Source organism: Mercenaria mercenaria, unplaced genomic scaffold, assembly GCF_021730395.1.
Source record: "Mercenaria mercenaria strain notata unplaced genomic scaffold, MADL_Memer_1 contig_4709, whole genome shotgun sequence".
Lineage (NCBI taxonomy): Eukaryota > Metazoa > Mollusca > Bivalvia > Venerida > Veneridae > Mercenaria > Mercenaria mercenaria.
Window position 1 is genome coordinate 3253 of NW_026462958.1, and position 72089 is coordinate 75341.

The window sequence follows — 72089 nt, forward strand, 5'->3', positions numbered from 1 at the left end:
CAGTCAGATTGTGTCGCTCTTTTGACAGGCTGCTTAATACAGGTTTGACTGTATGTTATTTTAGTACATATGTGATAAGTCTATACCGGCATATACAGATTTTGCACTAATTGGGTAGAAATATGTTCTGAAAACAGGATAGAAATAAGAAATTGAAAACGGGTTCTTTAGCACGTTCGAATATTGCATATCAAATTGTATGGGCATACAGGAATAGAAATATTTATGTACATATGTCATGCATAAATGTCAGCAAACTACGTTAATTGATTACACGTGTCAGTTCGAAACCTCGTATTGGTTGTAGAGTTCTTCATGACTGAGGAAGCCGACCAGCTGGCTTACGGAAAATCGAATGGTCTACCCAGGTTCACGCCCATAAATGAAAAATTGCCATAAGGGCATCTGGATCAAAAGCGGGAAAAGTCGCTATAGAAAATAACTTTTGTCGATGTAATTTTAAAACATTAACGTATACAGATACTCAAATAGCGTGTATTCTGTTGCAATATAATTTGTTTTACAAATTTGCCCTATTCTGATATATTTATTCGATCCTGTAAATACTGTTCAGAAATGACAATATATCTGTTCAAAAATTTGAATGCTGGGAAAGTTGGCTAATTGTAACCATTTGATCCCAGAAAAAAAACACCCCTCTTAAAAGAAAGGACCCATGGACAAGTTGCTTACAGACCCCGAACCCACGACTTGGAAGAACTCACGGACAAGATTATAGAAGGCATTTTTGCCAAAAAGACACTATAGCTTGGACAAACTGCTTAAAGACAACTTATAGATAGACCATCTCCTAGTCAATTATAAATACTTTAAAATGCATTTTCGCCGGAAGACGCCCCACCCCCTTGGACTAAAAGTGCCTTCCATAGGGGGTGCAGATAATCTGGAATAGCCAATTGGCCGCGCTTGACCATGCCTTCCCAATACGCAATATTGGCAAGCAACGAAATCCATCGTAACAAAACGTCAAATTGCCAAAGCTTCAAACTACAGAATAATTATTTTAGACGATAGAATAAATGTTTCGAAAAATGCAATAAATAAAATTCCGACACACGATAGTTTTATTCAAAATTATTGTCATATTGAACAAAAACAGGACTGAATAAGAATATAAAACTGTTGAATAAATATTTTGTCAAATGAATAAATATTTTTGTTTCTATAAAAGAACTATTTTTGTTTTACGATATATATTTTTACGATATATATATTTTTGAGTATTGAGAAGAAAGATATCTAAATTATTGAATGATGATTGAATGTTATGGTACATAAAACAATTATTTCTGTTTTACAAAAAATGTATTATTTGACTGAATAATTATACAAATAGTATAACAATTTTGTAGTGACTGATGATTTTGTTTTTTCCTATAACTATCAAAATGTAAGATAGTTATTCATGTGTGCATAACATATTATCTTTATCATCGCAACAAAACATTGTAACGAGATACCTGAAGTACGCGTGGTTTTAAGTCTTTTCTTCCTCTTTGTATGTATTAGGACAAAATATTAAAGCTACTCGCCCACAGATTTATTGAAAATTTCCACCAAGTTTGGCATAGGATGTATATGTGAAAAATGATAAAGTGGGATAATATAAAAGTTAGATATTGGTAAAAATGCAAGAAGAATTTAAATTGTCTTAAAAAGTGCCTTTGTTTCACTTAATATTACCTTGAAATTATTCCATTTCATTGGCATAAAATTTCGTAGTTTCGGAAAAATCGTGTATTTCTTTCTTTTTTTTTTTTTATTCTTTTTTTTTTTTGGGGGGGGGGGGGGGGGGGGGTTCTGGTACTATACCCGCAGCCTTCCGCCACGGTTCAAACGGTCTTTATTGTGTGCTCTGCGCTCTGTGCTTCTGGGAAATAGACCCTTACCTTTTATTTTTTAATGTCTGGTAGTATATCGTGATCTTCAACAATCATGCAATCTGTCTTAATGTCTGGCACTTTACCCGCAGCCTTTAACCACAATTCAAGCTGCCTCAATTTATGCCGGATATTTCAACTTGAGAGTCGACATTTAAGATAGACTTATGCGGTGTTACCTCAAAGTAAACAATGTCAACTTCGTATCTAGTTCAATAGAGCTTGATTTAATGTATAAAGCGGTCATGGGAGTCTTAATTCAATGTTTATCATTTTAGTAAATGGAGCGGGTGATGGAACTCACGATCCCTGGTTTCATATCCATTATAGTGTTACTACTGGATACCGTGTTCGCTCTTTACACCCAGTCAATTCAGTCATATATATATAAATTAAACCCAGAAAAGCGTACATTTAAGTATAACAATGATAAATTATAAAAGATGTAAGTAATGAACAGAACAGAACATAACAGAAAGTTTATTAACGAGTACACTACAGGTACATTGTTAAACATGATTTACATAATACAATTTTAGAGGTCACGCATACAATGAAATTGGCTAATATTATGACAACACATATGGAAAACTTTTGCAATATAAAATAGAGACATAATTCCATCAAAGCAATACAAATGTGCTGAGCTGAAAAAGAAGAAGTATTTTGAAGTTATTAACTTAATCCTTAATTCATCATACAAAGTGGAGAATGAACAGAATTAAAGCGAAAATGAGATATGTTTTCCAATTTAAACTCTGTGAGATGCTTAATCATATAGGAAATATAAAAGTTCTCTTAAGATACATTTACTCTATTTGCTAACTGGTAATCTACAGGTGAGTAGATAGTTCATTTCGACTATTATTTGCTTTTACAATAAATTTACATAAATTAAGTAAGATGGACTTGTTTTCGGACTGTAACAATAGCGTAAACTTGAGCATGCTAGGGCGGGTATAATAATAATGTTTAATAAGCTGACTTCTTAACTGCTCATATGCTTTACACTTCAAAATGAAGTGGTACTCGTCTTCGACATCGTTTAAATCGCAAAACTGACATATTCTTTCATGACGTTCTAGACGGTTTCTACCATACCTCCCAGACTCAATACGGAGCCTGTGAGCAGATACACGAAGTCGCGTCAAAGCAGACCTGAAAGTTTTACTTTGAAATAGTTTGAGGTATTTTTCAAAGCAGAAATCTTCTTTAATATAAAAATATAAATGTGTTAACACGCTATTATTTCTTATGTCAGTACGCCACTGCTGCAAGTAACAATCTATTAATCTTTGCTTGAATATCGGTAAAAATAAATTTATTTCAACACTTTGGGGGAAATCCCATACTTCAGCAAATCCTAGATTATGCAAAAACGTTTTTACCTTACTGGCCCAGTTATTAACACCGTTATCACATTTACTACAGGCATTCAGATATATATTTTTCAATATGATGTTATCGGTGGTGATCAGTTTGAACCAGTACTTAATTATTTGTATATATCTAGTTATGAATAACGGGTATCTCCCTAATTCCCCGTATACAGCAGCATTACTTGTACTTAGCTTAACACCTAATATGGCTTTGCAGAATTTTAGGTGTACTCGTTCTATCTCCTTTGATTTAGTAAAACCCCAGACCGGACATGCGTAATTTAGAATGGATCCTACAAAGGAGTCAAATAATTGCAGTGATATTGACGGGTTAAGGTCATATTTGTTGATATTTCTTAAAAGAATATTTAAGGCTTTTAGCGCTTTACCGACAACATACTGGTTGTTAAGATTAAAAGATCCCGTATAATTGAACACCACGCCTAAGTAATTGAAATCGTTTACTATTTCGAGTGGCTCATTATTGTAATGCCATATTTCATTTTGTTTGACCGGGCCCCTTCTACGAAAGACTACAACTTTAGTTTTACTTGTATTAACCTGAAGTCCCCAGTACTGACAATACTCATATAACTTATTCAAACTTGTCTGTAAATCTTCTACCGAATTACCAAAAATAGCCATGTTATCGGCGAATAAAAGTATAATAACACACATGTCATATAGAGATAACCCTGATGTATTGGTGCCCTGTAAAAACAGTTCAAGATCTTCCAGGAATAGGGCAAACAACACCGGCGAATTATTTAGACCTTGCCTTAAGCCAATCGATATACTGAAAAAATCAGAATATAAATCGCAGTGCTTTACACACGATTTGACTATAGAATACATTGCTTTAAACATTTTCAACACTTTTCCATCTAGTCCTAAATGATATAATTTAAACCAAAGCGCTTGTCGATAGACAGAGTCGAATGCCTTTTGTAGATCTATGAACACGCATGGTAAACGGAAACCTTGTGAAAGGGTATGCTCGATTAGATTATGTAACGCAAAAATAGCGTCGACTGTGCTGCAACCTTTACGAAAGCCAAACTGGGAATCCGACAATATATTGTATTTTTCAAACCATTTTTCAACTCGTGTTGTTAAAATTCCGGTGAACAGCTTTCCCAGGTTACTCAACAGTGTAATACCCCTGTAGTTATTCGTGTTGTTTTTATCCCCTTTTTTGCGGATAGGTATAATAAACCCCTCAGCCCATATATCCGGGAAATACCCAGCATCTAAAATTTTATTAAAAAGATCCGTAATATGCCCTCCCAGTATATCAACAGATTCGATCAAGTATTCATTCAGGAGGTTATCATTGGGGCACGGAGACTTGTTACGCTTAAGCCGCTTAATAGCTGCAACTACCTCGGTTTGTGTAATAGGCAAATTAAATTCCACGAAGGCGGGGTCGGTTATGTTAATATCATTGTCATTGAATTCCTCAACTTCATTTATGACAGTAGTCGGAAAATTACTAAATAAATCAGAAAAATATGTTTTAAACTCTTCAACTGATATATTTGTATCGTCTTTTTGGCTTTTAGCTTTAAAATATTTCCAAAAATCACGCGGTTTACTTTTTCTTAGTTCAGTTAGTTCCCTACTTTTCCTTAACTTGTAGGCACGCTTTTTCTTGCGCACAGTATACTTATAATGCTTACGCTGGTTACATACTTGTATTCTATTTTGTTCGGACAAGCAACTATTGTACTGCTTTAACGCATTTTTATACATGTTTTTTAGCATGACGCACTCTTCATCATACCACGCGTTAGATTTACACGTTTTCATATTAGAAGTTTCATTACTTTTGTATTCACGCTTGAAAAGTGGAGTGGCGACTTCGCATATAATATTTGAAAAATCATTTACTAAACGGTCGATGCACACCTGTTCACCGTTGTTGTTACTGTCCACGATAAGGGTATTAAAGACAGGTAATTTACCTATAAGGCCGCGCCTAAAAAGGTCTTTACGTTCATCGTCCCATTTATAAAACGAATGAGATATATTCGTGCCAGTAATTTTACATCTTGTCTCGAGTTGTGGTTTCTTTGCCCGTAAAACAAAATTTATTGGGGCGTGGTCACTATACATGTTAAAAGGACAAATTTTAAACTTACTAATACTGTGAAAGTCTGATTCTTTTAGCAATAAATAACCAATAACGCTATTAGCACCGCGGCTGTAAAACGTATATGAACCTACATCATAGTCTTGGCCTAATCTGCCGTTGGCTAATTCTCAAACCGGTCGATTTACATAAATCAAGCAGCTTTTGTCCTCGTGTGTTACATAAAGTATCAAGTGAGGCCCTACCTAGGTGTTGATCAGGGATATAGTCCCCTGGATCAAAATTATCGATTCTTCTATCACAAAGAATGTAATCTGGCCTATTTCCAACGCGACAGTTCCAGTCTCCTGCTAAATAAACCCGACCTAATTGTTCGAAATCTAAAAAATCTTGAGCAATAACCTCAAATAAATCTGTTTCAATTACATTGGCGGCCGGAGACTCATTTGGCCATAAATACAAACCACAAAAATATACATCCTTATCAAGATTAAAAAAGTCCCTATCTATCTTTAACTAAATAATGGTATCAAAATGGTTTTTGATAATAGTAATACCCTCCTTATATGAGTTACGTACATATATAGAAATTCCACCACTGTTTCTCCTAGCTTTTTTATGCTTAAACTTACGATAAAAATTGTAACTAAAGTATCCATCAATTTCAATATTAGAATGCTTATCAGTCCATGTCTCACTCAAAATTATTAAATCATTATCAGAAAAAGTAGAAATGAAATCTGAATCAGAAAGTTTAGTGTCAGTTAATCCATTGGTATTCCATACTAGAACACTCAGTCCATCCTCCGGCCGATCCTAGTTACTAGTATCACATTTGACCGGCCTACCTTCTATATATAAAGTATCATAAACAATCCAGGCCTTCTTCCCGTCTTTGAATGCTTCCTTGAGTTTCGGAATCAATTTGCGACGTTTTGCCACGATTTCAGGAGGAAACTGTTCGTGAAGAAAGTAGTTCGAGCCTTCTAGGAGTTTCCTTTGACGTCTGACGAGTTCGCGGTCTGAGAAGTACGCGAACTTACAAACCACTTTGCGACACGTGCCTTGACCAGGGTTATCACTTAGTTGACCCATCCATAAGAACAATGCTTTGAGCAATTTTGAGTTTGTTGGCGAGGATTTCACGTAATTTCTTATCTAAGTCTTCATTTTGTTCCTCGACTATGCCTCCAAAAACAAGATTGTTCCGCACTGACTGGGATTTTAAGTATGTTACCTGGTCTCTAAGATCGCCATTTTCCCGTTCAAGTTCCTGAATGCGAGACTGATATTCTCCTGTTATGAACTCAATCCTTTCAATACGTTCATCCATTTTTATGAAACTTTCAGAGCTGGCGTTCTTATGTACATGGATCTGTGTAAACAACGTTTTAATATCCTTTTCAAAAGAAGACACTTTTTATCTAATGAGTCGAGCTTATTCAACCTAGATTCAACGTTTACAATTTTAGTCTCAAGTGACTTTAGAAACTCCATAATATCACTGTTTGAAGGCAGCTTAGGTTGTCCCTTTGATGTAGAATTGGCCGCGACGGCAGCACTACCTTTATTAACTGGCATGTTGGAAGACACAACTTCAGGAATAGTTTCTATAGTATTAATATTCTTACAATCGTCAAATACAGACAATGACTCATCAAACAAAATCGTATTTGTTTCACTTAAAATTTGACTTACAGATGTATGTCCATCAATGTCCGACTCAGAACCACTGGAAGAACCTCTTGTTTTGAACACTTTGCTGAGCGTAATATATTCGTCTCCACTGCTACTTCCCTTTTTACGCTTTTTCACTTTTTTCTTTTTTGACGAACTCATTATTAATTACGCAATATATTCCAATGAAAATTTTGTCCGTAAACAACTTGTATTCCATAATATTCACAAAAAACTTCGGAGCACAGAAAATGTGCGTCCACACCCAAATCACGTGACTTATTATCATGAATGAATATCAATGTCAATTTCATTATTTAGAGAAACCGCACCAATTGGCAAATATATAGCAATTTAAACACGTTAATTAGACATAAATGCCGAGTTGATTATTTGATAAGCGTAAAAAAAAATATTTATTTAAAGGTCTGTTACATTTGAAGAACGGCATGCTGTTCTCCATTTTGTTACAATTCATGAACAGATGCAACCAAAACGTGTCTGCTATTTTGCGTAATTTCGTTTGAAGCTTTCAATGAATTTTCTAATAACTGTAACAAGTGTGACTCTCAGTTCATGGGCTAAGTCTATCATAGTTATCATTTTGGACCATAGAGCCTGTTAAAAACGTTTTCAGAGAAGAAGAAAAAACTTTGTTGATATTGACACAGTAGTTGAGTAGTATGTTTTTAAGTGTCAGCACAATTGTATCCATACTAATTTTGTTTTCTTCACAAAAAATAACCTTCGATATTTTAACAATTCCAATGAACGTGTAATTCTGTTATTTTTGTTTGTTTATAATGTATTTTATAGTAACTGAAATGTTTTAAATAAAATTTAAATTAAAATGGCTTTGCTAAATATCCGGTATGTACAAGAAAAACACAGAGAGAGAGAGAGAGAGAGGACAATTTGCAGTTTGGCATTTGTTTTAATTTAATGACAACCCGAGTTCAGTTGTTGTAGCTGTAGCGTTTTGTCCCTCTTTCCGAGCGGTTAAAAGCTAAGGTTTTGATAGACTAATAGAAGCGCTAATAGAAGTTACCGATTTTATAGGAAATTACAAAAAAGTATGTACGTTATCTTGTTTTCAAAATTAAAATATATTTCATTTAAAAATTCCCATACTACAGTACTGGTCTATTTTACGTACAATCGGCTGAAAAGGCAATGCTCATATTACTAACACATAAAATGTAAACATGAAATAAAGGCTGCAGCGTGACGATATTATATTTAACCTTTACCAAAGTAATCATCATGGGGTTTTTTGTTTTATAAATATTCGAAAACTTTTTTTTTTAGCATAGAGTAAATGGGCTTTGTATTGATAATATTTTTGCTATTGACCTTTTTTATTATTATATTGTCTAAGTTACTGTTATGTATCCTTGACGAAATAAAGAATTGTGTATGTGTCATTTAATCATCATTAAATTTCTAATTACAGAGGCCTCCGTGGCCGAGTGGTTAAGGTCGCTGACTTTAAATCAATTGCACCTCACAGATCAGATGTGTGTTTGAAACCTCACTTGGTATGTGCAGTTCTTCAAGTGAGGATGCCATCTTGTTGGCTTGGTTCTCCGCTATCAAAAGCCGGAAAATTCGCCCAAGGACCTAAGTTCTGTTGTTGTGGTCAAAAGCCAGCACGATAAGTATAACTGGCGGGTTGAAATGTGTATATATACAAGTATCGTAACATGAAAGATGTTTGCAAAGATAGAACTGTTGTTTTGCTTTTATCATATCATGACAATCATATACCACTTTTGTTTGCTGTTTTAGTAGGGTAATCAATAATCTTCACAAAACGGCATTTGAAATGTTTGTCAATGTAAACGGTATCTTACATGGTAAAAACAATGATGAAATGCAGTTCTATAACGAAATGTCATTATGTACAGATTTTACGTGGGCATGTATTTTGAATCACTTGTCGCTAAATAGTACGGTATACATGACTAAACTACCGAAACTTGAATACATCCTTGACATTAAAGTAAGCCATCAAATATTTCGGGTATTCCCCGATTTTTCCCATTCTATTTCTATCGCGTCATCTTTTGACAATAAGATTAAAGCAGACGGTTTTAGATGAAACGTAATACCTGGTATATATCTCTAATTATCTATGCGCAAACTTTATAAATAAACGTCTTTTTATCAGATTTAACGGTAATGCAAATACATTATTTGAGTTTAAAGTAATGTTTCACCTTTAGGGGACGTTATACGCTTAAAGCAAGGGTTGATATAGATCTACACCTTTTTGGTAAAAGCTGCATGATGCAAATACTTTTAGTACATACAGCAAGTGAAACGTAAATAGTAAAGACCCGATTGATGATAAAAGAAAAATGATTGCCTGCATCCATACTCCCTAGTTTTAGAATCAGCAGGTCAATGGACAATTACCAGTGCTCGTTTGGTCTTAGATTCCTAATAGGAAAAGTCAAGTTCGAAGAAAACAGCACAAAACGAACAAGAGCTGTCCGTAAGACAGCCAAGCTCGACTAATCAAAATATTGTCCCAGAAGCAGGAAATATTACCCAAAAAGGTTAAATATCAAAAGAGTTTTAAGTTCAAAAGGGGACATAATTTGACCAAGATGCATATCAGAGTTATGGGACTTGCTGCTATCAACTAGTTTTATAACCCCGAAGTCACATGTGAAGTTTCAATTCAATATCTGCATCGGTTTTGGAGATAGTAACTTGCATGTAAAACTTTAACCAGAATTTTCTAAGTCCAAAAGGGGGAATAATTTGCTCAAAATACATGTCAGAGTTATAGGACTTGACCCAGTGAGGTTGGTAATTGATCTAGAAAAAGAAAAAGTAAGTTTCAAATCTATATGCCTTTTAGTAATAGCTGTATGTACTTGCACGCAAAACTTTAACTAGAATTTTCTAAGTCCAAAGGGGGCATAATTTGGCCAAAATGAAGGTCAGAGTTATGGGACTTGGTGCTATCAACTAGTTTTATAACCCCAAAGACACATGTAAAGTTTCAATTCAATATATGCATTAGTTTTGGAGATAGTAACTTGCATGTAAAACTTTAACCAGAATGTTCTAAGTCCAAAATGGGGGCATGTCAGAGTTATGGGACTTGACCCAGTGAGGTTGGTTATTGATCTAGAAAAAAAATAAGTTTCAAAACTATATGTATTTTAGAAATAGCTGAATGTACTTGCACGCAAAACTTTAACCAGAATTTTCTAAGTCCAAAAGGGGGAATCATTTGGCCAAAATGAAGGTCAGAGTTATGGGACTTGCTGCTATCAACTAGTTTTATAACCCCGAAGACACATGTGAAGTTTCAATTCAATATCTGCATTAGTTTTAAAGATAGTAACTTGCATGTAAAACTTTAACCAGAATTTTCTTAGTCCAAAAGGGGGAATAATTTGCTCAAAATACATGTCAGAGTTATGGGACTTGACCCAGTGAGGTCGGTAATTGACCTAGAAAAGAAAAAATAAGTTTCAAAGCTATATGCCTTTAATTGATGGCTGTATGTACTTGCATGCAAAAACGTAACCAAGGTGTGACGCCGACGCCGACGCCAGGGTGAGTAGAATAGCCAGACTATTCTTCGTATAGTCGAGCTAAAAATGTATGGATGTGTAAATGACATGCATTTAAACAAAAATACGTATGGAAAAAAAACACAATAAGAAAACAACGACAAAACAAACAAATACATAGTGTGACACCGTCTTGAAACTGTCAATGACAATACAGACAAATACATAGTGTGAAACCGTCTTAAAATGTCAATGGCAAAACAAACAAATGCATAATGTGACATCGTCTTGAAACTGTCTATGGCAAAACAAACAAATACATAGTGTGACATCGTCTTGAAACTGTCTATAATGACAATACAAACAAATACATAGTGTGACACCGTCTTGGAACTGCCAATCGCAAAACAAACAAATACAATGTGTGACTCCCGTTTGGAACTGTCACTGGCAAAACAAACAAATATGATGTGTGACTCTGCCTTGGAACTGTCAATAATAAAAGCATACAGATACATAGTGTGACACCGTCTTTGAACTGTTAATGGCAAAACAAACAATCAAAGTGTGACCACGACTTGGAATTATCAATGGCAAAACAAACAAATACATAGTGTGACACTGCCTTGGAACTGCCCACGGCAAAACAAACAAATACATAGTGTGACATCGTCTTGAAACTGTCTATGACAATACAAACAAATACATAGTGTGACACAGTCTTGGAACTGTCAATGGCAAAACAAACAAATACATAGTGTGACTCCCGTTTGGAACTGTCACTGGCAAAACAAACAAATAAGATGTGCGACTCTGCCTTGGAACTGTCCCTGGCAAAACAAACAAATACATAGTGTGATATCGTCTTGAAAATGTCAATGGCAATGCAATCAAATACATAGTGTAACAACGCCTTGAAACTGTCTCTGGCAATGCAAACAAATACATAGTGTGATACCGCCTTGGAACTGTCACCGGCAAAAAAAAAACAAATACATAGTGTGACATCGTCTTGAAACCGTCAATGGCAAAGCAAACAAATACATAGTGTGACAACGCCTTGGAACTGTCAATGGCAATGCAAACAAATACATTGTGTGACACCGTCTTGGAACTGACAATGGCAAAACAAAATATTACATAGTGTGACACCGTCTTGGAACTGTCCCTGGCAAAACAAAAATTTACATAGTGTGACACCGTCTCGGAACTGTCAATGGCAAAACAAAATATTACATAGTGTGACACCGTCTCGGAACTGTCCATTGAAATATAAACAAAAACATTGTGTGACACCGCCTTGAAACTGTCAGTAGCAATGCAAGTCACAACATTTTTTTTCTGATTTGTTATCCTTTTCTCTTTCTTATTTATTTTTCTCCATTTATGTGTTATCAAAAAATGTAAATAGCCTTGCGATGTTCACATTTTTTATACCATGTGTTATCATTTTTCTTTAGTCTTTTTTTTTTGTTATTACATATGTGACATAATAACAATATTATTTCTTTAAATGTAATCCAACACTTTCCCGTAAGATTCTCACACAAGAATATTCAGGGTTTTGGTGCGCGGATTACAAATATTCTTTATTCTTCCACAACTTGTACATAATTTTATCTTATTTTAATCTCTGTTTATTGTACTACATACTGTTTATGCCACTTAGAATTCGTTTGTTCATAGTACGTTATTTTGATTTATGTCTTTCACTTCAAAATACAATGAGAAAAAAACAAATCAATGGTATGTTCATTTCATTGTCCTTGCGTCAAAATACAATGAGAAACAAACCAATCCACGGTATATTCCCTTCAATGTCCTTGCGTCAAAATACAATGAAAAACAAACAAATAAACGGTATGTTCACTTCTTTGTCCTTGCGTCAAAACACAGTGAAAAACAAACCAATCCACGGTATGTTCCCTTCAATGTTCTTGCCAAGTCAAAATACAATGAAAATCAAAAACATCAATAATGTGTTACCTTCTTTATTCTTTTTCGCAATAAAATACAAAGGATGGCAAGACATGAATGGTTAGTTACCAACATTTTCTTCGTCCAGTCAAAGTACAAAGGGAAACAAAGCAATTCATAATGAGTTATCTTCTGACTCATTGTCATACTAATTTTTAACCTCATGGTCCATTTCAGATTTGACCTAGATTTCATAAAGCGACAAACTTTCTGACAATATTTAAAATAGATCAGGTAGAAACATGGCTTATAGAGTGTTAAAAGGATTTTTATTTATCCTAGTGACCTAGAGTTTTATTTCGATAACCGAAGTTTCAAACGTAACCTAGACTTTATATAGGTAGATATTGTGACCAAAGTTTCATATAGGTCAGATAGAAAATATGGAATTTAGAGTGCTAACATGACTTGATCTAGTGACCTAGCTTTTGAGTTTGGATGACCCAGTTTCAACCTCGTTTAAGTTGTTGTTGAGGCATATATTCTGATCAAGTTTCAAGAAGACTGTGCCAAAAGTGTGCCCTTTAGAGTGTTAAACTGTGTTAACATCGCATGACAACCGGCACATGGTGATTACAATAGAGCTTTGTTCTCAGATGAGCGTAACTATAGTAATAGTATTCATCATCCACGTTTGCAAAACCAAAAAAACTTTCATCATATCAAGGACAATGCGTTCCTTACTAATTTCTTCAAATACAATCTACATTTTATTAACATTGTTCTTATAATATATTTGTTGCTACAATGAACTTGCAAGTAATTTACAACATTTTTTATTTTAAAAAAGATATCAAAACTTTAAGAATACATATATAATAAGATAATGTGGAAGCCTATAACTATACTATGTAAAATAATAAAAATACAGATACATAGGTTCGGTTTGTTTGAATATATTTATCAGAGGTATTGAAATGGAACAAATGGAAACATCTTTTTCTAAGATTTGTTTATAACAATATTAGAAGTTCAGCAAGGGGAAAGTTGTGTAACGATTATAGTGGTGAATAGTAAAAGATGTGAATGGAATTTTACCAAAGATAAATTTCAAGGGAAGGGCAATATATCTAAGGATGGTAAATTTGATTTTTTTAAATATTTTCATTAAAACAGACATTTAGTGAACTGACTTATTTTTATGTATTCGCAGCAAGGTCTATTTCAAAATCTATAAATAATAACCGAAAACAAACAAAAAAAAACATCAGAAGCAAACAAACCGCTACGTTTTCTTTATAATTTGACTTTATATTAATTTTTTGTTTGGAATATGTTTTACGTTGTTAAAAGGTAACGGTCCGGTTTTCATTTCAAGTCTTCTCATGAGATGCAATAGAAAGAGATCGATCTGCGTATATTTTGAATTCGTTCATAATTCCAATATATAGAATTCTGGATTTTCTCACAACATAGAATAGCATCTAGACTGATTATAAAGAATTGTCACAAAATTTCATAAAATTTCATACTTTTGAAATATGTCTTTTATTTTATGTCAAAGTGTCAAATGCCAGTCTACTTTAAAGATTTACTCAGAGTACTGATTGGACAGAGGATGTAGAGTAACTATAAAAAGTGACAAACAAGGTTTTGAAAGAACAAAAAAAAGTGACAATATATCAATCCGTAAATTTGTCTTGGTTGGAAAAATGTGTTGAGTCACTTTAACAACGATTTGTCTTTTCCCGAAATATTTAGGTTGGAATCATAACAAATACTTGATTAATTAGAATTTTACTATGCAATTATGACCTGCTATAAATACTACAGCATAAGTATCGTTTGTTTTAATACATTATTAGTATTTTATTGAAAAGTATAGAATTAGTTTTTTTTTTATTTACAGAAATACAGCATTAGTATTTATCACATATTTGACGTCGCGGGAGTGTAATAAAGCCATTAAATAAAATGATAATACACTAGTTTATTCTATGCTAACTGGTGAAATATTGAAAAATATCAGTGAGATATTTCTCTATATCACTCACAGTGCCGAACTTCTTTTTTTTTCAGATAAAATTATCATCCTTGAAATACATTCTTTAATTAACTCCCTTTGTGGCCTTTATAATATTGCTGGTATCCTATTATTATCCTAACATTCAAGCCATACAGGAGACATGTACAGCTAGACAGTCCTATATGGGACAAGCTAGCTATAATGAAATTTGCAGAAGAAATAACAGTAGATCTAATGCTCTAGAAATGCTACCTTCAATTTTCAAAAGTGGTTGCTTCAATGCTTGCGACAGCACATTTAGTTGGTTGTTGTCTTAGTTTATTATCACAAGACATCAACTCAACCTTACGTAATACGCCATTTTCGTCGAAATTCTTCCCCATGGCCACCCAGCCAGTTGTGTTCCAAGTTCCATCCCTATTCGTTATGCTATACAGCTCCTAGACCAATATTTCCATTAAATCCTTGATGATATTTAATTCTGCAGCTTGATTTTCCAAGGACTTTCGAATATTCTCCAGTTGTTTACGTTTTTCGGGTTGTTTTTTAGTCTGACCCTTCAGCGTTTGTAAACAAAGCAAGCTTCCGGTTATTTAACGAACTGACGGCATTGACCGAAAAGTTTTAAATATGCTTACTTAACTACTGTCTGTTGGCCGCGGATTGTGCATTTATTAACAAAATATTTTAAATGTAGTTTTTGTTTTCAAAAACAAAATGGCGTCGTGTTGATTTCACGGACCTAATCACCAATATTCGATATCAATGTGCCTGAGTGTCCATGGTAATTAAGCGGATGCATCATATGTAACACAGTAGCCTAAATAAATCCTAATATCATCATGAAGTATTGGTTTTATTTGAACTTGTTAGCATGTAATAAACAGAAAATTCGTTGATCTTCACCAATTAGCATGAAATAAAAAGAAAATTGGTTTGTTTGCAGTGTGATATCGAAATATATCTTCACCGATAAGGGAGACAATTCTGATATTTTCACTCAGGCTCCGCCTTCGTGAAAATATTCAATTGTAATTGCAAATACGGTATGCATACACTATACATTTGTGACATGGTCTCACGTACCTAATAAAAGCGCGTTTATGAAAATAATTGCATAAATATGTCTTTTAGCAGTTATTCTCAAAAACAAGATGGCGTCGTTTTAAAAAAAATCCAAAAAGTAGTCCGCCAAGCTTTATCTAGTCACTGACCAGATAAAGCAAAATTTATCTGACCCCTTGATTTTTGCCTTTATTTTGCATGAAGGTAGGATAAAATGTTTTGTGTACCCCTTTTTGTATGGCGCATTAGAGTATATCTACATTCAATATATTTCATAGACAGATTACAGATGGCACCCGATCAAGATGTCTTGAGAGGCGTCACATATTACAATTCCACTCCAGCAAAATTAAACTTAGACTGCTATTCCAATACTTGGTCAGCTTCAAAAGATGTAGTAAATCACTGTAAATCAACGCATATCGTAGGAAAACGTGATGTTTGTTTGAGTTTAATGGAAGTATTTTCACTGCCAGTTTCTACAGCCTTTCTTATAATTGCAGTAAACATGAACAAAACAATTTATTTATGTAAATGACGTCATAAACACGCTAAGATTGCTGCCTCGATGATCTTAGATTTCAAACTGCCATATCATTTTCAGTTGTGGTCCGATCTTAAAAATTCTTTTAGCGTTATGTACGGCCTAAGGATGGTTTTCATATGAGATTAACTTACTTTCAGGCATTTCATGTCCTTTAATAAGTAATATTTTGACACTTTTATGGGAAATTCCCTTGAAATATTTGTTTACAGCAATTTCGGCAATTTTAAAGTTTATAACCACATTTCTTTGAAAATATTGCAAAACAAAGCCAATATCTTTATGGACTATATTGATCAATCTTGTCTCTGTCATCCTTCCAAATCATAATATTTAAATCGGTGTTTTAGTGGAGACTTTTGAGTTTGAAATACACCATATAAACGAAAAAGGCGATGTTTGGCGCGGGATAAACAATTAGCGGCGATGTTCGGGAGCAGTTTATAGTAAACTTCATCACAAATAACACAATGGCCGTTTTTGACGCTGTCAAGCCCATTTTTTTTTATATCTATTAGATTTTGCTGTATGTATTTAACCGTTTAGTACACGATGTTTCTGTTTTTTATTTGGTGACGCTTGTTCCTTTATACATATTTAGCAGATAGAGTGCAGTGACCAATTTGGACACTGTCTTGAAAGCAATTGTGTCTATTGTTTTCATCCGATTGTTTCAGGATATTATATAACTTTTTTCATGCATATGTCTTTGTATATAATTCAATACAAGAAGAGTTGTGTCAGCCAATTAATGAGACCATTTATTGTTGTACAAACATAAGTTCTCTCCCCTGATCGTTTTCGGACTACCGATGTAGGTAAAGATTTAACATGACGAATTTTTATTTTTCAAAAGAAATGTTTCAGTTTTAGATACATACGCAGATGCAGGAAAGATGCAGCATCGACATATATATCATTTATGCGAGAGTCACAAAGTGACCGTCTAAAATATAAGGAAGGAAATGAAACTAGGTTACTGTACTGGACAACTGGGGTATCAGAAAAACTATTCGATAATGTGAAACCAGTATCACATTACATGAAGGTTTCTGAGGACGGCAAATTACATGTCAAACTAAAAAGAAGGGATAAAATTGTTGATATATCACAAGAACATGCTCAAGACAACAAAGATTTATTACAATTTCCTACAATAACAACAGATTTTTAACACAGTCCAAAAAAAAAACAATATAATTTAAGGTGATGCGACAGAGTAACCGCAAATCAACTGCGAAGGAGAAAATATTAATTAGGAGTAGAGATTACATAATGTTGAATGTAACAAATTGTCTAGTAAGCTCTATCTTAATATGTTTGTTAATCAGACTCAAGTTAAATCCAAGTGGCTTGAAAATGTTAAAAATTTAATTGTATCAAATGGTTATGCATATTTATGGAACTTATTTGCCGATGTAAATGCCAAATGGTTAGCATTGACATTTAAACAGAAAATTAAAGACCAGTATATGCAAAATTGGAATGATGCTATTTCACAAATGTCTAGTGCAAATTGTTATAAGCTTGTCAAGGAAACTTTTACACAAAGTAAATATATAAAATTGTTGCCTAAGAAATATTGTAAAACAATGGTAGCCTTTTTATGTAGGAACCACAGGTTACCAATAGAGGTAGGAAGATGGCATAGTATTCCCTTATCAGACAGAAAATGTCAGTTATGTAATCAAAATATTGGAGATGAGTTCCATTATGTTTTAGAATGCAAACATTTTGTAGATGATAGAAGGAGACTTATTAAAAGATACTATTTTAGATATCCAAATGTACTGAAATATAATCAGCTGTTCAATAGTGATAATAAGTTTGAATTAATTAAACTTTGTCAGTTCCTCGATATTATAAAGAGAAATGTAAAAGCTAGTTACAATTAGCCATACACATGAAATGTATAAAAATGTATAAATGTACATATGTATATGTAAAAGCAATATTTATGTTGCAGTTGTATAAGAAATGCAAATGATATTATTTAATTATATAATTAAATGTTAATAATATGTAAATACTGTATAGGCATGCATGTACAAAGTTTTCTTACATTTCGTTTCGGTAAGATCACTCGTGAGACTACATTGACTTGCCAACTCTAATTCCATAAAGTCACTTTACTTAACAAAAAAATATCTTATTAACAATAACTAAGAAATGTAAGAAGAAACCAAGACTCACAATTTCAATTATCCCAAATATCGAGCATTAATATCTCCAACTTAGTCCTCCACCAGAAATATGTACCACATAAAAACCTCCATCTGTAATACATGCATGCGTATACATTTGAAATTTGGTAACCATCTATTGTACTATTGTCAAATAGCGCATGACATGCTGTATATAGCCATATATTTATGCAAACCAATTTGCTTGAATGATGTAAAAATATTACATACACTTCGTAAACGGACCGTATACAGAAGCAGGCATCATTTCAACAGTTTGAAATATTTTAACATCACAACAATAAGCACATAAATTACTTACCAGCTTACACTGTGACGTAAAATAACCAGTAGCCAGTCTGACAGCAAAGCAACCGCATATCCATTGTCAAATATCCGCACTAGTCAAATATAATATCCATACACTTATTAGAATACATAGTTGGACAACGCAAGTATAAAGTTCTCTCAACATATAAAGCATCCCAGCATAATAAGAATACTCATAGATGACATTAAACACACATCGCTTATAAGCCAATCACGGATATAATTTAACAATATCCTTCACCCTTCCTTCATAATATCCAAACTGAAGTTACACACTTTCAAAATAACACGCAGAAACGGCAAGTCCAAACTTGTGTATCAACTTAACATAAACTACAAAAAAGCATGTAATCCATGCATCACGCACAACTAACCATAAAATTTAAATATACACATCATAGTAAGATTTCTTTCATAAAAAATTAAAATAGAGTTGCAATTAAATTTTAATCTGCTTTCCAAAGTATTATATAAATTTGAATGAACTGCGCAAAGCTATTATTCATGAACAAAAGACAGACGGTCAGTGTTTTTACAAGAGATGTCACTTTTAGACAGTCTGAAATATACACAATTTCGTGCCAAATACTAGATTCAAACCAATCTGTAATTCGACAAAACAAATATATCTGGTCAAATTAATTATTCAAATAACGTAAATCCGAAAATTTGCATACCGATGATTGCTAAAATAGTAAAAGATAAACACACTCAGCTACGGACTCGTGCTGGGTGCGGTGCTGGGTTTGGGGTGGTGAATCTTTTCCACATGCGACATACATATACTGTCCTCATAACATAGATTTATGATTAATCATATTGTAAAAAGTTACGTTTTACGAAATATATCCTGTTTGTTCTCTGTAAATTAGATTTGCTATGTACCGCTGTTTAAAATGTATTACTATATATATACCTCATGTTTGTATCATGTATGATGCACTGAGTGAATAAATTTGATTTGATTTGATTTGAGATTTCGACGAAATATAAAACAATTCCGGGCGTTATTGACACACTCAGAGAACAAGGTCAGTTTCACTTGTGCAAGAAATGGTTTCATTAGCAGTAAACGAAACGTTTCTTATGAAAAATATATGCTATCTACTCTTTTAAGACGATTAGTTTTCGAACACAACTTCGTCCCAAATTAGATACATGCCGGACATGACACTAAAATTCTGAAAGTTAGATACTGGATACAAATTGAACTCTTTAATGGTGATAGATATGCTGTGGATAGGTAGGTATCCATATTTAAGCACTGAAAATGTATTTAAAAAATAACAACAAATATTTCTAGAATGATTCTAATGAATCTAGATTAACCTGGTATTTGTTGGCTTCGCAAGAATATAAGGATCTTACATGCCTTGCTGTAAGACAGGCTTTTCTCTATTCGGGGGATAACAGAAACTACAGGCAGCAATACACGTATTCAGAAAGATAAAGATGTATCACTAAAAACTGGCTGTATATTTTTTAGATATGTATACAAGTCCTACTCCTGCTGAATATACTCGTTATATGCAGTTTGCCTGTCAGCATCAAAAACGGTCATTGCGCTATCTGTGTGATAAAGTTTACAAGTACCTGATCCCGAACATCGCCCAAATATTTTCATCCTGTGCCAAACTGGTATATGGTGTATTTCAAAATTAAAAATCTCCTCTAAAACACCGATTTAGACAATATAATTTGGAAGAATGGCAGGAGAAAAATTGATAGATATAGTCCATAAAGAATATGTCTTTGTTTAGTAATATTTTCAAAGAAATGTAGTTATAAACTTTAAAATTGCCGAAATTGGCGTAAAGTTTAACATTTAACTTCGCCATTTATCCTTAAAATGGCATCTTTTCAGGACTCCAAATCGGCTTAAAAAGCTTCGTTTATTACAAGATAAGGCTAGTGAGGTGCTTTTACTGGTTATTTGTTTTTATAGTAAGACTGAAATGAGGAGAATACTAACCCCTCTAGAGTTTTCAAATCAGTGTATCGTTCCTGCGCGAACATTGCATCTTGCGCCGAACATATCCGGCTACCTAGTGTGTGAAATATATTTCATTTTTTCTTCAATTTTGTTTTTAACCTTTGTCACGACAAAATAATTGATATTACGTAACAGTAAAAGGCTGACATTATTGATATAATCTATTTTTATAAACGTGTACTGTACTTTTGTAACACACATTTTTAAGTGTTTACAATTATAAAAGTTTATGTTCCCAAACTTATGCGTTTAAGAACGAAACCTTACCCGTGCCCCCATTGTAGATAACAACGAAGGCATGCGCAATGGAAAGTTGTCATGTTTACACATACGGGTATTTTGTACTATTCGGTCATGTCTTAAGAAGTAGGATATTCATACTGAATTAGGAAACGGTATGTATATTTAACATTAAAATATTAAAATAGAATTCATTCGTATTTATATTCTTTCATTTTTTATCTACCTTGTGACGTACAATATATATATATATTTGTTGGATTTTACGTCGCACCGACACAGTTATGTTCATATGGCGACTTTCTAGCTTTGATGGTGGAGGATCACCCCAGGTGCCCCTCCGTGCATTATTTCATCACGAGCGGGCACCTGGGTAGAACCACCAACCTCTCATAAGCCAGTGCGAAGATGACAAAATATACATTTCACAAGTACAAAGGAATGCGATTTTCGGACGTCTATTTTTAAATAATTGTGTCGTTGTCAAGACAGCGATCGCCGGAACAAGTACCGGTTACACAGGATATTGAGCAAGCAATGGACGACTATTTTTAAATCGCTATATCATGATATATACGCGTGACACGATATATAGACTGAATATTTACAAATGATAACCGATACATAGTTTAAAACGATATACCATTGCATCATTGTAATAGCAAAGGTGCCCTATTTCAAGTAGTATATACGCATATATCTAATACATTACAGATCTTTAAATCTTAAACATGTAATACGTACCTGAATTTTGACACAAAAATACACACCTCGTTCATGCTTCCGTGACTTCCTGCATATTAATTATGTATGATGAATTTATGAACTATAGAAAAAAATCAAATAAACAAGGTTACACGCAAGTGACCGCAAAATTAAACATTTAAATATATATATAAATATTTATACTGTGTTTAGCTAAAAAATACACAAAGTTTCAAGTGTTCAGACTGATTTTATGAGAATACAAACGTTTCAAGTTCCACAAGACTTTTAATTTTATGTTGAAAACAGATGAAACATCTGTCCAAGTAGACTTTATGCATTATTATATTGTTAGAAAAACACTAAATTCAATACTTTTGTTTATGTTTATATAGATTTTAACGTCACATTGACATAATTATAGGTTATGTGGTGACTTTTCGGCTTTTCGTGGTGGAGGAAGAGCCCAGGTGCCCCTCTGGGCATTATTTCATCACGGACGGCTACCTTGCTAGAACCACCGACCTTTCGTAAGCCACTTGAATAGCTTCCTCACAAAACTATTCTACGGATCAAGCGAGATTCGAACCCACGTCGGTCCCCACTTTAAATATAGTTTTTGAAGTTTCCATCGTTAGAGTCAAAAAGGGGGTGGGGGGTCATTAAAACAAGTTCAATTTAGCTTACTACTTTGGTTAACAGTATTCTAACCTCTGAAAAATAGTAGAAAATACAATTATCAATAATAGAATTTAAAAGAAATTAATATATTTTATGATCATAACAAAAATGTGTTTGTCGCATTATAAACAAATGCTTTAAAATGTATTTCTGTGCGACGTTTACCTGTATCAGTGCTCATTAATATTTTGACTGACAAATACATGTATATATTCACTAACCAACTGGCAGTCTGAAAACAATTGTCTGTCTTGTCGTCCTTCTGTGTAATCCTAACTGAGCTAAATAAGAAGTCAATTATGTGTACGCGTTTGCCTGCGTATTAATTTGATTTTAGATGTGCGTGAAATTAGCCAGAGCAGCCAGAGTAGCCAGAGTTCAGCCAGAGTTCAGCCAGAGTAGCCAGAGTTTAGCCAGAGTAGCCAGAGAAGTCAGAACTCTGGTTACCCTGGCTAGCCAGAGTAACCAGAGTTCAGCCAGAGAAGTCAGAACTCTGGTTACTCTGGCTGGCCAGAGTAGCCAGAGTTCAGCCAGAGAAATCATAATTCTGGTTACTCTGGCTGACCAGAGTAGCCTGAGTTCAGCCAGAGAAGTCATAACTCTGGTTACTCTGGCTGGCCAGAGTAGCCAGAGTTCAGCCAGAGTTGCCAGAACTCAGGTTACTCTAGCTGGTCAGAGTAGCCAGGGTTCGGCAAGAAAAGCCAGTGTTTCTAGGATGTTAAAATGTTCTGGCTACTCTGGTCAACCATAGTATCCAGAATAGCCCGAGTCGCCTGGATTTTATTTGCTTTGGTTAGTCTGGCTGGCCAAAGTAGCCAAAGTTTCTAGGATTTTAAGAGTAGCCAGAGTAACCTGGTTCACAAAACATTTTCCGTCTTAGCTGAATTTGGTTATGACTTAATATGTTATTTCTATCTAAATAGCATGCTTAAACTGAATTTCAAGTTAATTAATATTTTCAAGTGGCTATTTAGAGTAGCCAGAGTAGCCAGAACTCTTGTTACTCTGGCTGGCTGACCAGAGTAGCCACAGTTCAACCAGAGTAGCCAGAGTTCAGCCATAGTGGCAAGAGGTTCTAGGATTTTAACATGTTCTGACTACTCTGGTCAGCCAGAGTATCCGGAGTAGCCCGAGTCACCAGGATTTCATTTGCTCTGGTTACTTTGGCTGGCCAGAGTAGCCAGAGTTTGTAGGATTTTAACATGTTTTTGCAACTCTGGTCAGCCAGAGTAGCCAGAGTAACCAGGTCCCATGTTCACAAAAGTTTTTCAGTCTTAGCTGAATTTGATTATGAAATTTAATAATTGAGCCGTGCCATGAGAAAACAAACATAGTGGCTTTGCGACCAGCATGGATCCAGAACAGACTGCGCATCCGCGCAGTCTGGTCAGGATCCATGTTGTTCGCTTTTAAAGCGTATTGGACTTGGAGAATCTGTTAGCGAACAGCATGGATTCTGACGCGCAGGCTGGTCTGGATCCATTCTGGTCTCAAACCCACTATGTTGGTTCTATCATGGCGCAACTCATATGTCATTTCTATCTAAATAGCATCTTTAAAACTGAATTTCACGTCAATAACTATTTTCAAGTGGCTATTTAGAGTAGCCAGAGTAGCCAGAACTCTGGTCACTATGGCTGGCCAGAGTTCAGCCATAGTTTAGCCAGAGTAGCCAGAGTAGCCAGAAACCTGGTTACTCTGGCTGGCCAGAGTAGCCGAGTAACCAGGATGTCAGTTGCTCTGGCTACTTTGGCTAGCCAGAACAGACAGAATTTCCGAGATGTCCATTGGTTCTAGCTACCTAGGCTAGCCCGAATAGCCAGAGAACTACTGTAATACCTACTGCGAAATGACCCTTTTGGTTCTCTCGTTTTATTTTTTAGTGTTTTTATATGTATCAAGTGATTCATAAAACGGACTTCAAAAATTGTCTTATTTCAGACAGCAGCCAGAGTTAGTCAGACGTTCTAGAATTTTAATATGTTCTAGCTACTCTGGTAGCCAGAGTAGTCAGAGTGACCATGATTTCATTTGCTCTGGGTACTCTGGCTAGCCAGAACAGCCCGAAATTTCCGAGTGTCCATTGTTTATAGCTACCCTGCTAATCAAAATAACCAAAGAAAATACAGTAAAACTTGTTGCCAGAAGTAGCCCAGACTAATCAAACTCTGGTTTACTGTGGCTGACCAGGGAAAACCTGTTTCAAAAAATTTTTACATAGTCTGGCTACTCTGGGTGGCCAGAGTAACCAGGAATTTCTGAAATGCCGCACCGGGTTCTGGTTGCTCTGGCCAGAACAGCCAGAGAAAATTACAGACCAAAAAAATGTAACTAGAGCATTTTTAAAATGTGGGGCCCTTTTTCATACAAATCATATTATACATGATTAGGTTGCACAAACTGTTTTAAAATAACATATTGTAAATAAAAAGTTAGACCGGTTGGTGTTGTGTGTGTGGTATATGAAGGCTGAAATTCACAAAGATTTAAAGCGAAACAGGTCTATATATTTCTGGTAATTGGAAAATCTAAACAACCTAAACTACACAATCAAAATACACAACGAACAAAGTAACTGTAAGTACGCTACTGAATTTTTCGAACCAGTTTAGAGTTAACACAATCAAAAATGACACTTTTTCAAAAAAAAAAAGTAAAGTAAATAAACTGTATCAAGTCTGTTATAAAACTGTACATTGCTAAAAAGCTAGTTGTTTTCTTATTTTATAAGGGACATACAAGTAGCGCTCCAGACGTACAGAAAATTAATCGTTCCATCCTGGATCTTCAGTACTTATACGGCTGTATGCCATACCACACTGGACTGTGATTTAGTGCAGTGCGACCTGGCTGTCATGGTCTTTTGTTTTGCATTGACCCATTCTGGATCTTATTCATGGCATATTTTATCCCCAGTGTATCGTCTCATATTCCTTCTGTTGAAAAATATGGCACCAAATTAAAAGTAAAAAACACATGTACCTGAAAATAAATATGCCATTAAGATAGAAATGACATATTAAGTTTCATAATTAAACTTAGCTAAGACTGAAAATATTTTGCAAACATGGTACCTGGTTACTCTGGCTACTCTAGCTGACCAGAGTAGCCAGAACATTTTAAATCCTATAAACTCTAGCTACTCTGGCTGAACTCTGGCTACTCTGTTAGAAACAGCCGGAGTAACCAGAGCAAAAGATATCCTGGTGACTCGGGCTACTGTGGTAACTTTGGCTGACCAGAGTAGCCAGAACATGTTAAAAATCTAGACATTCTGCCTACCCTGGTTGAATTCTGGCTACTCTGGCCAGCCAGAGTAACCAGAGTTCTGGATACTGGATGAACTCTGGCTACTTTTGCTGAACTCTGGCTACTCTGGCCAGCCAGAGTAACTAACCAGAGTTCTGACTACTCTTGCTGAACTCTGGCTACTATGGCCAGCCAGAGTAACAAGAATTCTAGCTTCTCTGGCTGAACTCTGACTACTCTGTCCAGACAGAGTAACCAGAGCTATGACTTCTCTGGCTGAACTCTGGCTACTCTGGCCAGCCAGAGTAACCAGAGTTATGACTTTTCTGGCTGAACTCTGGCTACTCTGACTGAACTCTGGCTGAACTCTGGCTACTCTGGCTAAACTCTGGCTAAACTCTGGCTGCTGCTCTGGCTAATTTCATGCACATTGATTTTAGCGATATTAAAACCCTACCAAATATTTAGTCAATTAAATTTGGGTATCCTGGATGGAAACTGTAGGACAATGCAGCTGCTTATGTGTGACATAACTTTGTAATTCGTAATTAACTGATGCTACCTTGACAGGCAAAGTCACTGTCCCGACCGATTATACTGTATTTATTTTTTCCTTTTAATACATATTTCCATGATAGGTTTGTTTAGTACTTTAAAAAGGTTTTTGCAAAACATTAAATTGTTACCTATTTAACCATGTTAACGTGTCTTTGCAGATGTGCTGCCATATTTCTTTGGATAAATATGTAGTTTTATGTTCGCTTATGATTAAGCACTAAAGACTAAAACGATGAAGGCAAGATTTTATCCAGCTGGTAAATAATTCAACTAAAAATGACAACAACAGAAAATGAATATTACCTTAGAACAACACTGCTTATTATGAAGGGTGGCGTTTTTGCCACAAGAAAAATACTAAATAGACAGGTTGCGAGTAATGGAGGTGATCTTAATGTCTTGTTACTCAGCAACAGGAGAAAATTAGAACATGAATTTCATAAAAAGCAATATGAAAAACTTTTTCCATTCTCTGGAGAAACAAATGTTGATGTGTGGGACATTGCAATGCTAACTGGTGTATTGTTAATTGTGTTTAAGCCAACTCTGTGCGACAAAGATCGTGATGCAATACGCGCTATCAAGAGCAACAGGAATGAAGTGTCAGCACACAATCCAACTGCATCTCTTTCGATCGACACTTTTGAATATTGTCGGGATGAATTAGAAAAAGCAATCACACAACTTTGTTCAACATTTGATGACACCATCAAGAAAGAATGTAAAGATATCATAAATAATTGCTTAAACGGAGCCTTAGAAATTAAATCATGCTTGGAAAGTATGAAAAGTGCATGTGACACCGATGACCTTTTCCGTGCAATAATGGCAAAATTTGACTCTACTGGGAAGCAATTGAGTGAAGAAATCACGTCTGCAAAGAAAGACATATGTAAAGCAGTTCATGATGAACAAGAAAAGCAAACATCTGGTAAATCTTACTGTACATATAACTGACGTTCGCTTTTTATATTGTTAGGCATTAGAGTTGCAACGGTCACTAATTCAAATCACTTGCCCTTCTATTCTGTTTATTCGAACTATGTATTGATAATTCTTTGATATTAAGAAGTCATCCATTTGGTTACGAAAATTTTAATTTATATTTATCCCAGGGTTATAATAATCCATGAGGTCATACTTTGAAAAACATCCGAAAGGCATAAGGGATTTCTGTACACCGCAAAGAAAACGGAAATGATATGAACTAATGCCGTTAAAACCAAACAATACATAAATTTAAGAATGTTTATGGTGTAATTACATAACTCTTAAAAAGTCTACTAAAATAATTCAAAATTATATATTCATATAAGTCCGAAATAAAAAGATTATAACGATATAGATAAAATGTTTATTTTACTTTCATTATATTTTTTAAAAGAAATACGAAATATGGTCATAGAAGCTGTGAGAAAGGCATACCATGAAGGACGTATCATGAAGACGGTGAAAGGTTAGTAATTATTCATACACCATATATTCTCAATTAAGCAATTCACAAGAAAACAAACAAACAACAGTAATCTATTGAAAAAAACTCTTTTATGAAGATAAAATCCAAGTACATAATTGAATTAAGAGATGCACAAGGCGCGTTTTTCATGTAATGCAAATGACGGCTAATAAAGTATTGGTTTGCACTAGAAAAATATTCTTCTAACTACTAGCCATGCTTGAAAAATCGCTAAAGGTAATGAAATGTCTAATCTATCACAAGCTCGTTACAAGTCATGTAGCTAGGAGTACCCAGAATATTTACTATGTTATATGTACTGTTCCCAGAACTGGGGAACCTAGAGAATTATTTGTTTGCCGTTCGAAGCACTGGTAGAGGGATATATACGGCAACCTTACAAATTTGGAATAAAACTAGTTGAAAGTCTTATTAAAAATATGATGGGCAAGATATTTCATTAGGAATATTGATCTGTATATTTTCTTGTGGTCATACCATATGATTAGTTTTGTTGATTTGTTTATAGAACTTAAAGACCTTTCAAAACATTTATTGGTTTACATAATTTCATACATAATAAGAAAGTAATACAAACGTTAGAATATTTCTAAATAAGCTTTCATCCTATGTCTGTCGATACCACTAACATGGATCGAACTTGAGTATATCAACTCTTGATCAATTCTTACATTTCATACATGCAACGAGATATTAAATTACTAAAATAATATTGTCGTGTAGAACGTGTCAGTTTATATGTTGTCTTTGTTAACTCAACTTTTCAAAGAATAGGGATAGCTATTGGATTCACTCATGCGTCGGCGCCCACGTCTGCGTCCGCGTCTCGATTTGGTTAAGTTTTTGTATGTAAACTGGTATCTCAGGTACCACTTATGGGAATGGATTGAAACTTCAGACACTTATTAAGTGTGATAAACTGGCTTACATTGCACATGCTTCATAACTGTATTTTGCTCTTTTGTTATATAAAATAATGCCCTTTTTTCGACTTACAAATTTTTGGTTAAGGTTTTATATGTAAGCTAGTATCTCAGTACCTACTAATGGGAATGGTTAACTGTGATAATCTGACATACATTGCAAATGTTCCATAACTCTACTTTGCATTTTACAAAATGATACCCCTTTTACGACGTAGCAGTTTTTGGTTAAGTTTTAGTATGTAAGCTGGTATCTCAGTACCCACTAATAGGAATGGATTAAAACTTCACACACTGTCATGATCTGACGTGCAGTGCACATGTTCCGTAACTCTACTTTGCATTTTGACAGAATTATGCAGCAGTTTCTGTTAAAGTTTTTTAATGTAAAATAGTATCTCCGTCCCCATTTATGTGAATGGATGGAAACTTTACACAATTGTCCATTGCCACGAGCCGATATGCATTGTACAGATTCCATAACCCTGTTTTGCAATTTTACAAATAAAATAATCCCTTTTTCGACTTTTATATTCATTCAGTTGACAAGGTTGTTGAATAGTCGAGCGTTGCTGTCCTATGACAGCTCTTGATTTTAAGCCCCCGAAGTTGGGCATATTAAAATAGCACTGTCCGTCCGTCTGTCCGTGTAATTTTTTGTCCAACTCTGTCCGATCCATAACTCAGCCATCCATGAAGGGATTTTGAAATAACTTGGCATAAATGTTCACCATAATGAGACAATTCGTCTTGCGCAAGATCCAGACCCAAAGCTGTACGGTCAAGACACGCTTAAAGGTTAAAGGTTAACATGGTATGTTTCTTGTCCGGTACATACCTCTTCCACCCATTAAGGTTTTTTATAATTACTTGGCATAAATGTACCATATAATGAGATGATGTGTCATGCGCAAGACCAAGACTCTTAGCTCCTAGGTCAAGGTCACACTTAGAAGTCAACTGTTAACATGGACTTTTTCTTGTCTGGTCCATAACTCTGCCATTTATCAATGGATTTTAAAAATAATTTAACACAAATGTTAATCATATTAAAAAGGTATGTCGCAATTATGCCCAGGGTTTTTTAGGTCAAAGTCACAAACCTGCGAAAAAGGGTCAATATCGGAGTTACGGTCCCGTTATTTCGAAAAATCGGAGTATAGGGGATGTTTTTCAAATTCCGGACCAAATATACCCCCTTTTGGGAACTTAGTATAGGGGAATCCGATTTTTGCAGCTTTTAAGGGGGAGCCCTATACGCCGAATATACAAAAATGTAATTTCCCCGATTATGAATTCGAATTTTAAAAAAAAAACCCCTAGAAATGGTTTTTATTTTTTCCTCTTTAACATAATTTATTTTCTTATTCGAAGGGTCTTGAGATTTTTTTTCCCCCATATTTTCCGTATTTTTAAATATAGGAACACTAACGAGCCTGAAATTCCAAAATACGTAGTATACGGTCCCGTTTTTTGTCATATAGGACTTTTATTGCATTATATACGGGGCTATAGGGACTTGTATTTCTAAAAAGGGTTTGGGTTTTTTTTCCGAAATACGCATGATATACAAAGTTGGGACCCGTTTTTTTTCATATACGACTGTGATTCATCAAATTTAAGGGGGCAATACGGCTTGTTTTTCAAATATACGGGCTTCGATTTTTCCGTATACCTGTTTAACTAGAAAAACGGCCCCCTACTTTTGTCATATACGGGGCATAACGAACTGTACTTTTGATATACGGCACGGATTCCCGTATATCATGGATACGCAATATCGGCCCGTACTTGTGCCCTAAGGGGAAAAAACAAACGTTTTTTTTATTTAAAAACGGGCTAGGACTACCCCCGAAAAGGCAAATACGCAATAAGGGCCCCCTACTTGTGTCAATACGGAATTATTTGCATCTAAAACGGGGAAACAAACCTGTAGTTTCTGATATACGGGCCAGTTTTTCCCCTTTTTATGCAAGTATGCGAATACAGTTTCCCTTTTTTGTGTCACATTTTAACTAAAATTTTGGTTTTCGTTTTGGGGGGAATTCACGGACCATTTTAAAAGATAATTTCCCAATTTTTCCCGTAATCATGGTAGTATACAAATCCCGTATTTTTCTTTTATGTGAACGATTTGTATAGGGCACCCCTGAAGATGACAAAATAAAAGTCGGGAACCTACAGCAAAATCGGTATGTTAGAAAAAAAGCAGACAAAAGACGGGGGTATGAGAAAAAATCAATGTTTTTAATTGGGAGACATTCAGATTAAACTAATTTTTTATTCAACTTAAAATACTTTTTTAAAATCAGTTTTTAAAACGGTTTAAAACATTTTTATTTCTTGTCCAAATTTGAAATAACAAATTAAAATTGAGTAATCGAAAACACAAGCTTTCTTAAATTTTAGTTCATTTCTAATTAAAAAACTACAATTCGAATTTTTAATTCTGCGCGGTTGCTCGACAATCTTTTGAGATAAACCTTTTTTACTATTGTCTACACTTTTTTTCGTTTTCCCATAAATGCTGTTTACCGTATAGGCTTTTCGTTTGCCGTTCAAAAAGAGCAGTACACCCCCCTAAGTCCGAAATGTATTTTAAAAGACGCTGTTGGTTTTTCGGGACACGATATGTAAGATTTACAATATAACCACATGGAAATATTCATTTCCCTGATCTAAAAAAGTAAAAGCTTTTTCTGTTTTTACGAATTCACTGAAAAGAAGGTTACCCGGGCTGTCTGTCTGAAATCTGTTGACAACATAAAATTTCACAGATAAATATTCTCTATCGTGAAAATAAATAGTCGGCCCGTTTTCTGATTCCATAACAACTCTTGTGTAAACCTAAAAAAAAAAAATGCACCATTAAAAGTTATAAAAAAATGGACTCTGAAATTCATAATACGATAATTTAAAACTATTAAATGAGGGTGAAATTATGACGAAAAAAGACATGAGGCAGGGATGACGACATCATTAAGTGTCAAAACGCCCATATCATTTCGCGCAAAAAAGAAATTGATATCTTTAAACGGCCTTTATTTTTAAATACAATTATCTATGTAGTGTTTTATTTGATTTTATGGTTAATTTTTAAAATCTATCCCCCAATTATTTTAAAATTAAAATAGGGTGTTCTAGTGCGTCACACGTTGTCCGGTCAATCCTCACCCATTTGATGGATTGTCTTAAAAGACATACAGTAAAAATATAAATACGGGAGGATTTTTTTCAAGAGATTTTACTGTCACAAAACTTCAAAGCAATAAAGGGGTAAGGGATCTAAATAACACCCCCCTTTTTATTCTTACCAAAAAAGTAAAAACTACAGCCAGGGGTTAATTAACCAACGTAGTTTAAAACGTAAAACATGCTTTAGTTTCCCTTTAAACCTTCCGCCATTACGCAATCCTCCTGTTAGAACTTATTAAAAATGCCAAAAAATCTTTTGTACATTTGGATAAAATACATCAGATGACATCACACCCCCATACCAAGATTACCGGGTTCCCCGGGATATTGACAAACATCTGCTGATAGAATGCTAACGTCGCGTTTTTAAAGCTTTTTTTTTTTAATTTTAATATTTCAAACATCTTTTTAACTTTGTGCTGAACAAATTTCTACATACTTTCCCTCTAAAAAACGTTTTAATATTGGGGTTAAAAAATCTGGAATTTCCAGATTTCCAAAATTCGCGTCATAAAAATTTTCTTGACAAAAAAATTTTCAAAACGTCCCTCTCTTTTCGTTCAAATAAAAATAATGATCTGAAAAATCTTGGTTTAAAATTTCCAAATCTCACGTTAACCTAACTAAAAAAATAAAAAATATCAGGGTATAAATATAATTTACTTTATTTCTATTAGATTCCAAATTTTCGTAAAAATTATTAACGTGTATACATGTCTTTCTGTGGTAAAATGAAAGAAATGGTACTGTTTGATGAATTTTGAAATCAAATTTTACAGACAACTCAATTTCATTCCTAAAAATACCCTTTTTTTTAAAATGTTTGGGTTTTGCACAGCCCTGCTTTCGGCACGTGAAAAGGCCTGGCTAGATACGAAAAACGTAGACATAAAAGATAGCCCTTTTTCCCGCGACATGTTTTTTTTTCCCCAGTTTTTTTTTTTTTTTGTTTTTTTTTTTTCGAAATTTTAAAGCCCCCGGGAAAACAGGCTTTAAATTCCTTAATCAACCCCAAGGATATGCTTGACGATAAAATTCTTCAAAAAACTTTACGGAGAAAAATATTAATGGGGGTTTTCGTTTTAAAAAAGCACATTTCATTCATCAAGGTCCCTTTTTTAAGCTGAATTTGTCACTTATAAAATTTTAAAATAGGAATCATTTTTTTTCTGTAAACTTTTAAAAAATGCCAAAATAGAAAAAAAAGATGGCCCGCCCCGGGAAACGCCCCCTCCCGCGGGGGAATAAAAAATTTCCATGTCGTTAAAATTTTAAACGCAAGGGGGGGTTTAGTGTTTAATGCGCGTTAATAAAAAATTTTTTATCGTAAAAATTATTAAAACATCTAATTCAGTTTTACGCAACATTATGTCTGTCAGTAACTACATAATTATACCCTTTAAATTCCAAATCTAAAAAAAATAATGCCATGAAAAACCCAACATAGGGGGTTTGCGCCCAGCAGGGATCGAGACCCCTGCGCACCCCGTGCAGTCTGGTCAGATCCATGTGTTCGCTTTAAAGCCTATTTAATTAGAAAAACTTTAGCAACAGCATGGATCCGACAACGCGGGGAGCGCGGGTTGTCTCGATCTTGCGGGTCGAAAATAAACTTTTTTGGTTTTCTCAGGGCACGGTCAACATTTTTTTTTTTTTTCGGTCGGACATCGGGAGGCCCCCTTTTTTTTAGTTTCTTTTTAAACATTCGTTTTTTTTAAATTTATTTTAACCCCAAGATTGCTACAGTTACCTAAAATAAGAAATTTTTAATTGTGTAAAATGTTTAATCCCCCTTTAAAATTTTTCTTGTGTATTAAAATTTTGGCGGGGATAAAAATACCCGCGTGTTGTTTCAAGCTGGGTAAAAAAAATATGTTAACCCACTTACAAAAAGGAAGTTACTTTAAATTTTATTTTTAGGGTTTAACCTTTTAAGACATCATTTGCCCCTGCTGAAAAAAAAACGTTTGTGTCAATTTGAAATTCAGCGTAAAATGGAGTAAAAAAAGAACTAAAAAAAATACCATCAATCGGAAAATCGTAAACTTTAATTTTTTAAAAATGTAAAAATGGCCGTTGAAAACCATCTAAAATAACAGACTAAGTGACAATTCTTTTGTTTTACTGTAGGGTTGAAAAAAAATGTTTGTTTTAGATTAAAATAGGGTACGTTTTTAAAATAGGGTTAGTACCATTTTATATTCTAAATTTACTTTTATTTGAAAATAAAAAAGATTATATACATTTTCGACTTGTTCCGCATTTCCCTTTATATAAATTTAAATTTTCATTCAAGTACATCTAAAAAAACCTTTTTCCCTGTAATCTTTCAGTAAAAATTAAATGCCCAAAAGCTATTATTTATCGTTTCACCCCACCCCCACCCCCGGTTTCAACAAAAACCACTTTGACAAAAATCGAAAAATTGGACATTTTTCTCCCGCTTTATCGTTTAAAGTGTTCAAAAAATTTGGGAAATGCAAAAGATCTTAGTAGTATGTATTTTGGGTCAAAAAAATTTTTATAATTTTCAGTTTAAATAAAAAAATTCTACTAATATAAATTTTTATTTTCCCAAACCTTTTTTATTTAATACTTTAAAAAAAAAAAACGCATGACAACCGCTTCATAGACTTCCCAAGCCCTTAGAGATAAAATAATCTGAAATAGTATTCTTTTCTTCATACTGACACGATATTTTCGCGGGAAAAAAACTTTTCTTTTAGAAGGGGCAAGAGATGTAACTTTTTTGCAAAATGCATCTAAAAAAAAAGCGTTATTTGTCAATTACCGGTACCCTTTTTTCTAAAAATAAAAACGTAATTTTAACTTTTTAATGTTTTTCCGAGTTTCCGTTTTAACGAATGAATGAACGTGTGCCCCCTTATCTTCTTAAAGCTACCCTCGGCTCTATTCACGAAATAAAACTTCTATTGGAGTTTTTTGCCCCTTTAACTTTAATCTCTTTTAAACCCCCAATGGTATTCATCAAATGATTTTTGCACATTTTTTTTTTTTTTAAAAACACTTGAAACACACTTTTGGGGGACTGAACTCCTTGTAGACTATCGGATAAAAGCGAATGAAAAAATATTTAAATGTTAAATTTGTGAAAAAATGTCAAGAATAATAATAATAATGAACTATTTTCCGGCTATTCAAATTTTTTTTTTATAAAAATTACAAAAATTAAACTGCCCTTTTTTGACGCTCTGAATTTGTTAAAAAACAAAAAAAAGCAAACCCTGTTTCCCTTTAAAGAAATATAATTCATGGTCTGGTTTGTCCAAAAAAAAAATCATTTATCAAAAAATTAAACAATAAACAAATATACTTTTAATCGTACTTCCCTTTCCCCCGAAAAATGCAATAACAGATTTCCGTGCGTCATTGAGCCCGAGTTATCGCTTCGGGATATAAACCCCCGGAAGCGTGACGAAGCGTGTTCCCAAAGATTGGAACCTAATTCTAGCTTAAAAACCCAATTAATTTGCGCTAATTTGTGTTTAAATTTTGGATTCATCGGTTTTTTGAATTGTCAATTTGAGGAAAAAAAATGTTAGAAATTTTCAGACTGAATTACCAGGCTTAGGATTGGGGTATCTACGTTTAGTTAATAGCATAAATTTTATCAATTAAAGTTCAGAAAAATGTTGCAGAATTATATGTACAGTTATTTTTTTGTGGAGATGGGTAAATCGTGTAAATGCTTATATCATTTGGGTTTAAGAAGCACTCATTTAACTTTTTAATATTTGTTTTTAACAGTCAATCATGTACCCACCACGTACCACGTTATCATTTCTTTTAAAATAAGTAAAATTTATGTTTCGCTACCTGTTTTATCTTTTTAAAATTTTTTTTTTCTCTTAAAATTTTTTTTTAGTACCTTGGATGGTAAGTGTCGTTCTTTTTTTTCTAGATATTTAAATAATTGACTTTTTTTTTTACAACGGGGGAATAGATAATTTTAAAAAATGGACCATAAATATCACGGTGCTTGACAAAAAGGGAAAGTTGCAAAAAAATTTAGGGAAAAGTTGACCAAAACTCGAACCCCTACCCCGAATTGGGACTAAACGTTTGGCCCCAGCTACCCGCACATGCGAAGTATAATATCAACTAAAAAATTTTATTTTAATATTTGTACGTATTTTTTTGGACATGAAAAGAATTTATGGAAATATACGAAATATTTTACATGTCAGTCAAAATTAAAGGGCCCACACCCCCAGAAATAAAATAGTTGCCCCAGTATAAAAGTGGAAAGAGGGGACCCCAGAAACATTTTATTTATCACGTGCAAAACGTGTTAGCACCACATTCGCACAGTAGATACCACGTGCGAACGTGTTGATTAAAACGTCGAGAATAACTACTTAGCTAACACGTTCGCATTATAGCTATCACTTTGCAGTTGTTAGCTACACGGCGAACGTGAAAATTTTCCAACGAAAATTTAAACGAGATATCAGCTTTTTTCAAAAACAAGAAACTTACTTCGTAAAATTTTTCACTAACTTAAAAACACTTCCTTTAAAGACATCCATTTAGAAAAATTGCAGATCTTCCCGCTTTTTTCCCTTGACAGCTAACTCGTGCGCACGTGTTATTTTTCACATGGGGGACATGGTAGTATAACGTCTGTCACTTCCACGGTAGTTAAAACACCCCCACGTGTGAATTACCACAAAAACCCCGGGTAGCTTACGTGCCACAGAAAAAAAAAAATATTTTCCCATTCCTCGCTATGCCACCGTACTATCATAAAACTTGCAAATTACTTCGAAAAAAAATCAAAAAGGATTGAAAATATTTTTCGCTTAAAGATTTTAAATTTAAATAACAGTTGAAAGGGAAAATTGAACAAAAAAGGGATGAAATCATATTTTATAGCCTTTTAATTTTATTTAAAAGAAAAGCTTCGGAGATTATGTGCTTTCTTTTTTACCAAAAAAGCTATGTTACTCCCGTTGGTTTAAAATTCGACCCACCTGGAGTGGGTTTCCGTGGTCGGTGGTTTAGATCGATGACTTTAAACCCTGCCCATCACCGATGCGGGTTCAAGCCTCACCCCCGATGTTAAAAATTTTCCAGTGAGGAAAACATTAAGCAGGTGTCCTCGTCACATGAAAAAGCACTAGGGGCCCCGGGGGATTCCTCCCCCAAGAAAAAAGGAAAGTCCAAAGGCCCCAAAAAAGTGCAGCACCCAAAAGTTAATCCCAACAAAAACAAAAAAAGACCCACCGGGCGGGACAGACGAACTGAATTTAAAACGAACGAAAGGCGGGTTTTTTTTTTCGAATCTTTGGAGCAGCCATTAAATCGATTATTTTTCGTCTGTAAAAAAATTGAATTGATTTCAAAATAAAAGTATCAATACATGTCTTATTACTTTTTTTAGTACAAATATAAATGGATTAGTTCCTCTTTTTTTTTATAAATTTTGCTTTTATCACAAGCGTGGAAATGGCAGAAAAAAAGTTTTTTATGCTTGCATTAGATTTTACAAGGCGATATCCCCCGGATGTATTTTATCATAAAAAATAGGGGGAATTGATTAATCCTTTTCTTTTTTCTCGGCTATTTGATTAAATTTAAAATAAAACGGAACGCCTAGGAATGATGGTTCATTCTGTTTTATTTAATTTTTACCTGTTTTGGGCCGTGAAGCTTTTCTTAGTTCATCCAATTAGTATTTAAAAATTTCTTTTTTAATATGGCATTCATTTTACATACACACAAGTTCGAAACATTCAAAACTTGACCTTTGAAATGGCCGGAATATAATTTTCACTACAAAATTGATTGCTCCCGTATTTTTAAATATATAAATTTTTTAAACCCCTATTTCCGGGTATCGAGGGGTATACGGGAAATATAATCCCTGTATTTTCAAAATATAAAACTAACTACCCGTATTTCAGAAAACGGGAAATATACGGGGTTGTTCAAAGAATATAGGTAAAAAAAAGTCCCGATTTTTAAAAAAACAAAATTTTTTAAATCCCGATTTTGGGATATACGGAAAATCGGAGTTGTACACCAAACAAATACGGACTATACGGGCCCTATTTTTTGAATATACAAAATTTTTAAATCCCGTATTTCCGGGATATACGGGAAATATACGGGGTTTTATACGAAGAATATACAGAAATTTTAACCCTGTTTTTGAAATATAAAAATTACTATCCCCCTAATCCAGAATTTCGGGAAAAAAACGGGGTTGTATATAAAAATATACGGGACATATATGCCGTATTTTTGAAAAATACAAATTTTTTTAAAACCCTATTTCCGGGAATACGGGAAAAATACGGGTTGTATAAAAGAATATACGGAAATTTAATCCCTTTTTTCGAAAAATTTCAAACTATACATATCCCGTTATCCAGAATATACGGGGAAAAATACGGGGTTGTATATGAAACTAACGGGGAAAAATACTCCCCCTATTTTTGTAAAATACGGATTTTTGTATTCCCGTACCCAGACTATAGGGGAATAACGTGTTGTTAAAGATTTAGAAAAAACCCTTTTTGAATTTCCCCTTTTCAATAATATACGGGGTATGTAAACAAAAATTCCCTTTTCAAAATATACAGAACCGATTTTTTTTATAAAAGGACTTTTAAATTACAAGCCCCTACAGCCCGTATTTTTGTTTTCCCTTTTCTTCCCGTATAGGGTAAATTTCGGGGTCCCGTAACCCCCCAATTAACTCTTTTTGGGATGAAAAAGATTAATACCTGATCTTTCTGGAATTTTACGCGACAATGTAGCATTCTTGGCACGCTTCGGGGGATTTGCCAAAATTTTACAGCTTTGTTAAATTTTATTAGTTTAGTTCCCGGGAAAATTACAGTGGCTGGTTTTTAACAGAAAAATGGATTGACTCGCGAAAAATAATTTTAGATATAACAAAAAAAGCTGTCAGGGGAAATTGGCGGCTCAACAGATTTGCGACATCGAAAAAGGGAGTTCTAGACTTCTTTTGAAAAAATAGTCACGATGACGTTGAAGGCAAGGGGCTAAAAATGGCAGTATTATAAGAAAGCTGTTCAAAATCAAGGGGCTTTTGGTTCTATGATTGGGAGTCCTTAAAACAAAAAAACAGACGGAATAGCGTTTTCGCTGCAACACTTTTTTTTATGGGAAAAACCCCTCAACTTGGATAAAAATTTCCGTGTCGCCCAAAAATCACCTTGGGTAACAAGTAGTTTGCTTCTTATTGTAATTGTCAATATTAATACCTAAGACTCGAAGGAAACATGTTGTCAAAAACACCCATCTTAGGCACAAAAAAAATATTTTTTTGTAGCAAAAATGAATGCCATACTAAATAGTAACCCTTTTTATCCCACGCCGAAGACGGAGGGATATAGATTTGGCGTTGTCCGCCTGAAAATGCTAATAATTCAATTCACTTGAATCACCAAAACCAAAAATTTTTCAAGTACAAATGACTTGCCACATTGTAAACATTATTTCTCTGATTCGTAAAAGCAGATTTTAAAACTAAAATTAAAATTTAGTACTTTGACGATGAAACCAAACGAGACTTTTTTTGGGGTAAACACTTTAGTGCTAAAATTTTTTTGTCCCCTTTTTTGTTTTTCAACCATAATTTCCCCCATAACAAGTAGGCCATTGTGGATTTCATGAAATTACCCCAAAAATTTGATTCTATAGGGGGGTGAACATGGGGGAAATTTTTTCAGGTTTCCTCAGTAACTAAAGAATTATTGCTCCTTAATTGTTTTAAAATTCATAAATTTTAAGCAAATAAAAATCGATGGATCTTCAGAAATTTAATTAACATTTTCAGGGGAAAAAATTCATTAAGGGTCTTTTCTAACTACAGTTATAAATAGGGACACAACTATATCATAGTTAAAAAATATCGGTAAAATATTTCGTCACGTTTGTGGTGGTTTGAGTGAAATTCATATTTTTTTTCCTAACTGTGTTTGCCGTGTTTTAAGAAAAAAACAAAAATTTTTTATATAATAAAACAGTTTAAAAAAGTTTACGCGTTACAGTTGATTGATACTTAGCCTAAAGTAGAGGAAAAGAGAGATTCACGAAAAGCTTAGTCGTTGAAACAATTTTACATTTCTACCTCGGTTGAGCCTTATATTTTCTTATTTGAAAAGACGCCCATGTAAGATCATCTATGTATTTGATGATATCGTAATTACTATCACTTTTTTTCTAAGGAGAAGATTATAAACCAAAGCAGAAAACATTTCGACTGCCCATACGATGTGAATCATTCGGCGGCTTAGAACACATTTGGAACTTGTTTGAAGGACATGGATCTAAAAATCTAGAGAAGTTAGCAATTGCTATGTCAGCACATCTTGGGACGACAATTACATTGACCAGTGCTGTAAATGTAGGCCTGTTCTTAAATGCATTTGAAGAAGAAGGTTTGTATCTGTTTAGATATACTTTGATAATGATTTTAAAATTAAATGTTGTCTGCAATAATTTGAGGGCTTTTATGTTATAAGTCCTTTTAAATCTTTTTATCTTAAAGTGTAATTTATAATTAGACTTTAAAAGTACATAAATAATACAAAGAACGAAGATTGACTGTTAATATTTACACTCATGTTTATGTTGGTATTTATTTTCGTAGTGCCCTAACCTCATTCAACTAGTCCTATTCATCGCATGTTTAAGAATTCAGAAAACAAACCATTAAACATTAAATAAGAATGTTATTAATTGAATGGCTTGCCACTATTTCATATTTATAATGAATGGGCAATACACTTCTAAAATGTATGTATGTAACGATGAATTGAACTTACAGAAATTGTTCGAAGTTATATTTAAGAAATAATAAGTTCCCAAACATGGTTTATCGTAGAATAACCCGATGTTTGAGTTCTTATGCGTAAAAATATATCACGAAGGCCGTAGGCCTGAGTGATATATTGTTTCGCATAAGAACGAAAAACTCGGGCTATTCTGCGATAAATCACACTTGGGGACTTATTATTTCGATTCTAACACGACATACTAGTATAAAAATGTTAGAAAAAATGGCTACCTTTTACGACCGTGCTACACACCTGGATCGAATGACGTCATAGCACGCGAGTGGTTTATTGCAGAATAACCCGAGATAGATTTTGCTCTACATGTATATAGGTTATTTCCTGGTCGTGTTATATGGTGGCATATTTCTGCCAATCACATATCCGCTTATTTTTCTCGAAATCTTTCGTAAAAATGTCACTTATTCATTTCTTATCTGGCAAGTGACAAAACTGCTTGTTATCCACTTAAGTATTTTAACAGGACAAATCTGCTTGTTAGTGCCCACTACTGCCATCCACATATTCACTTACGTTAACTAGGTATCTTGCTTTTTGTCAGTTAGTCAGTTATGATTGGAAATATCCCGAAATCGTCCCTATCATTACGGAATAAATGAAAATAAGTAAAGGGGCATAACAATAATATGCAAATGTATCATTCCAAATCATATCTATCGGCACAAACCATTAGGGGTGGTGGTAGGGGATGAGGTGGGCATACACTCATTCTTTCTATTTATTCTGTCACAGGGTGAGAAAATGTGAAGTCAGACCGAGACCCGAACCCGGGGCCACGGAATGCCGTTCCGATAATCTACAGACTGAGCTACCCGACCGCCTACACATTTTCTCCCCGTTTCAATATTCAAGTTCTATACCGTGACATATTTCCCCACCATTTTGAAATTCGTCCTCGAACTTCGGGGTATACTTAATTAATAAAGGCTTGGGGGTTAACCAATGTAATGCCGTCAATGCCCCACTTCGGGCGCCAAATGTCACAGAATGAAAACAATGTGCAGCCAGACCAGGGCTCGAATCCGGGGCCTCGGAATACCGTTCGAATGCTGTACCGATTGAGCTACCCGGCCGCCTATACATTTTCTCCCCGCCCTATTCCGTGACTATTCCGTACAGGGGACGAAAAGTTTAACCGTCAATCGCTAATTTGGGTACGAATATTAACTGGATATAAAAAAAAACTTTCACAATAACCACTTGTTTATGTGTATATCTGGATGGCAGAAGCGGGCACTAACAGGCAGTTTTGTCCTGTTAACATAATTATCTGGATAGCACACAATTTTGCCACTTGCCAGATAATAACTGGATATGTGACATTTTAGAGAAAACTGTCTAAATAAATAAGTGGATATGTGGTTGGCAGAAATATGCCACCATAGTGTTAGAATAAATCATAATTTAAGTTGTTAGTTTGTATTATTTAAATACATGGTAATACATTTGATCATTAAAATGACGAAATAGATATCAGTAAAGTATGTGGTGACACACTCAACACAGCACACGATGTAACAGACTGTGGTACATGTACCTTCATTTTAGGCCTAACATCCTGGCTTTAGAGGCAGGGGCCATTGTACGAAAAGGTTAAACAAATGTCAACTTTAAATGTTTTATTGTTTACTGTCTTTAGATTTTAGAGCAGTTAAGAATTAAGTAAAAATGTCCAAAAAAAATTATCTCTAGAATTCCAAAAATCTCCAGATATTTAATGGTACCTTCAGGACTGAGTAATTCAGACAAATCAAGAGTTTCGTTCATTTGGTAACATGCATTTTCTCAAACCTAAATGTTAGTTTATATCCCCTGTCAAAGGCATTCATTACATAAAATGAAGCCGACATTGAAAATGGTGTGGCGTGTATACAAGTAATGGCATTATCTAAATTAAAGATATACCCCATCCATCAGCTTAAAATATAAATGTAATATTTTCAAACTATTTTCTTGCACAGTGTACTAAATGTATCCGAAGTTATTGTCTTATAAAACAATACGGAAAGTAAAACTAAGTCGACAGTGTTTGTGCAAAGGTAACAGTGAGTATAGAGTATAAGTTGTTACAGTAAAATGTTAAAAAAGTTTTAAATTGACACTCAATTACAACTTCTATTCAATAACAAATTTGCACAAGGCCAGATTGTATCAAAATAACAGAACTGTACGATATACTAATACTATTAAAAATGTACAGTTATATTTATGTCTCCCCCAGGAGACATATTGTTTTTGCCCTGTCCGTCCGTCCGTCCGTACGTCACACTTCATTTCCGAGCAATAACTGGAGAACCATTTGATCTAGAACCTTCAAACTTCATAGGGTTGTTGGGCTGCTGGAGTAGACGACCCCTATTGTTTTTGGGGTCACTCCGTCAAAGGTCAAGGTCACAGGGGCCTGAACATTGAAAACCATTTCCGATCAATAACTAGAGAACCACTTGACCCAGAATGTTGAAACTTCATAGGATAATTGGCCATAAAGAGTAGATGACCCCTATTGATTTTGGGATCACTCCGTCAAAGGTCAAGGTCACAGGGGCATGAACATTGATAACCATTTCCGATCAATAACTAGAGAACCACTTGACCCAGAATGTTGAAACTTCATAGGATGATTGGTCATAAAGAGTAGATGACCCCTATTGATTTTGGGGTCACTCCATCAAAGGTCAAGGTCACAGGGGCCTGAACATGGAAAACCATTTCCGATCAATAACTAGAGAACCACTTGACCCAGAATGTTGAAACTTCATAGGATGATTGTACATGCAAAGTAAATGACTCCTATGGATTTTAGAGTCAATTCATTAAAGGTCAAGGTCACAGGAGCCTGAACATTGAAAACCATTTCTGGTCAGTAACTTGAGAACTACTTGACCCAGAATGTTGAAACTTAATAGGATGATTGATCATGCAGAGTAGATGACCCCTATTGATTTTGGGGTCACTCTGTGAAAGGTCAAGGTCACAGGGGCCTGAACATTGAAAACCATTTCTGGTCAGTAACTTGAGAACTACTTGACCCAGAATGTTGAAACTTAATAGGATGATTGGTCATGCAGAGTAGATGACCCCTATTGATTTTGGGGTCACTCTGTGAAAGGTCAAGGTCACAGGGGCCTGAACATTTAAAACTATTTCGGTCAGTAACTTGAGAACCACTTGACCCAGAATGATGAAACTTCATAGGATGATTGGTCATGCAGAGTAGATGACTCTTAACGATTTTAGGGTCACTCTGTTAAAGGTCAAGGCCACAGGGGCCTGAACATGGAAAACCATTTCCAATCAATAACTTGAGAACCTCTCGGCCCAGAATGTTGAAACTTCATAGGATGATTGTTCATGCAGAGTAAATGACCCCTATTGTTTTTGGGGTCACTCCGTTAAAGGTCAAGGTCACAGGGGCCTTAACATTGATAACCAGTTCCCATCAAGAACTTGAGAACCACTTGACCCAGAATGTTGAAACTTTATAGGACGATTGTTCATGCAGAGTAAATGACCCCTATTGTTTTTGGGGTCACTCCGTTAAAGGTCAAGGACACAGTGGCCTGTTCATGTAAAATCATTTTTTGGAAATAACTTGAGAACCACTTGACCTACAATGTTGAAACTTAATAGGATGGTTGGACATGCAGAGTAGATGACCCCTATTTATTTTGAGGTCACTTGATCAAAGGTCAAGGTCACAGGAGCCTGAACAGTGACTTGAGAACCACTAGGCCAAGAGTGTTGAAATTTAGCGGGATGACTGGACATGCCAAGTAGATGATCCCTATTGCAGCCAACCATCAGTGTCTCTTTGACTTTCGCTCCTGACCCCTATTGACTTCTTGCCTATAGGACTTTGCATTGGGGGAGACATGCGCTTTTTTACAAAAGCATTTTCTAGTTTATGACCATATTGTTCTGCTGTCATTAGTAACAAACATGATATTTTAAAACAGTTTAACAGTAATATAAAAAGTTTTAGAATGTAAAGTCAAATGAGCATCAAAGTGCTCGGGATGAGCTATTGTGATCGCTTACCGTCCGGCGTCCGTCCGTCCGAGCCTACATTGGCATAGGAACAATAGGTAACTGTACTTTTTCTTTGATGTCATTCATTCCGTAAGACTTGCATGTGGTTATTTTTAGCTCGACTATTCGAACAATAGTCAAGCATCAATTCCCATAACTCTGATCCGCTTTTTAGCCAAATTATGCTCCCTTTTTGGACTTAGAAAATCCTGGTTAAAGTTTTGCGTGTAAGTAGATGCAGCTATTACTAAAAGGCATATAGATTTGAAACATATATTTTTTCTTTTTCTAGATCAATTACCAACCTCACTGGGTCAAGTCCCATAACTTTGACATGTATTTTGAGCAAATTATGCCCCCTTTTAGATTTAGAAAATTCTGGTTAAATTTTTACATGCAAATTACTATCTCCAACACTAATGCAGATATTGAATTGAAACTTCACATGTGCCTTCGGGTTTATAATACTAGTTGACAGCATCAAGTCCCATAACTTTGATATGCATTTTGGTCAAATTATGTCCCCTTTTGAACTTAAAATTCTTTTGATATTTTAACATTTTGGGTAATATTTTCCTGCTTCTGGGACAATATTTCGAATAGTCGAGCTTGGCTGTCTTACGGACAGCCCTTGTTCTTTTACGTGGCTAAAAGAACAAAAGGCAGAACAAAAGAGTAGCCACATAAATAACTTTGATATGCATTTTGGTCAAATTATGTCCCCTTTTGAACTTAAAATTCATTTGATATTTAAACATTTTGGGTAATATTTTCCTGCTTCTGGGACAATATTTCGAATAGTCGAGCTTGGCTGTCTTACGGACAGCTCTTGTTCTTTTACGTGGCTAAAAGAACAAAAGAGTAGTATGATCATTCGTCTGTACGTCTTCCGTCCACACTTTCCTTTAAACAGCATCTCTTCTGAAACCATTTGGTGGAAGTTGATGAAATTTGGCTTGGATGTTCATTGAATGGTCTCCTTCCAAAATTGTTCAAAGCGCTTCGCTTGGTTGCACATAGGGGCCGCCATAGCTAAGACAGAAAAAAGCAATAATAGATATCTCCTCTTAAACCGCTGATCCGATTTTAAGATCATTTGTGTGTAGTTCTCTACCAGATTTGTACAAATTATTCTTATTCGTAAAAACACACTTGGCCGCCAGGGGAGGGGGCGTGGTGACCTTTCCCTATATGAATATTGTGGAAATTTTCTTGTATGAAACTGCAGTCCCGATTTTAAAATAATTTAACACAAATAGTCCTAGTTTAACCTTTGCCAAGATTAATCAAATTATTACCAATCGTCAAAAAAACATGACCGCTAGGGTCTGTGGTCTCTTTTTTATATATGTATATAGTGAAAATTTTAACAATCTGCTTGTATGATATTGCTAGACCGATTTTGAAAGTAATTCACATAAATGATCCTTGTATGATCACCTATTAAGTTTGTCTAAATTATTGTGATTCCTCAAAAACATGACCGCCAGGGGCGTGGTCACTTTTCCCTATAAGTATGTAATTGAAACTTTAAAAATCTTCTTGTATGAAACTGCTGGTCCGATTTTGAAATAATTTCACACAAATGGTCCTTGTGTGACTCAGTACCAAGAATTTTCAAATTATTTTGATTCGTCAAAAACATGGCCTCTTGAGAGCGTACTTACTTTTCCCTTGTATATGGTGAAAACCTTAAAAGTCTTCTTGTATGAAACTGATGGTCCGATTTGAAAGTAATTTCACATCAATGTTAAGAATGTTCGAATTATTTTGATTCCTCAAAAATCATGCCACTAGGAGGTGTGTCTATTCATTTTTTCCTATATGAATATAAATTTTTCATGTGTGATATTGTCATATTACATCATTTCCCAATGTCTTACCCCACCTCTACCGCCAACAAGGTGAGCGGTATAGGGTCATCATGGTTCACTTGTTAATATATTACATGGTTTTAAAAAAGCTTTTTAAGATGATTCTTTCATCAACAGACGTTGGCAGTGGGCCAATGGATTTCTGTCTTCTTAAGCACAGTTGGGGGCTAATTTCTATCACAGTATGGTCCCAATAAACAAGGGTCAGTCTATCTTACATGTGTATCAGTTAGTGAGAAGGGGAACAGTGTATTTTATTTAATAAATATGCGATGATTTTAAAAGTTATACCTATTTTTGGCATTAATTAATGAAAATGAAAATATTTTTGATCAAACATGATAATAAAATAATAAGAAATGTATTTAGGAATATGTTGCAAATTTTAATATGTTTTAGGGGAAAAAACTTTCACTCATCTTAAAGTTTTGTTTTAATGCTTGCAGAATATCATAAATAACATTTGTCTAAGACTGAAAACCGAATGTGCATTTCAGTGTTACAAAGTAAAGCATGAAAAAAGTACACTTTAAGCAAATTATTATTATTATTATTATTATTATTATTATACCAGATTTATATAGTCGAAAATTCAGTATAGAAATATAGATAGAACACAAAAATTTGATTTTATCCTGTAATTAATGTTCCAGTAATGGTGATTGCATGTATATTAGAAAATCATTTTCCCGTTCTTTTTTGTATGTCTTATATATAAATATAATGTTAGGATCTATGGCATGCGGAATGCACATTAATGCCTTAAACTATAGGTTTAACTGTTAAACCTAGGGTTTAACGCCTCTTAAATCCATAGTTTCAAGTGCCGTATGCACAATACATGTTTAAACCAGCGTTTAAAGTCTTAAATACGGTTTAAAGTCTCTTAAACCCATAGTTTAACAGACAACCATGACCCTTTTCATTATAATTATGATGTTATAAAATAGTGTTTGTCAACACAAAAAAAAACTCATTAAGTTTTCACGATACCTTAGTTTTGTTATCATTATTATTTTTAATATTGTTACTATATCTTTTATTATTTTCATTAGCACACCTGTCACTCAGTGACAAGTAGACCTTTTGTGATCACCCTTCATCCATCGTCCGTCGTCGTCTGTCCACAATTTCTTGTGAAAACGATAGAGACCACATTTTGCATTCAGTTTTTAATAAACTTGTACAAAACTTATATTGGCATAATATTATCTCGATTCCCTTCGAAAACAGGCCAGATCCCATCATGGGTTCCAGATTTATGGCCCTTTAAAGGGCCAAAACTTGCTATTTTTGGCTTGTGAACACGATAGAGACCAAATTTTGCAATCAAATTTAATTAAAGTGGCACGTTACTTGCATTAGCATACAATCTCGGTCTCTTTTGAAAACTGGCTAGATACAATCATAGGTTCTAGAGTTATGGCCCCTTAAAGGCCAGAATTTGCTATTTTAGCTTGTGAACAAGATAGAGACCACATTTTGCAATTGATTTTAATCAAAATTGCACACAACTTTTATTGGCATAATATCTCGATTCCTTTTGAAAACTGACCAGATTCCGTCATATGTTCAAGAGTTATGATCCCTTTAAGGGCTAAAATTTGCAATTCTTGTATTTTCAGCCATATAGAGACTTCATTTATGGTTTGATTCGATACAAACTTGCAAAATATCTTTATAAACAATAGATATTGGATTCAGCGATGAATCCGGCAGATCTGAATATAGGTTTCAGAGTTACGGCCCCTGAAAGAGCAAATATTTGTTATTTTACCATGTGAACACAATCGAAGTGGCATTTTGCATTCGAGTTTAACCACACTTACACACAACTTAAGTCACAATAATATCTCAGTTCCTTTCAAAAACCGCCGAGATTCGGTCATGGGTTCTAGGTTTCTATATTGGCCCTTTTAGCAATAAAGAGGTTTCGTTTGCTTTAATTTGATACAAACTTGCACAGAAAGTTTACCTAGATGATCTGTAGGCCAAGTTTGAAACTTGGTCATGTGGGGTCAAAAACTAGGTCACCGGGTCAAATCAAAGGAAAAGCTTGTTGACTACATGGAAGCCACATTTATAATCCTGTCTTCGTTAAACTGAGTCAGAAAGTTTATCTCGGTGATTCCTATGCCAAGTTTAAAACTGGTTCACATGGGGTCAAAAACTAGGTTACCACTCAAATCAAAGGAAAAGCTTGTTAACACTGTAGAGGCCACATTTCATTTATGACCTTGTTTTTATGAAATTGGTCAGAATGTTTATCTTGATGATTCCAAGGCCAAGTTTAACAGGTGAGCAATATAGGGCATTATGACCCTTTTGTTTATAACAATACATAATGATAACAATAATTAGATAATAATTATTATCGAGTATATAATAATAAAAGAAGAATAAGAATATTATTATTATTATTCCACATTCACTGAAGGAAAAATAATTTCATTCAACTCCACTGAACACACCTTCATGGTCTACTTGGGACCCCTGCTGTGCTGATTACCCTTTAATCAGCTTCTGTTACAAAATCGCTGATAAGCTGCATATAATAAAAAGAGAGTTGTTCATTTGATTGGGGGTGGAGGACACTATGCCTTTAAGTCTTGTACGCACCCAAACCTACAGAAAATGGACCATCTGCCCGCTGGTAACACATTTCTTTGCTTGTTTGCAATTTCTTAAAAACACTGAATGTGAAATGTCAATTAGAATGTTGGTTGTTGAAAGCTAATATTGTGTTTATTGTACCGGATGATCATAACATATTTATAAATGGAATTCAAAGAACTCATTGTGGTCCCTTTCATAATCAATTTATATACACATACATTGAAGATGGTCGTCTGTAAAAGTATGGATAAAAAGGTGAAGATTGATACAAAAGAATTCACTAAAGCTTAGTTCATACAGAGAAAAGCACACATGATTTTAAACAATACTTTTCTTTAAATGTAGAAACACATCAAAGCTCAAAGTTCAAGTTAGATTGGACAATGAATAAAGTGAAAATGATATTTTTGCCCCTCCGTCAGCCGTTCCTTCTGTATTGAACGCTTCAGTTACTAGATGTGCCAGGAAAAGACGTAAAATCCATGAAAATCATTTTAGTATACCTTATTCCCAGCTGCAAAAATTTACCGTCTGCTTTCCTTTTCATCTAACATACTTCTCTTCGACACTGAAAAGGAAAATGAGAAATGATAGATCTAGTATTGAATTGTAAGCTGTATCAACAATTGTTCTCTCTGAAGTTATATTAAAGTAAAGCATTTCAAAACCTCTTATTTTAAAACCAGATATTTCCAGTTTACAAGGATTCACCCCATGATAAAATCCGGTAAACTCCAGACAAACACTCTTGCCACAGTTTGGATAACACGATGAATCGTTATGTGAAAACAAGAACAAAAAACAATCATAATTATACCATTGATGATCAAAACACATGTAAATGTCAGTTTTTTTTCTAAATACTTTACAATTTAGAAATATAAAATGGAGATATCCTACCTGCCTATATTAAGCTTCCCCTGTTATGGAATAAATTTTGCTAGACAAAATTAAAAATCATTGATATTTTCAATACTGAAAGTCAGTAACAGTTACATATCATGCAGTTCTGTGTGTAAGAAAATGGTCAAATAAACCATAGAAAATTCACATGTCTAAATAGATATATAATTTATGTGACGAATATATATAAATATACCCTATATTAATCATTAATTCTTCCTTACCATTTACGATTTATTTGACAAACACTAGAAATAGTGAAACAGAGTAGTGTTTCACACAGTTTGACAGCAAGTGCCGATGTTTATTTCTTACGGAAAGAAGGCAAAAGATAGATATTGTGCATTGTAATGGCTATTAGAAAATAAAATACATTCTAACAAATATGACGTGAGCTCAGCATCCTGTGCAAATATTGTTAAGACTTTCCTGCAATACATTATCTCATAACTCAATTCATTCCATACAAAAACAAATGTGTTGGATTTTGTTTAACATTATGGTTTACTATTACATGCATATATTTTATAAGCTCAAATCGAATAAATGATCATGCAATCAACGACTCATTTATTTTAGTTCTGAACTGTTTGCATACCCAATGCAAAACAATGCATTGCTGATAGACTAAGTTATATTGTATGTTTACTACATTTTCATATCATTCTAGGTCTTATTGAAAGAGCCTTTACCAAAGAACAAGTGTTTACAAATGCAGTCAAGAAATTCCTCCATATGACTGGGCCAACTTTGCTTGCCACTTTATTGTATCAGTGTAAACTAATACCGAAACTTGCTTACAACTGTATTATGGACTCCGTTAAGGTTGATACAAGCCGCCAGAAAGAGGAAATACTTGATGATTCAAACAGAATTTTGCTTCATCTTCTACGACATCGGTTTGAAAGTGTATCGAAACGCCGAATACTTTTTGTATGGATATTTATGAAAATTTACATACACTGTACCAGGATGCCAATGACGGTTCCAAAAATGACTGTTAAAAGGTCGTATAAAATACTTCGTAGCATGATGGTAAACAATCTGTTAAACAATGAAGATAAAGTTAGATACGAATATGTGTTGAAAACGACATTGGCAACACCAGCGATAACAGAAGCTGATCTAGATAAAAAATTTATATGTATCACCCTATTGCAAGACTATTATGGTTTTAAATATGATCAGGACCAGGTAGAAAAAGACGCTCTGATAATAAAAATGTCTGAGCTAGTTTTCAAAACTAGAAACCCATTAGTGTCAGAAATAATGTATTTAAGCCGATTAGCTGTTCTTTTGTACAAAAGTTGTATGCTGACAGAAAGTAAAATCCTCTTGCACGGTGCTATGTGTAAGGCTTGTTTCGTAGATCCATGCTACGAAGTAATTGATATGCACTATATGCATGTATTTCTCAATCTTTTACAATATGAACAGTTTCCATCAACAGATAGTCGGGAAGCTGTTTTAAGGTCAGGAAGAATCGGACTGGAAATGTTGACTTGTACGAAAGAATATCATCACGTGTATGAAATATGGAGGTATATGTTTAAATTGAGAATGGTTTTCTGTCTTCTTCAGCTAGGAAGCAGTGGATACTTAATTCAATCAAATGAAACTGTTATTGACGAGGCTTCAATCGTCGAAGCGAATTCTCTTCTTGAAGATATTGCTCGTATGGACTCATTCAGTCACTGTTTTGGGAGAAAAAATCTTTATTATTTTGCGCTAGTGAGATTATGTATTTTGAAATCAAATTACCATATGGCTAGGTTTTATATACACGGCCTCCTAAATCAACTTGCAAACTGTTATGTAGGAAAAGATCCAAAGATTCTAGTAGTTGCAAAATCATACTTGAAAGACATTAATGATATATTGAAATCTGACGATAGCGTATTGGAGGAAAAAGAAGGCACTCAAGTGAACAGTACCAAAGAGCATCTCTGTTCAACATCAGAGACATCTGATCTGTCCGTTTTGCGTGAAGAAAAGCAAGCATCAGAGATAAATGAACCAGAACTAAAACATCTTGAAGGCCATGAACCACCAATTGACTTCAGTAATCCAGAAAAAGTCCTAAGCGATTTAAGACAATTGTTTGACAGTTTCTTTAATGAAAGAATTGTTCAAAACCCACAAAGAAAAACATCAAGAAAGAAAAAGCAGAAAACAAAGCGCAGACAAAAAGATATGCGTGATTATCTTGACGAGCCTAGCATTGAGTGAACTTCTACAGCAGTATTCTAATACTAGATTAATTTGTGATGACTACTTAGTGACTTGTTTCTTTCTAAATTTGACTTATCTTGAAATGACATTCCTGATTGCAAATTCAAATCTTTCTATGTATACAAATGTAAAAATATATGTGGCTCTGCAAAACAGACACCATACATTTCAAATTTTATTTAGTTTAAATATTCACCTGCTAAATGTTAATTTTAGAAAGTACTTGCAGGAAACGTAGCGTATGCGGAAAGTCAATGATTTTCCAGCAAGATGTTTTAATACATTTTTAAAGTTTCTTTTTTCAATTTTGTTATCTTAAAAACATATCGACTAAGCAAGAAGCTCCATTTATAATTGTGCCCCAAATGAGTGGTGGGGGTGCATATAGATTTGGTCTTGTCCGTCCGTCCGCCCGTCCGTCCGAAGTTCGAAGACGCGCCTAGCTCAAAATGTATTTGATATAAATTGATGAAACCTTGCACGAGTCTTTATCATGATATGAACATGCGCACCTCCTATTTTTCGTCTGGCTCCGCCCCCCCCCCCCTATTTTTAGAGTTATGGCCCCTGAAATAGTCAAAAATGCACATTTTCACCTTGTGACACGCCTAGCTCAAAAAGTATTTGATATTGATTCATGAAACCTTGCATGAGTCTTAATCATGATATGAACTTGTGCACCTCCTATTTTTCATTTTGGTCTGCTCCCTATTTTTAGAGTTATGGCCCCTGAAATAGGCAAAAATGCCCTTTTTCACCTTGTGACGCGCCTAGCTGAAAAAGTATTTAATTTATATATAAATTGATTAAATCTTGTATGAGTCTTTATCATGATAAGAACTTGTGCACCTTCTATTTTTGTCTGACTCCGCCCCCTTTTTTCAGAGTTATGGCTCCTGAAATAGTCAAAAATGCACATTTCACCTTGTGACGTACCTACCTCAAAAAGTATTTTATATAAATTGATTAAACCTTGTATGAGTCTTGTCATGATATGAACCTGCGCACCTCCTATTTTTTGCCTGGCTCCACTCACTATTTTTAGAGTTATGGCCCCTGAAATAGTCAAAAATGCACATTTTGACGCACCTAGCTCAGAAAATATTTAATATAAATGTTTGAAAACTTGCATAAGTCTTTATCATGATATAAACTTGCACACCTTCTAATGTTTGGCCGGCTCCACCCCCCTATTTTTAAAGTTATGGCCCCTGAAATAGTAAAATAAATGCACATTTTCACCTAATTATGTGCCTAGCTCAAAAAGTATTTAATGTAAATTCATGAAACCTTGCTAGAGTCTTTATCATCATGTGACCTTTCACACTTGGCATTCTTCTTGAGAATCTGTGTGCTTATTACAGTTATGGCCCTTGAAATAGCCAAAATAGTTGATTTTTTGTTTGTGATGCTCATAGCTCTATAATGTCTGTTTAGGCTAAACCCCATTAACACTGCAAACATTTGAATTATTGCCCCTTATTTGTGACAAATATACCAATGGGGGGCACACCCTGTGTCCTACAGACACATTCTAGTTTTTTTCTATCTAATTTCAACTATCCCAGATAACAGTTTATTAAGCCGACATATCACTTGTAATGCAAAAGATATTCATATTTGTAGCGCAGGTATGACCTTCATAAATCACTTCATAGAGTACAGTTTGGTTGAATTACATTTTTTAGTCAAACTCAATCAACATTTTCATTTTTGTTAGGTTGGGCGACCTGTGAAGTTCCCATTGTTTTCTTTATCATGTTCTCAGCCTATTTGAAAGAAAATTTCGGTGAATGATGGGTTGTTTCACTTGAAAATTGAACAGCATATAAAAAATATTTCACTATATATTATTTACAAAATAATTCCTGAAAAGGATTGCATTCTTTCGGACAGTTAAACGCCTTTAAAACACAACGTTTTCAAAGAACTGCTACATATCTTCGCTTTGATGCATTTGCAATAATACCCCAAGCCTGAAATGTCACATAACTAGGTTGAACATAGTTTTCAGCAATTGTTTATTTTATTTCTTTACAAAGGTCATTCATTTTTAAAGAGGTGACCTATATTCCAATCTTTAAAAGCAAAATTCGTGTAAAACGAAAAATGTATCGCACGTACAAAGCCATACATTTATGGAATCCAGTTCCATCAAACATCAATCTGTCAAAGATAATTTATTAACATTTTAACGAAAAATTAAGGAATATTTATTACAAGATCAACGTTACTAATACATCAATATTATCATGCATTTTTATGACAAAGGTTAGCTTTTAAATTTTATGATATTGATGGATGATTGCACATGTATGCAAAATGAATTACACTGATTTATCTTTATACTCTTCTTGTTGTAGATAGTGTGTTTTTACATTGATATAGAAGGCCATATTGGAAATAAGTTGTATGTATACTATGTATAATACTCTTAATATGTCACCTTCTTAAATAAAGTTATTATTTTTTATTATTATTATAATCATAAATGTTCACACTGTTTTTACCCAATGTTAAATCGAATGTTCTGAGACTCTAGTTTTCACTATATTTCATTTTCTCATAGCCTGTATCAAAATGATAAAATTTTATATAAATTTCTACATCATTGCGTTATTTCTACACGATTTCCCTGAAAAAAAAAACTAGTTACAAATTTGCAGTGATATAAATTATGCCAAAACAATGTGTTTGGTGTCTACTGCAAACATTTTATTGAATGAGTGTAGCAGTCTGCAAGTAATTGATGTGTCAAGTAGTGTTTAAACCACACTTCGTTTACAGTGTAAGATAGTAGTTTATTTATGTTTTAAAACTATACTGAAAAGAGATAGCCTGAATAAGTTCGCAGACAAGTTGTTAAAACACATTAATTCAGGGATGGCCTAAGTTTTCCAACTGTCACCTTGAAGTATAGCTGTATTATACCCGTTTATCCGATTTTTATAAAGTTCATGATGGATAAAAAAGTAGGTCACTAGGTTATGGTGAGTCTTTAACAAAGTACGCCCCACTCGTTCAACACGTTACAGTAACCGTAGAAAAAAAATATTGAAATGGCGAGACAATTATTTAAACGGAGAAGGTTGTTAACATTCAGTTTTCTACACAAATAGCACATTCTAACATTACAACATTAGAATTACAAACAATATACATTAGTAATTATAATCCTACCGGTATAGACATAGGACAAATTATTTATCATTTTACCAGACGGGTGCAATTTATGTTTGAAGCGTGTACAGCTTGTTATACAAAAACAACAAGAAGAATGCAAGACAGTTTGAATAATTGATAAAAATATATTGCAACGCTGAACATTTTCCTATGTTTAATGTCAATGCTATGTTGAGCTTGACGAAACGAAACACAAGGTCAACCGATGGATCTCGAAAATGAAAGATTGTTATGTTAATAATACGTTTGTAACTTTCAAATTCAAACTGCGCTTACATTTACATGTATATTACCGCATACAACATACATTCATACATATATAACATATATTATAAGGCATACAACAAAATATTGGTACATGCGCGAATGTAACGTTACTAAACGTTTTAAAAAAATTCTTTGGAAGCACAGAACCCACCTTAGTAAAATTATAAAAGACTTGGTTTACCAAACAGTTAAACGTAAAACTAAAACCAGAAATAAAATCAGAAAAGAAATGGGAAACTATTGTTGAAAATAATAATATAAAATGGAACATAGTTTATGGGCAAATTTTTAAAGCAATGAAAGAAAAAAAAATTAGAAACTTTCAGTATAAATTTTTAATACGAATATGAGGGGCGTTCAATATGTAATGTTACTCCGTAGGTAGTTCCGTAACCGCTTGTTATGCCCCCCCCCCCCCCCCCCCCCCCATCGAAGAAGGAGGTGTATATTGTTTTGCAGATGTCGGTCGGTCGGTCTGTCTGTCGGTCGGTCGGTCTGTTTGTAGACCAATCCGTTTCCGGATGATAAATCAAGAACGCTTTGGCCTAGAATCATGAAAGTTGATAGGGAGGTTGGTCATCACCAGCAGATGACCCCTATTGATTTTAAAATCTGTATGTCAAAGGTCAAGGTCACAGTGACCCTGATAAGTAAAACGGTTTCCGGATGATTACTCAAGAACGCTTGGGCCTAGGATCATGAAAGTTGATAGGAAGGTTTGTCATCACCAGCAGATGACCCCTATTGATTTTGATGTCAGTATGTCAAAGGTCAAGGTCAGAGTGGCGCTGAACAGTAAAACGGTTTCGGATGGTAACTCGAGAACGCTTGGGCCTAGAATCATGAATATTGAAAGGGAGGTTGGTCATGACCAGCAAATGACCCCTATTGATTCTGAGGTCAGTATGTCAAAGGTCAAGGTCGCAGTGACCAGGAACAGTAAAATCGTTTCTGGGCAATAACTCAAAAACTCTTAGGCCTATTGTCAAGAAAATTGATAGTAGGGTTGGTCATGACTAGTAGATGATCCATATTGATTTTGAGGTCATTAGGCCAAAGGTCAAGGTCACATTTGCCAGGTAAACGGTTTCTGATCCTCTTGTCCAAAACCAGAGGGCCTAGGGCTTGGATATTTGGTATGTATCAAAATCTAGTGGTCCTCTACCAAGATTGTTCAGATTATTTCCCTGGGGTCAAATATGGCCCCACCCCGGAGGTCACATGGTTTATATAGTTTTTATAGGAAAAAAACTTTGATTACCTCTTGTCCAAAACCACAGGTCCTAGGGCTTTGCTATTTTGTATATGACATCATCTAGTGGTCCTGTACTAAGATTATCCAAATTATTCCCCATGGGTCAAATATGGCCCCGCCCTGGGGGTCACATAGTTTACATAGACTTATATAGGAAAACATTTTGAAAATCTTCTTGTCCAAACCACAAAGATTAGGGCTTTGATATTTGTAATGTAGCATCATCTAGTGGTTCTCTGCCAAGATTTTTCAAATTATCCCTCTAGGGTCAATTACGGCCCCACCCCAGGGATCACATGGTCCATATAGACTTATATAGGGAAAAACTTAGAATCTTCATGTCCATAACCTACATCATTCAAATTTGGACCACATGTATTGTTTTAAGTGGCAAGATGAACCTTGACATGAGTTGACCTTGATCTTGACCTAGTGACCCATTTTCACATTTTTGAAGGTACAGGCTTTAAATTTGGACCAAATGCATAGCTTTATGTTCCGAAATAAAACTTGACCTTGATTTTGACCTAGTGACATACTTTCACATTTCTCAAGTTACAGCCTTCAAATTAGGACCACATGCATAGCTTTGTGTACCGAAATGAACTTTGATCTTGAGATTGACCTAGTGACCTACTTTGACATTTCTGAAGCTACAGGCTTCAAATTTGGACTGCATGCATATTTTTGTGTTCTGAATTGAAATTTGACATTGATTTTTATCTAGTATCTACTTTCACATTTCTCAAGCTGCAGCCTCCAAGTTGAAGCACATGCATAGTTCTGTCTACCGAAATGAACTTTGACCTTGAAATTGATCTAGTGACCTACTTTCACATTTCTCAAGCCACAGCTCTCAAATTTGGACCACATGATTTGTACCGAAATAAAATTTAAGCTTGAGTTTGATCTTGAGCTAGTCTTGAAATTTGAAACATTAAAAAATGGCCCACTGTTCGGTGCAAAGATCACTCTGTGATCTCTTGTTACGTTGATAGGTGAAAGGTTAAGGTCAGATTGGACCAGAACAGTAGAACTGTTGTTTACAGTGAGCTTATAATTTCTGTTCCTTGTGCAATTACTGAATGCATCAAGGGGGGCATTTCGTGTTCGACGAGCTCTTGTCATTTTTAGATTTCGGTACATTATAGAGCAATTTTTTGGCAACACAATGTTATATAGATTATAAAAATTGGTAGATTTAAAGTAAAAATATAATCATTTGAGTGAGATGTACTCGGGTTTACTGGAAAATTTTATGTCCAAAAAACTGAGATTTTAATATGCAATTCCTTGATTCTACTATTCAAGAACTAGAACTATAGTTCAATTTTCAGTTTAAACAGATAAAACAAATCATGATCTTCACAAAAACATATGAAAAATAAAATAAAAAAGTTTATAACAGTTTTAAATTGAGTGTGTATATTTTTACTCGAAAAATGATAAGGTGAGTACAATAAGCCTCTGCAATTTTATCAGGCGCGATAATCATCGTTTAAAAAATTCTTGTATTTTAAATTGATACTAGTATCTTAATTCTCGATTGCGAAACTAGTTCTTACAACTTTGATTAATCGCTCTCAACACCCATTCCAGATGGAATCAACCTCCTGTTTAGATTTTTTTTAGTTGTGTTGTAAAATTAAAGATGCAATGAATAGTTTAAAACAAACGCAAACGCATCAAAAATTGCTGTACCTCGTAGAAAAATGATAGAATTTTGTGATTTTACAAGTTATTCTATTTTTCTGAGACTCTGGATGCACAGGACAAACCTAAATTATTATTATTATGGTCCAGTATACCTTAGTACACCTCACTAAAATGATTATATTTTACTTTGAACCTGCCGATTTTTATAATTTATATAGCATTGTGTAGCAGATATCAGAATTATACATATACATATATATTGGTTTTGTTAACTAGAAATAATAATTTTGCATTTTGTCATGTTAGCTTTGTTAAAACTTTGTTGAAAATATGCTTAGTACGAGTCTCAAATAGTGAAATTGTTTAGAACAAACTTATGTGATTTTTGTAACATGCAAGTGGAAAGTATAGAACACCTATTTTGGGAATGTAATCATGTTCAAATCTTGTGGAACAGACTAAGTAACTTTCTTGCAACAAAGGGGATATCGTGCCTTTTCAATCTAGAATAAATAAGTTTTGACATTTTGCAAATGGGGTTAAAAAGCAATATCATAAATTTCATGATTTATCTGATGAAATATTTTTATTTTTCAAATGAAAAATAGACAAAAAATTCCCGTATTCGGTCAGTTTTTATCCTTCTTAAATATCAGAATTTGTCTAGAAAAAGAAATAGCAATTATGCAAAATAAGATTGGTTATCATTTGAAGAAATGGTCTTTTTTAAATCTATAGTATGTTACCTTACCACGTACAGAACTGAGACACATGCAAAAATCTTTAAAATAAACTACTAAAAAGTAATCATGAGCGCACATGGCTATACAAGTACTCTGTTATTTCTTTTTCTCCTTATATTTTTATATGGTGTTAACTTTTTTATTACTTTTAGCGTCTTATCATGCAAAGTGGATACTTGTTTTTGACATGCAAAACAATTTTATAAACAGAATTGAACGGGAAATAATGCAATTGTTTTTTTTTGTATCTCAAAGATATTATTTCTGTTTTGTTATTACTTGATAGGTCTGTAGAAATATACAAAAACAAGTGTAACATGTTTGTATGTATGTCATAAAAGAGAAAATAAAAAATAAATAATAATAATAAAAGACTTGGTTTGTTTATGAGAGGTAACGAAATGTTAAACACCCCTCACACCCTCTAGCACCGGCTTAACTAGGATTCCATTATTATGATAATATCGATTTGACGCCATAATCCTAAATAGAAGCAAAAACTTTCCATATAGTTATTAACATCAGCTTTTTTATGTTTCATGCATTGTGCCTTTCGATACCGTTGTTTATTAGGCATTCAGCTGTCGGGAGCTACTTTTTACTTTTTTTCGTCGCGGGATCGATCCCTCTGCAGTAACATGCGATATGCCGAATGAGATACATACTATCGAAATAAAAATTGTGTCCTGCCGGCACGTGCACAGAGCGTCTGACTTCGGATTTTTTGGAAGGATACGTTTTTTCCTTGTGCCTAGTAAGCGTTCACATAACTTGTCAGGACTGCAACGTCTTGCACATCAGTACAAATATGGGAAGTGTTGTTTTTAGGTAGATAGGTAGGTAAGTTAGGTAGATAGATAGATAAATTTCGGGATAGATTCGGTATATCACAGATGCACATACATGGTTAAAACAAACATAATGCATACAGACTTTTAGATGTATGCACAAGTGTTGAACCATGTTATGCACACCAATTACCAAGGATAACATAAAGAGGGGAAAAGCAATTCTCCCTTATTTCCATTGTGGTCCTTGGTAATCATTGCACAACATAGAAAGGCATGATTATTTAAATGGAAAGACTCAATGATACACACTTAAATAATATCACAGACCTAGCTTACAACAATAGAATTATAAAAATAATAAGCAGCACATACTAGCCACATCATAAAAAGACTAGAAATTAAAAGTAATATACTGAGTTAATCTATCTGAGCATTTAACATTAAAAAGCAGTTAGATCTTAAAAGTGTAAAAACAAAAAACATAAGCCAACAAGTGATTTTGGACAGCTGTCTTAAACTGTTCAAAAGCTGTAATGCTGCGTCTTTGGTCGGGCAACTTATTCCAAAGGGTACAGTCCTGATATGCAGAAAGACTTGTTACCAAACCCTTTAACTTTAGGAATACAGAAACGGTCACTGTCACTAAAAATTAACTTAAATGAATCGTGTGTTACGGTTATGCATGGAGTAAACAGGGTTTAAATGTTCTCCCAGATATTCCGGTGCCATACCTGATTTAACTTTAAGTCATTAGACAGTCCTTTTCAAATCTTATGGGATAAGTTGAAGTCGGATCGATTCCCGATTGAGGCGGTGCATTATTTCATATTATTCTGTATCCTTGGAATATGGTAGGGATATAGAATGTGAGAAGTTTTGCCGAATAAATTGGTTTAAACACACTGGCATGACGCACTATTTTCCTTTAACTTGTCGTCTGTCCATGTATTTATCATGTTTTGAACTCTACATGCACTTCTCTAGTGATTCGATTTGGAGAGGCTGCGTTGTTGAAACGTTGCGTGGCCGTGAAAATATGCACTTAGTCTGTCAGAATACCATATGGAATGTGTAGAGGCAGAGAAGACAGGTTTGAAGACAGGAAATAAAATGATTGCTTTATTCCAGTTATGACAACATAAACACCTGCCCCTGATGCCCCTCTGCAGATGGTTGAAATTAATTGTGGAAATTCCATGCTAAACTCAGTACGTTGTAAATGCAGGGATAAAAATAATCTTGTATTATTGTGGGCTTGGGGACCAATTAAGTAAAATTCACTAGTTGAGGTCACATTTGAATGAATATTGTTTATCAGTAATTTTGAATAATTAAAAAGACTATCATGGACATCTGCATTAAATTTTACATTTGTATTAACCTTGTTGATTATATTTTAATTTCATCACGTGAGCATGGCTAAACAGTCCATATAAATTGCATATAATCTATTTACTCTTAGAGTATAGTCGTAAATTATCTATGTCTTAGACCAAGAAATAACTTGGTAAATGTGGTTTTATTTCGCAATCATTCTTCGAGCTGGGTTACGAACGGTATAGCACTATAAATAGTAGTTTTGATATGAGCTGGCATGTGTTTTGCAGAGCGAAAATTAACGAAAAAAAACCATAACAGAATATTTTCATAAAACATTATTGAATGTGACTCATTGAAAACAAATTTTGTCAGTACAAAGGCCGTTTTAGAAAATATTTATACATGGCTCTAGTTCTAACAGTCCGGAGATAATGATAATGGGTGAATTAAAAATTTTGTCTTTGAATTGCCGCGGCCTGAATGGAAATGACAAGAGAACTGATGTTTTTAAATACTTGAAAGACAAACAGTATCATATATATTGTCTTCAAGACACACATTTCACAAAACATCAAGAAAAATTTATTTACTCCCAGTGGAATAATAAAGGTTACTTCAGTTTTGCAACCTCAAATTCGAGAGGGGTAGCCATTTTATTTTATAAAGAATTTGAACATACAGTACATAATATACATAGAGATGATACTGGCAATTTCCTAGCTATGGATGTAACAGTTGATTCAAAAAGAATTTCACTTGTCAATTTATATGGCCCAAATCAAGATTTTCAGTTTAATTGATAAAATAGGTAACGAATCGTACATAATTTGCGGAGATTACAATATGGTTTTGAACCCGTCTGTGGATTATTATAACTATAAACATGTTAACAATAGCAAAGCTAGATTGAAGTTATTAGAATTCATTGAATATCGGCAACTTTTTGACCCATTCAGAGAATTTTATCCAACTAGACAAAGATATACATGGCATCGTTCAAACCCATTACAACAAGCACGCTTAGATTTCTTCCATGTTACGGAAGACTTGTTACCAAGTATTGGAAAATGTGATATTGAATCCAGCTACAAATCAGACCATTCTATTATAACTATGAGTATTAAGTTTACTACAACAGAACATGGAAAGGGTCTATGGAAACACAACAATTTACATTTACAAGATTCAGAATACATTGATTGTATTAAAAGAAAAATAAATGAAGTTCAACAACAATATTGCTTGCCTGTTTACAATTTAGCAAATTTAAATGAGATTCCCCTTGATGAAATTCAATTTGTAATAAATGATCAGTTATTTTTAGAAACTTTGCTAATGGAACTCAGAGGAGTTGCAATCTCATATGGTGCCTACAAAAAAACGAATGTCTGATAAGTTAGAAACTGAATTAAACTAAAAAATAAACAAACTGGAAGAAAATTTAAGTGAACATAATATAGAAGAACTTGAGAATTTGAAAACTGAGCTGAAAATTATCAGAGAGACTAAGTTAAAAGGACATATAGTGAGGTCAAAAGCCAAATGGGTAGATGAAGGTGAAAAACCATCCAGTTTTTTCTGCAATTTGGAAAAGCAAAATTATGTAAGCAAGATAATTTCAAAGATTGAAAAAGAAGATGGTACGATAATTAATTCTCAAAGTGAAATCTTGAGTGAAATAGAAAACTTTTATAAAACGTTATACTCTAATCGTGACGATAAACTTTTGAATGTCAGCCTTGAACAGATTTTTGAAAATGTGCCAGGTTAGGTCAGTTATCGGTTACTCAGAGACAAGGCATAATAACTTGTATTCCGAAAGCAGACAAATCAAGACATTTTCTAAAATATTGGCGACCTATCACCCTTTTAAACACTGTATACAAAATTGCTTCTGGCACTATAGCAGGCAGAATAAAAACAGTTTTAAATAAATTAGTCAGCAATGAACAAACAGGATTTGTAAAAGATAGATATATAGGGGAAAACACAAGACTTATCTATGATATTATGCACTATGCTGAAGAAAATCACATCCCAGGCCTATTATTACTGATTGATTTTGAAAAAGCTTTTGACTCTGTTTCTTGGTCTTTCATAGAAAAAACTCTTCACTTTTTCCAATTTTCTGAAAGCCTTGTCGAATGGGTGAAATTACTTTATACAGATATACAATCTTGTATATGCCAGTGTGGTTTTTTGACAGAACTCTTCAGTATTGGCCGCGGCTGCCGACAAGGAGATCCCTTGTCGCCGTATCTTTTTATTTTGTGTACTGAAATTCTCATACAGCTTATGAAAAATAATAAAAACATTAGAGGTCTAAGAGTCAATGGAGTGGAGCATTTACTGTCACTTTTTGCAGATGATACATCACTTATATTAGATGGCTCTAATGAATCACTAAATGAAGCATTGTCAGTGTTAGACTTTTTTGCAAGTGTATCTGGCCTTCAGATCAATTATGAAAAAACTCAGGTGATCTGGATTGGTTCTAGAAAATTTAGCTCATCATCCATCAAAACCAAATTCAAGCTAGATTGGGGAATAAGTAGTTTTTAACTGTTGGGAATAAAATTTCATGTGGAATTAGAAAAAAAATGATTGCACTTAATTATACTGATAAATTAAAGAACTTAAAAACTGCAGTTAATTTTTGGAAGAGAAGAAATCTAACTCCAGTTGGAAGAATTACAGTTATAAAAAGTCTCTTATTGCCATCGTTCAACCATTTATTCCTTTCCCTTCCAGATCCAGGTGATAAAATACTGAAAGAGCTAAATAATATTTTGTATGACTTCTTATGGAATGGACCAGCAAAAGTTAAAAAATCTGTTATACCTAAAGATTACTCTGAGGGAGGACTTAGGATGACAAATGTTGAGTGTTTCATTAAAAGTTTAAAGATAACTTGGATTAGAAGAGCAATAAGAACAGAAGGAAAATGGAAATCTATGACCAATCATATGTTTGACTTACACAAACTTATAAATTGTGGTAAACATTATGCTGATAAAATGATTCAAAAAACCACCAACATGTTTTGGAAAAATGTTCTAAATCATTTTCAGATTTTATTGAAACTGTCCCTGTTGATGACATGCAGGCCTTTTTAAAATGCCCGCTCTTTTACAACCATAATATTTTGATTGGAAACAAGAGCCTGTATTTTAGTATTTATTTATTTTATTTTGTTGGGTTTAACGTCGCACCGACACAATTTTAGGTCATATGGCGACTTTCCAGCTTTAATGGTGGAGGAAGACCCCAGGTTGCCCCTCCGTGCACAATTCATCACGAGCGGGCACACTGGGTAGAACCCACCGACCTTCCGTAACCACTGGATGGCATTCCTCACGTGAAAATTTCAAACCCCCAAAAACGAGTTTCGAATACATCTGATGAGGGCAAATGTTTTGAAGTCACGACTCTAACCACTCGGCCACGGAGGTCCCCCTGTATTTTAGATCATGGTATGAAAAGGGCATAAGGTATATCAATGACTTGTATAAAAATAATAAATTATTAACAAAGGAAGAATTTGAACGTAAAACAAATGTACAAATAAATAGTTTGAATTATCTTGGTATAACAAAAGCTGTTCAAACTTTCCACAAAAAACTGAATCTTAATCCAAAGTCACTGAAAGATGAAGTGAATATTCATTATCCATTGATACCATTACCAGCAAAGACGCTACTTAAAACTGCAGCTGGGTGTAGGGATATATACACTTTGCTTAATATAGATAAAGATTATCCGACAAGTCAAACTAAATGGATGGTAGTTTGACAAATGGAAGAGTATTTATAGTAATCCTTTTAGAGTAACGAAAGATAGTAATATACAGTGGATGCAGTTTCGAATTTTACATCGTATTCTACCAGTTAATAAGTATTTAAAAACCATAAACCTTAAAGATTCAGATCGTTGTACTTTCTGTAAAACAGACATTGAAACAATAGAACATCTTTTTTGGAGATGTAAAGAGGTTAGAATGTTCTTTGATGTTTCATGTACCTCCCTTGAAAGTAAACATGTAGAAGTAATTTTTGATGAGACTAGTGTGTTATTTGGAGTTGATAATGTTCCCAAAAATATAATAATTCTTTATCTTAAGAAATTCATATTCACCTGTAAACTTTTAGACTGTAAACTGTCATTGGCTGGATATAAAAGGTTTTAACAACATCATCTTAATATACATAAAGCGATTGCAGTTAAAAATCAAACATTAGATTTTTTTGCCAATACCTGGCAAATAATACAGTCTGTAATAAGCTAAGGAATCTCAGATAACTATGTATTAAAACTGAAAATTTCTCAAACTGGGCTTGATTATAGAAGTTAATATGTAAGTCTGAAATATGCTCTTTCTGTTAAACTAAACATTATATATAATATAGGTTCATGTGAACGAAGTTTTAAAGTTAAGTTGTCATTTGTACAGTGTCGTATTGGAATATATTCTTTGAAATATTTGTTTGTATCCTGTATTAAAAGGTATGGCATTATGTGAATATTTTGAACTTGGCATATTGTCAATTCATCAAGACATAACCTTTGACAAATTTTTAACATGATGGCTTGTATATGTAATATATATGCAATATATATGTTATATGTATATGATATGTAATATAAATGTAATATATAATGGTATGATATTATGCTGTATGAAATATTGTAAGGTATGGAGGGGATGGTTCCCCGACCTTCACATATCAGTTTGACGGGGAGAATGAATAAAGTTCATGTGAACCTTGGGGAAAAAAAAACACTCCGGAGAGCGTCAGATCGCTTCATTTTTTTTTTATCACGCCAAATGACTGATTATGAATCATTGGGCAAAACAGCGTCATTTATAGCAGGACATGACACTGACATTATAGGTATATCCAGAGCTGTGCGCTTTGGTCGATAACTTTTTGCGTCCAGTTCGTGACTGTCAAACGGTCAGTATTGTAACAGTCTAATTGTACTCTCTCTACCTGCTAATTCAGGAGTTCTTTAAATAGATACTTTTTCCTATAAAAAGACTTGTTAGTATAAAATATTCTTTTTCCTACGGAATCCTGCTCGTGCCACTTTATTTTACGCCTCACCAACAAGCGACATTGTCGCCTTGTCTCTAAAACATATATATATGCGAGATTTAACAATCCTCGCGAGGTTTATAGGGCGATAATTATCGTCTTAATTTTCGCATGTCCTTTTTAATTCTCGCATTGGGTATTTATTTGAAAATTCACCGAAAATTTATTTCACAACGCGAGATTTAAAAAAAAACTCGCTTTGTCACATAATTCTTTCTGGATATCAAGTATCAATACACCAAAACAAATTTCTAATGACAGTCTCTGCTGATGCCATTTCCACTTTTTAACGGTGTAACAGAATATTTTATCCACGGTGCTATAGTAGGAAGTAATTCCTAACACCGTGCGACAATGCGATGTGTGTGTGTGTGCGTGCGTGCGTGCGTGCGTGTTGAAACAACTATCGCATTGTCGAGTGTTGGTGAGGAACAGGATTCCGTTTTTTCCAGATCTGTTTCTGAAATATTACTGTATCCCTAGCTGATTCGTTGACATCCCCGTCTGCACGCCTGCATTCCCTGGAAACCAATTACGTTTGACAACCCCATATTTAACAAAAGACAATAGGTAAGGGTAGATTTCTCGTAAGCATAGAGCACCAAACACAGCCTCAGAGCCACGCATTTGCAAAGTAGGCCCACAACAAAAAGAAGCTGTAATGGAAAAAACATTACGGACGGGTTACAAGTTACCATATCGCTTTGACATTGGAAGTGCTCTTTTTTGTAGTTTACTGTCCCAGGAGAACTCTATTGGCATATCGACTTACACAATGTTGTAAACAAACAGGTCGTGAGTTTGACTCCAGGCGGGGAGAAAGTATGACAGATGCAATGTATCGGAAATAATTTGTCCGCCACTTCTAGGGAGTACAGAGTCCAAGAATAATGGTTCAGTTAACTGCATATTCACTGAGAAACTGCTGAAAAACAGTGTTAAACCCATAAAGAGGATATTTATTTCATACATAACTAGACAGTTTACTTGGTCTGTTCTAAACGTTAAATCATGTTACCGATATGAAACAATAAGACTGATATCAAATCGTTCAATAGACTGTTTTGGGGTCTTCTAAAAACGTCTATCTATAACTGTAAATGCGGTAAATACAATGTATTGTTGTTTGTTTGTTGGTGGTGGTGATGCTGTCCAGAGGCGTAAATTTGTTAACTACAAAATATATAGGAATTAATTTTTCAGTTCTGTTGCATAATACATACATTAACAAAGAGTTTTCTTCTTTAATATTAGTATCGTGCGCAGGTATTGCACTCATTAAGCACAACAAAGTCGTCATACAATAGCTGTGTCGCTGATACGGTGGCGCAGTGGTCAGATCCGCGCTAGTTACCATTCGTTGCAACATCGGTTTTGCTACGAATTTTCTCTATCATTCTTTTATATTCATTTCCTACTTATATTTTAATTATATTTTTTAAAAACTTATATGCTGATGACAAGGGATTTGTCTTTAGATGTGAGATGTTTATTTATATATTTCAATGGTTTTCACGTACATAGAAATGCAAAAATCATTTACTATAGAGTAACATATTAATGTCTTTCCGACTGTAATATTTCCCCCAGCCAGTTAATTATGCAGATAAAACTTATAAATGTTTACAAATGTTATAATGCAATACGTAAGACACAAACTTATGACCCCAAGACTGGTAGCTAAACGCCTTATTCACACAGCTATATCATACCTTCTGGGAATTGACTACATTCTATAGTCAAAATATCGACATTTTAGTGCTTGTCTTTACAACCATTTTGCGAATTTTTACTGAAGAATTACTAAATTTGATGAATGAAAAGCCTATTGAAAATGATTAAGCTCTCTTTTGAAGTATATATCTTGAAAAACAAATGCCAACTTGTACCCGAAAATCCGGACAGAAGACAGAAAAAAATATATTTAGATGGTCATATTTTTTCAAAATCGACAGCTGCTACATTCAAGCATTATTCTGCCTATAATTGTGACCAAAACGTACCTAGATAATATATCTACTTCCTGCGAGCAATCAATTTTTAAATAAATTTGATGAAAGTGCCTGTTAGAGTCGATAATTTTTATTTTCTCTTTTTTTCATGCAGACATCATCATTTCACAATTAATTTGAGATAAACATGCGTATCTATGACAAAAATCCATAATATCATTACAAGGGCAATACACACAAAAGTCATATGTGTCACTTTTATTTTTAGAAACGGTTGCTGTCATAAAGTAATTGACAGAATAAAATGTAAATTTCAGCATATTTTTTCACACAAAAATGTGTTAGTGCGTAGAAATGTGATCACGCTGAGCACATGGTCTTATGGATTACATAATTTTCGGCGCTTAACGTGAAAACAGTTAAAGCACAGGATTCACAAACATTAAATTTATGCTTAAATCTATAATTCACGATAATGTCGCATATGGAGGTAACTGGAATAATTTGGATTATTTCCTTCGGAAGTTTACATGTCTGTGCTGTCAAAAGGCCTCCCTCGTGTTTATATATTTTGACAGGTAGAGTTGTTCTGGGACTAGGAACAATGGTAAGTGCAAAATTATATAGATTTATATAAATTAATTATTTTTGCAACGAGCTCAAAGTAAGGTTGATAATCAGTCGACTCTATTTCAAGATCTGAGAATGATTTGCCTGTTTTGGGGCGGAGAACATAACATATGTATGCTTGTATCACTGTCACCATAGATTATCATTAGATCCACTGGTAGATCTAGATGCAGAATTAACGCATTGTTTCATAGATGGTGAATCGCTCAGAATAAAACAGAATAGATCATTGTCGTAGAAAAAAACGTTGATGTACTTTTTGCATTCGAATTGACAAAATTTGAACATAAGACTCTGCATTTATGCCATAAAACATGTCTGACTGGACGTGCTGAATCATCCGGCGAAACCCATCAAGATTTCTAAAATAACATTATTTAGAATCAAGGTCTATTGTGCATTTAATCCGTCTTGTGTTTGTTTCAGATGAATGAATACCTGCACCATGGACATTTCTTATTCAACAGTACAGCTAGGTAAATGTCAATATTCTATATATATATTCTACAATAATTTCGTAAAACAATGAACAATGTCTGTAAGTAAGGACACCTCTGCATAGCTGACAAGCTCAAGGGTCTGAATGCTCCAAAATAGCAACAAATTTATACAAGTGGAATGAAATAACATACAGTAGGCTTATATTACACCAAGACGTGATTAATAAATAGTATCATAATTATTTATTTTACATGGCATGCATAAATTGTTCAACTTCATTTGTACATCAACTGTGCTGTAGACCTACAGAATCAGCATAAAAAAGTGAAGCTACATGAGTGGTTTGAAGATACATAAATCCACACTTGTCAAGATTCCATATAATGCTGATTTCCTTATATGGGTGGTTTTCAAATAATGAACCTTTTTCTTCTTTTTCACCTTACTTCACTTCAGTTCAGTTTTAGAATGTGTTTTGGGGCAATTTAAGTTTTATTTTTTGCATTTTTCCCAAGTTGGCAATTTTCAGGTTTAAAAGGGGAAACATCAATTTTATTGCTTCTTAATCTCTTAAGTTTACCTACATATGTAAATATTCAGTTGTGAGTATTGTGTGGTTGAAAGAATTTTACTTACTATGAACATATTCGATTAATATGTATTTTGCTGCAATTTGTCCCCTGTGCATTTTATTAAAATTAATAGCATTATAAAGTATGTATGAATTTTACCATTCACTTTTACCATGTATGGCATTTTGTCATTTTTCTACTCTGAATAAGCAGTGCATGTAAACTAAATGATTTCAATGTATTAGTTGTGTTTAAAGTCAATTATTCTTCATTTAAAGCATTACATGCTTTTGAATTTACATGATTTCGATGTGAAAATTTTCAGTTTTGTAGTTATTTTGTGGAATAAACTAATTGTTCAATAGACTTTTGTCTTAAGATGATCACCATTAATCTTGTTTTGAACAGAAAACTAATACTTAATGAATATTACACTGATTTTCAGTATGTGTACCCTGTGAATCTCTTAAATAACTCAATTTTGAGTTGAAAATTTTAGAAATTAAAATCACCAGACATTTTTGAAATTTGGAATGTGGTTTATAAACCTGCAAAATGTGAGAAAAAAATAGGTTTTATAATAATATGTTAATTATTTTTCATTCAGCAACAACTTTTCTAGGTAAAATTTTATTTTTATGTCAGATTTGTGCAGAAAGGGTGATTTTAAAAACCAAAGTCCACAAGTATTTATTAAATAAGTTTCAAACTATACACAAACACCTATTCATACATGTTGAAAAAAATTACTGTTATACATATTTCCTTGTCATAAAACACTGCAACATTTATCACCCATCTTACTGGAAATCCTCTGAACTTATGAACTGAAGGCTGTTCAAAATATTATCTGATTGGTATTTCTCAACACTTTTCCAAAGTTGTATATTTCCCTGAAATTTGAATTATTTGCTCTCATAAAAAAATAGGTGACCATTAAAAGAAATAGGTTTGAATTTCTATCCCCTATGTCACACTTTTGCTTCATTATTTTAAAAACCACCAATGTTTCCTCATAGTTTTTTTTATATACTATACTCAGGGTGCATGTACCACGTGACTTTTCCGCTAATCTGGGGTGCCAAAAACATGGCGGATACCTCGGTAAAGGTAACATTTTCTTAAATATCTTTTCAGCAACCTGCTCAAAAAAAAGGAAACATAGATGAGTGCCGTCTCATATGAAAATCCAACACTCGGCTACAAGTTTTCTGTCTCAAAGTCCGTTCGTTTTCTCTAAAAGTGCAACCGCGCAACTGAAGTGAACAAATTTGAGAATGTTAAGACGGGGGACATTTTCGCAAATTCAATAAATAAACCCTTTAAGAGACCGTAAAAGACTATTTTGCGACACGGATATTTGTACGAGTATTGTCTTGACATATACACTTTAAGAAATTACAAATTAAGAGCCTACAATAGCTTCCTAGGCCGGATTTATCAAATTGCTAAGCGTGGTTCCGTTTTTCTTAATGCTAAGACGGGGGCTTGATTTAAAGATTTGTTATTAAAAGTCTATCTACTTCATTTAAGTTTTCCCCATGTTTATACTGCTTACTGTAAGAACAATTTCGTTATATGTGTAGTAAAATTCAAATGGTTATGACATATGAAAGCTTTTCGCCGAGAGTAAAATGTGAAATTTTACCTAAGGTGAACTACTTAGTACTTAATTTGACTGATTTTATTGAAAATGCACCAACTTTCCATTTATGTACTACATTTCTAGGTCGACTAAAATGGCATGTGTAACCTTTGTAACAAATACTGTTAAGTTTGTTCATATTTAATTCTATTTCAGTCGCGTTAACTTTGAATTCTTTTTTCGGCTGAATGAAATACATTTGCGCATCTGACATGAGCGTCAGTAACAGTTGTCAAAAGAAATCGGAAATTGTACTGGTTTCGTTGGTCATAAAATGTATATGTTATTTCCAGATCTCTTATTTTACGACATTTTGTTCGGAATGTCCTTTTTGGTTTAAAAAATATGAAATATTATTATCAAT

The 72089-nt window shown here is 34.1% G+C and overlaps 1 protein-coding gene across 1 annotated transcript; it reads left to right on the top strand.

Moving 5' to 3' along the window:
• Nucleotides 1-20948: 20948 nt before the first annotated feature.
• LOC123529861 (uncharacterized) lies at nt 20949-54866 on the top strand. The gene is made up of 5 exons (XM_053535323.1): nt 20949-21035; nt 26232-27004; nt 27458-27529; nt 39891-40103; nt 50613-54866. Exons 2-5 carry the CDS (start codon nt 26350-26352, stop codon nt 52169-52171), a joined length of 2499 nt encoding a protein of 832 aa, XP_053391298.1. The 5' UTR covers nt 20949-21035; nt 26232-26349; the 3' UTR covers nt 52172-54866.
• Nucleotides 54867-72089: the final 17223 nt, after the last annotated feature.

Excerpts from the sequence above, each read along its gene's own strand:
- LOC123529861 (XM_053535323.1), top strand. The coding sequence starts at position 26,350 with ATGACAACAACAGAAAATGAATATTACCTTAGAACAACACTGCTTATT. Across the intron at positions 27,530-39,890 it reads TATCATGAAGACGGTGAAAG|GAGAAGATTATAAACCAAAG; the intron begins GTTAGTAATTAT and ends TTTTTTTCTAAG. Across the intron at positions 40,104-50,612 it reads AAATGCATTTGAAGAAGAAG|GTCTTATTGAAAGAGCCTTT; the intron begins GTTTGTATCTGT and ends ATATCATTCTAG.